The 54,323-nt window shown below is 42.9% G+C and overlaps 2 protein-coding genes across 3 annotated transcripts; one reads left to right on the forward strand and one right to left on the reverse strand.

Annotated features, from left to right (window-relative positions):
• Window positions 1-18,383: 18,383 nt before the first annotated feature.
• On the reverse strand, window positions 18,384-46,284 carry LOC112068907 (tRNA (guanine(10)-N(2))-methyltransferase homolog). Its single transcript, XM_024136133.2, has 13 exons — window positions 46,154-46,284; window positions 45,884-45,949; window positions 44,385-44,458; window positions 44,150-44,231; window positions 43,964-44,056; window positions 43,660-43,794; window positions 43,209-43,365; window positions 43,017-43,097; window positions 42,304-42,468; window positions 42,033-42,114; window positions 41,718-41,852; window positions 32,240-32,360; window positions 18,384-18,911 (listed from the first exon to the last, which is right to left on the reverse strand). The coding sequence occupies exons 1-13, from the start codon at window positions 46,229-46,231 to the stop codon at window positions 18,759-18,761; spliced, it is 1,422 nt and encodes a 473-aa protein (XP_023991901.1). The 5' UTR covers window positions 46,232-46,284; the 3' UTR covers window positions 18,384-18,758.
• A 342-nt stretch (window positions 46,285-46,626) lies between these two features.
• On the forward strand, window positions 46,627-51,207 carry LOC112068929 (actin-binding Rho-activating protein-like). Of its 2 annotated transcripts, none has more exons than XM_024136160.1 (2): window positions 46,627-46,891; window positions 49,809-51,207. In XM_024136160.1, the coding sequence occupies exon 2, from the start codon at window positions 49,873-49,875 to the stop codon at window positions 50,386-50,388; it is 516 nt and encodes a 171-aa protein (XP_023991928.1). In that variant the 5' UTR covers window positions 46,627-46,891; window positions 49,809-49,872; the 3' UTR covers window positions 50,389-51,207. The 2 variants fall into 2 exon arrangements, with proteins under 2 accessions (XP_023991928.1, XP_023991927.1); XM_024136159.1 differs by having other exon boundaries at window positions 46,627-46,887.
• The last annotated feature ends 3,116 nt before the right edge of the window (window positions 51,208-54,323 follow it).

A 54,323-nucleotide genomic window follows, 5' to 3' on the forward strand; every position in this document is an offset into this window, starting at 1 on the left:
AAACACACACATACAAACCCACAACAACACAGAAACAAAGATCATACTTTTGTAGAAATGTCCTCTGGTCTGATGAAACAAAAATAGAACTGTTTGGCCATAATGACCATCGTTATGTTTGGAGGAAAAGGGGAGGCTTGCAAGCCAAAGAACACCATCCCAACCGTGAAGCACGGGGGTGTCACGCCCTGACCCTAGAGATCCTTTTTATGTCTCTATTTTGGTTGGTCAGGGCGTGAGTTGGGGTGGGCATTCTATGTTTTTGTTCTATGTTGTCTATTTCTATGTGTTTGGCCGGGTGTGGTTCTCAATCAGAGGCAGCTGTCTATCGTTGTCTCTGATTGAGAACCATACTTAGGTATCATTTTCCCACCTGTGTTTTGTGGGTAGTTATTTTCTGTTTTGTGTCTGCACCAGACAGAACTGTTTCATTTTCGTTCATTCTCTTTGTTGTTTTTGTTATTTAGTGTTCAGTTTTAATAAAGAAAAGATGAACACCTACCATGCTGTGCTTTGGTCCACTCCCTCTTCTTCAGACGGTCGTTACAGGGGGTGACAGCATCATGTTGTGGGGGTGCATTGCTGCAGGAGGGACTGGTGCACTTCACAAAATAGGTGGCATGATGAGAAAGGAAAATGATATGGATATATTGAAGCAACATCAATACGTCAGTCAGGAAATTAAAGCTTGGTCGCAAATGTGTCTTCCAAATGGACAATGACCCCAAGCATACTTCCAAAGTTGTGGCAAAATGTCTTAAGGACAACAAAATCAAGGTATTGGAGTGGCCATCACAAAGCCCTGACCTCAATCCCATAGAATGTGTGGGGAGAACTGAAAAAGCATGTGCGAGCAAGGAGGCCTACAAACCTGACTCAGTTACATCAGCTCTGTCAGGAGGAATGGGCAAAAATTCACCCAACTTATCTACTATTATTCTGACATTTCACATTTTTWAAATAAAGTGGTGATCCTAACTGACCTAAGGCAGGGAAGTTTTACTGGGATTAAATGTCAGGAATTGTGAAAAACTGAGTTTAAATATATTTGGCTAAGGTGTATGTAAACTTCCGACTTCAACTGTACGTGCCATTGAAACAGAGGAGTGATGGTTGCTGATAATAGGCCTCTGTACGCCTATGTAGATATTCCATTAAAAATCTGCCATTTCCAGCTACAATAGTCATTTACAACATTAACAATGTCTACACTGTATTTCTGATCATTTTGATGTTATTTTAATGGACAAAAAAACATGCTTTTCTTTAAAAAAACAAGGACATTTCTGTGACCCCAAACTTTTGAATGGTAGTGTATGTGACAATAGTTTCTCACTTTTTACTTTGATTCCTTTGACATTGAAAAGGAACAATTCCAAACATTTTAATTTATCGTTTTTACTTTTTCCCCAGCCAATGAGGCAAGCCAGGGCTCTGAAGTTTAGGATCAGAGTGGAGCTTGGAGGAGGACGCAGCTAACAAGCATTACATCAACTCATGCAGATACAGAGAKAAGAGGCTGCCAGAGGTGAACTTGCAACTCTAGAATGTATAATGCTCAATAAATAACAGAACCGATTAATTCCGTTCCATTAGTGTCAGTTAGCTGGACGGTAAATCAGACAGACTTCATGGACAAATATGCGTCAGATCAGATGTTCTGCTACAAAGGTGTTGAGAAAAAGACCAGATTATTAAAAACTTTTCCATGAGCCAATATAATTCAATGGTTGTTTTAATATCCATATTTTATTGTTAATTTAATTAAGGTGGAGCTGGTATACAGAAGGTCAGTGTGGGGCAGCAGTCAGGGTGAAAAATGGGTCATATCTATGATGATTATGTCTCCATCTCCATGACTTCTCATCGTGAAATTGGGTTTGGAATGGCTATACTAACCAAAAGACAGTGATGCTCTGCCTGAGCTAAAACAAAACCTATGGAAAACTAAGTCTTCAGGTTTTTAGTTTAAGGTTGCTCATCCAATTAGTGCTCCAATATCATAAACTCACTATCTTCCATGTACTTCTTTTTCTCCTTCTCTCTCTTTTCAATCCTGTTTTTCCGAGGTAACGCTGTTCATACTTCAAGGAATGTGAATCTTCCCTGAGGAGAGAAATACCTGGGTCTAAGATTTGCTTTATATCAGATGGAAAAAATTACATAAGTTAGAGAATGGTGAAATTGGAGAAGTTTCGGTGGGGGGGGGTTTGCAGGTTTCAACTTGCAACTGATGGGAGTGGGGTGTTGGGGGTGTGGTGGGGATGTTATTGGTTTTGATAGGGCATAACAATTGGAGCATCTAACTCTTCTGCATTCAAGCGGTAATTAAGTCCTATAATAACTAGTTCCCCCAAACACTCCCCACCTCGGGGGAACCTCTGGCAGGCGAATGAAACACCTCGTGCCTCTCATCGCCTGTGGGCATTTTTTTTATTACAGTTGAACTCGTATTGCTACGTTTGTTTTTTTCAACTTTCATTACAAAACAGTTTTTTTGGAAATAAGTTATTGTGATAATGATGTTGGGAAGCCAACTGTATTTCACACTGGAAGACTGGGGGGGGAGTGGGGAGGGCGGGTGGGGGGGGGGGGGGGGGGGGGGTGACGACAACGGATGTTAAATGCTTTGTTTAGACAGCCTATCATAACCCAACCTAGAGACAGACTAGTAACCAGTTAGAATTACAGTAAACCAGTAAGTAGCATTAAGTAGCCAAGTATAAGAAGTAATATGATCCACAAGGATGAATCAGCCTTACAAACAACTAGGTGAGGATGACTGCATGGCTGCTGCCTGTGGTCCTGTGTCAGGATGGTAGCTATGCCACCAGCAGAAAAAACACCCACCCGCCGTGGCTGGAGCAGCTCCAAACTCCATGTTAACTACCCCCGTCTGAAGGTCGGCTGATGAGGTGCTAAGTGTCTAATAAAGGCAGATCAACACTCCTTAAATCAGGACATTTCTCCTTTAATACCTCACCAAGACTGCCCACTGGCCATCCCTCTAAATGGGAATGAAGTACTGTAAATTCACCAACTGATGTGAAACGGATCAGGCCTTCTATAACATCCTCTGAAGAGTGGATAAAATACCCTTTTTCAAAGCACCCTGAACATTATAACAAGCTTTCTTCTCTTTCCTTCAGTGSTTCCAAATGAGAAATTCTTGAATAAATATTAGTGTTTCAGATTTGTTTTCCAGAGATTGTTCATCTACCCCTTGCAGTTTTGGCCTCGATACTCATTATGCCTACAATATTGCTACTGCACATGAGATCAGTTGAATATGGGCACTATCATAACAACTGAGCAGCAGCGGTAGAGGTATCCCAACCCTACCAACACTATAAATCTATAGCTATGCTCTTCTGAACCTAGCCACCAAGGTTTCAGACAAGGACGTATGGGTATGACAATGTGAATCTATCTATACCTTTCTTTATCTCTACTTAACTGTATTCTTATCTGATCTGTTCCTSGATAACCTTTGTCTCTCTTGGTTTCCCACTGAGTTCCTGGCACTGGTTCTATAGCTCTGGCTCAGGCCTGTGATCCATGTCAAATCATGTGATGTGTGGAGAGCATGGAGCCGCAGGGAAGCGCTTCACACAGCAGAGCTGTAAACACCAGACTGTATGGGTGGAGAGAGAGGGATAAACACYCTTGTAGGTTTGGGAAGCCTGGGTGGATAAATATGCTAGGCTATAAAGTTCTATCTGACTTTTTTTTWAAATTATATATTCACTAAGGCCCCGATTCCGACCCGAGTTAAGCGAGCATAAATGGAACCTAATTCAGTTTTTATGCATTTTTCCTTGACCTTGAACTGAAGCATGAGAATATTGTACTATTCACATGCTGCTTGTTTTGGGTGGAGCTCAAATAAATGAAGGTGTGGCAGAGTTGTGTCTACAGAAACGGCATATTATGACTTTGACTTCATTCCCTAATAATTCCACCTCCTTTATGCGCGAGGAAACCTAGAATAACGTCTAGCAAACCTACCGGTTCCAAGAGGAAAAACATCTAGGCCTACTTAATTTTTTTCTGATAGAAATAACACCATTCTCCATGCACTGTAATTTACAAATAGACAAGCGCTATCGATAAGAGCTATATAAATGTGTAATCCGTTTGGATAAGGGAATTGTAGCCTAAATATAAATGCTACTTGTTTCAGATCTATTTTACCTTATAATCGCTGGAGACAAATGTGAAACCAGTCACTTTTTTCCACAGTAAAGTTTATGCACTGCTGTGCATTTATGCAGAATTTAAATTCTACGGCCTTTTAACTTGCAGGGATGGGCACTCTCGAAAGTCTTAATTATAGGCTACCCCGACTATCTCTCTCTCTTATTTCTATCATGTTAAATATTAGCCACTATCAGTATCGACCGTCAGTAGGCCTAATAACCACACATATTCAACTGCCAATTTACTGTTAGTTCCTTCAGTTGGTATAGCCTACATTATCATTCCATTTAATTACATTGTTTTGTTAACCTTCATTTGCTTCCTCTGTAAACGCCATCTCGGCCATGTGGTTGTTTCTGAGGATCATTAGAAACAGTTGATAATATTTAAAAAGACATGAAGGCTAAATAAATCGTTATGAAGTGGAGTGGAGACCAAGCCTAAGAGTTTGAACTCGATACATGGTTAGTGCAGGCAATAGACGAGAGGACAGCCTACTATTGTACACTATTATCCCTATTATAATTATATGTAAACTAACCTGCCAACATTATCATGGGTTGAAGAACTGAATGTCTGTCACGATCGTCAAAGGGAGAGAGAGAGGACCAAGGCGCAGCGTGTGAAAAATACATCTTCTCTTTATTTAGAAGAAGAAAAACTAAACAAAACAACAAATAGACGAACGTGAAGCTATAAATGACTAAGTGCAAAAACATGCAACATAGACACAGACATAGACAATTACCCACAAATGCATGATGCCTATGGCTGCCTTAAATATGGCTCCCAATCAGAGACAAATGAAAGACATCTGTCTCTGATTGAGAACCACTCAGGCAACCATAAACATACCTAGAAACATTCACTCAACCATAGACATACCTAGAAACATTCACTCAACATAAACCCATACACTAAACCCAACACCCCCTTTACCATATAACCACCCAAAACACAAACATTCCCCATGTCACACTCTGACCTAACTAAAATAATAAAGAAAACAAAGAATACTAAGGCCAGGGCGTGACAATGTCGGAATATTCAGAATGAATCAAATCGGTTTTCTGTCTTTTGTGCATAAAGGCTATCCAAACCTGTTCTTTTATGATTCATAAATACTTTTCTTCCCTTATATAATAAAAAAAAGTGATCTACCAATTGGTGCTGAAACAGAGATTAATATGCAGCATACCACCCTGCATACCACTGCTGGCTTGCTTCTGAAGCTAAGCAGGGTTGGTCCTGGTCAGTCCCTGGATGGGAGACCAGGTGCTGCTGGAAGTGGTGTTGGAGGGCCAGTAGGAGGCACTCTTTCCTCTGGTCTAAACAAAGTTCCCAATGCCCCAGGGCAGTGATTGGGGACACTGCTCTGTGTAGGGTGCRGTCTTTCGGATGGGACGATAAATGGGTGTCCTGACTCTCTGAGGTCATTAAAGATCCCATGGCACTTATCGTAAGAGTAGGYGMGTTAACCCCGGTGTCCTGGCTAAATTCCCAATCTGGCCCTCTACCATCACGGTCACCTAATAATCCCCAGTTTACAATTGGCTCATTTCTCCCCTGTAACTATTCCCCAGGTTGTTGCTGCAAATGAGAATGTGTTCTCAGTCAACTTACCTGGTAAAATAAAAAAATAAAAAATAAAAAAATATTTAGATGGCTTTCTTTCATTGATCCCTAATATTCTGAACCTGTTCTCTTGATGTATTCTAGTGAGTCTGGCGCCAAAATTATAACTACAAGGTACACCGTATTTAAAGGGATGGCTTTTGATAAACGTACTCGAAACCCTAATGAATGAAAACTCCACAAGAAAATCTGTTGGTTAGCAAGAGGAAAGTTTTTCAGCGGTTGAATTACATTTATGCAGCGCACGCAAGGGAACCATGCCTGCAAAGCCTGCTATGCACCTGCATAAGGTAAGTCTGAATAGCAACTACTGAGAAGTGCGTAGGAAAGGTGTGTGTAAGAAATATGTAACTTCCTAATTTGGAATCGGGCCCATAGAGTTAGTCTTTAGTTGTTCCTTTACATATTTGGTCCTTTAAATATTTCAGAACGATGAAAAAAATGAAACATCTGAAAGTTCTATCTGCGCAAACACCTTTGAACTTGGTGCTATAAGGTTCTATCTGCAATCCAATCACACAATGCTGGGTTGTCAATCACAAATAATTGTATGTAAGGTGATATACTTATTGAGTCATGAAAGAGGAAGACATCACAAAGCAGTTCTGAGATCTGGGACTTGAAACATCCTCATTATCTCAAAAGTATACATTTTGCAGTTAGAACTTTATAGTCCCAAGTCCTTGATAATTCGTATCATAGGTTCTGGTCCTCTTTTTCAATTCATTACATTTTTTTTTACCACTTTTTCAGAAGAATGGCTATAACGTCAGCTCTTTATGGTAAAAGCAAATCAATACAGGTTCCTTAGAGCATGTTTTAGGCCCTTAGGAGAGGCATTGTTGTTTTTGTCTTGTTCTATATCAATACGGAAACCTACCTGGAAGGGGGTATTTCACAAACATTACAATCTTACCACATTTAATGATTAATAGCAAGTATTTTACTGACTTTGGGTGTCAGAGACCAGAAAGATATATCAGTTTACTTATCCAGAGCTAAGCTTTAGCAATGCTGCTAGTTATCCATAGGATATAAGGTGCTTTCTGAAAGTATTCAGACCCCTTGACTTTTACCAAATTTTGTTACATTACAACCTTATTCTCAGATGGATMAAATTGTTTTTTGTCCTCATCAATCTACACACAATATCCCATAATGTAAAAAAGCAAAAACAGGTGGTTACATTTTTTTGCACCTTTACTCAGTACTTTGTTGAAACACCTTTGGCAGCGATTACAGCCTCGAATCTTCTTGGGTATGACGCTACAAGCTTGGCACACCTGTATTTGAGGAGTTTCTCCCATTCTTCTCTTCAAGTCCTCTCAAGCTCTGTCAGGTTGGATGGGGAGCTACACTGCACAGCTATTTTCAGGTCTCTCCAGAGATGTTAGATCGGGTTCAAGTCCGGGCTCTGGCTGGGCCACTTAAGGACATTCAMAGACTTGTCCTGAAGCCACTCGTTGTCCTGTTGGAAGGTCAACCTTCACCCTAGTCTGAGGTCCTGAACGCTCTGGAGCAGTTTTTTATCAAGAATCTCTCTGTACTTTGCTCCATTCATCTTTCCCTCTATCCTGACTAGTTTCCCAGTCCCTGCCGCTGAWAAACATCCCCACAGCATGATTCTGCCACTACCATGCTTCACCATAGGGATGGTGCCAGGTTTCCTCAAGACGTGATGGTTGGCATTCAGGCCAAAGAGTTCAATCTAGACCAGAGAATTCTGTTTCTCATGGTTTAAGAGTCCTTTAGGTGCCTTTTGGCAAACTCCAAGCGGGGTGTCATGTGCCTTTTACTGAGGAGTGGCTTCAGTCTTGCCACTCCACCATAATGGCCTGATTGGTGGAGTGCTGCACAGATGGTTGTACCCTTCCCCAGATCTGTGCATCGACACAATCCTGTCTCTGAGCTTCACGGACAATTCCTTCGACATCATGGCTTGGTTTTTGCTCTGACAGTGCCAGAGCATAGACAGGTTTGTGCCTTTCCAAATCATGTCCAATCAATTGAATCTACCACAGGTGGACTCCAATCAAGTTMTAGAAATATCTCAAGGATAATTAATGGAAACATGATTCACCTGTTCAATTTCGAGTTTCATAGCAAAGGGTCTAAATACTATATAAATAAGGTATTTCTGTTTTTTGTTTTTTTTATACATTTGCAAACATTTCTAAAAACCTGTTTTTGCTTTGTCATTATGGGGTATTGTGTGTAGATTGATGAGGATTTTTTTATTTTTTTATCCATATAACGTAACAAAATGTGGAACAAGTCAAGGGGTCTGAATACTTTCTGAATGCCCTGTAGAGTATTTGTCATTTTAGGGAACTATCGCTTTAACAAATGTGTGATGAACATAAATGAATATATTTCATTATGTGATTAGAAAGAAGGAAGTGTATTCTCTTTATTTCATTATTAAATGTCTGTACGTTTCTATTGAAATTATTTTAACATTGTGTGCCATATGACCTTATGGCTGAACCCAGACTGACAATTCTATCTGCGATTGCACCCCCCAAAAAACTGATTTACAAATGTCTTAGGATTTCTTTTTAAGSTGAGGACCCTGGGTTATGAAAGAAGAATTCACTACAAAACAGTTCTGCGATCACAACCTGGGATGTGAAAACTTTGATGCTCAATATCTCAGAGCATGAGAGCGTGTTTCCAAATCACCTCCACTACACTATGTACTGTATCGTAGGTTTGGGTTTTGGAAGCTTGGGTTCAGATGGTCTCAGGTTTGAATGAAATACCTAATTCAAGGTAGGCCAGTATTACTGAACTCTGCAGAGTAGTTACGTTGTAGTTACTGTAAATGTTTCTTCTGATCAAACACCTTTCTATAGGATTTCTCCTGAATGGACGATCCAACCAACAGAAACATCCACAAAATCCCAGAGGAACAAAGGTACCACCTGAACTACAGTGGGGTTTTATGTATCACTGTCTGTGCTGATTCACTATATTACCTTCAGAGGTGAAACTAGATAGTCATCAAGAGAGAAAAGAGAAGCACATTTCAGTGTGGGCAAGAAAAAAGTATCAAGCACAAGTTTTGGAAAACCCCACCTTGACACATAACCGCAAAGATATGTTAATCTCTCTCAATCTCATAAAACACAAACACACAAACGCATGCACCGCACACACACACATACACAAACTGATGCACCCATGTACGCAAGCACAAACACACACGCCAAAAAACAATTTGCCTCAAACAATCCACACACATCCACAAATTTAACCCAATCAACCCCCATACACATAACAAATATTCACACACAGCCCAGATGAAAGCTGTCTTTAAGCACGGTGAGTTTGTACCAGGAGGGTAGCTACTGTACACATCCAGTGTACAACCCATTCCCAACCACCCAGACCCAGACCTGACAACCTCCAGCAGCACTGCAGGCTAGGCCTCGCTGCTTCTTTGTGGTTTATCCTTTAATAGCAAAAAGGGGTAGCATGGCAACATTGTTTAATAACAGTAAAACTGAAAAGAGCAAAAATAAACAGAATTTCTGGCAGTAGCTTGAAATCAGTTGTAAAAGTAAACTTGTTAACCTGCCCATAACACTTGATTTTACACAAGCCATTTACAGTGCCTGAAGTAGCTACTTTCCCTTCTGTCTCTAGAGAGGAAAATACAGCGCTGTGGTTTTCCCGATCAGCCCCATCCAAAAATGTTTATTAGAGAGAAAGAGACAGATCGAATTCCAGATAAAGTAAGTGAATGGATGGAGAGGGGCTGGAAGAGAGAAAGATTCCCTCCTTTTCCAAAGGCTGTCTGATAAACTTGCTACATTGCCACATTGAACCTTTTCTCCACAGAGAAGCTGCACTGAAGGCCTGTGGTTCAGAACCACTCATATTCCACAGATTCAGCAACCTAAAGTAAACCTCAGAGCACATAGCAGTAACTTTGTTTTATTTTCTGGCTCATACAGCTACATGATGTTTGATACTGAAAGCCCATGGTACTTTATCATCATATTCACAATCACCATCATGTCCAGGCAATGTGCATATATACAGTACACATAGCCCCTCACCAGTTTAATGGAGGTTTGATCTAACATACACCATGGATTACAACAGTAAATGACACAACTGTCTTAGCTGGGTTCATTGGGTATGAGCTGAGCTCCATCCAGTCATTGGCAGCCAGTGTTACAGTTGGATCAGCCTGGTCTAAGGCTGTACCTGAGTTGAGGAGCAGGCATAGCATGCAGGTGAGCGGGCTGAGGGAGGGAGGCATCCAGCAGGCTCACCTGTACACCAGCAGACAGGTGTGCCTGCAGCCAGGGCCTAACTCTACCTGTACCTATAGCTCCTTAACACCCAACACCCATCAGCCGGCACAGATTCCTCTATCCGCCCCAATAGGGGTGACTGTCTCCAAGGTCCCAGGCAGGCAGAGAAAACAACATTTCAGCACCATGCTTATTTCCTGGACCCTGCTAACGTAGACCCCCATGGAAAACACATTCCAGTGATCAAGGCAGCTGTGAGATCCACCCCCCCAACTCCCCTCCACACACACACACCCCCACACCCCAATCACACCCTCCCCACGAGCACTCAGGCGCATCGCCGAAATTCAAACCCAACGACCCTTACAGGCAACACTCCAGTTCCTGGAGAGACAAGAGGCAGAACATCTCATCCTGAAAGATGTAATATGTCCTCAGAGTGAGATGAGTGTGAGGGCTGCAAACACCGTGTAGGCAGGGATGGAGGTACATATGGTTCAGACAGGAGTTGAAGATAGAAGCAATTTAAGTACTGTTGCCTGAACTCTAATAGATTAATTTGATTCTATCAAATTAATTGATTCCACTTTATTCTAATAGATTATATTCTAATATATTCTATTGATTCTATTGTTTCAATCAGAGAGGATCCTTCCCCTGTAGGCCCTATTTTCACAAAACAAAGGGAAGCCTTAAGGTTGAAGACTATAATACTCACAATATCTGTTATGAAATCTATTTCGAAAACATTTAACCGATTCAGTCTTGCAACTGTTGCATACCAAACTCACACGCCAACTATTTGAACAAACACGGTGCATTGCCATCTTGATATAAAGCATAAGGACTGAAGAGGCTTTCTGATTTGAAGAAAACATCTACTTATTCCACACACAAGAAGCCCTGACTGAAATGCGACTCTGCCTATAGTATACATTCCAATTTGCTTTGTTAAAAAACATTAGCACTTCTCTTCTTGAGTCCCCTGACGGACTGGAAAAGGAAATGTGTTGTGGATGGTGTCACCGCCGCCCTGGTTGCCCACTTGGCACCTCAGAGTCATTATACAAGGGCTGGGCCATTGTGAGCCCGGCAGAGGTTTGCCTTGTTAACGAACCAGGAGCTGAGAAGCATGGAGCAAACTGAAAGTTTACCCACTTTTTCCTCTTTCTGAGTCCTTCTCTCTCTTCATTGCTCTCGCTCCCGTCTCTTTCTCTCTCAATCTCTCTCTTTCTACATCACTCTCTCCCTTCTCTCCCCCTATCCTTATCTCTCTCTCCAACCCCCTCCCTAGCTGAGCTCACCCTCCACTTCACTCTGGTTCTTCTCCCAGTTGCTCTGTATATTACACTTTGTCTGTAGAAACCTGTCAAATAAAGTGATGACCCTATTAACACACTGCATGCAAATGACCAAACAGTCATGAATGCAGTCTTTACTAGGGTGAGCAAAGGGGCCATTGAAGGCTCTTTCCACAGTCTCATATTCAGGGGCCACAGTTGTATAATGGCAGTGATTCACTTTTTAATAGTTGTGTAATTACATATTATTCATGTTGAACCAGGTTAACAAACTGATTATTTAGTACACTATAAAGGAAATAGGGTGCCATTTGGGATCCTTAATAAAAGGCACTGAGGGAAGGGGGGGGGGGGTGTGGAGGGTGAGTTTGGTGACAGGGCGGTCAGTGCCCTCTTGTACTTCCAGGTCACTGACCTGCTCCACGTCCAGGGGTGTATCTTTAACAGCATGGCGTGTGTTCAATGGTCATCTGCCTTTTTTCAAAAGCAACTCATCTAGACTATCCACCATCCAGGGCGAGGCKCGATACAGCAGGACATGTTGGTTGGTGTATCCTTTACTCAAGGCTGTCACCTAGTGGTTTATTTTTAAAAGAATATACACTCTTTTACTTGTTTAAAGGTTAGACACATAGTTTGAGAGCTGTAGCCTGTCCTTGATGTTGAGGCAGTAGCCTACAGTGGTTTTAGTTTCACACAGCTGTATAAAAACAAGCCATGGTCTCCTGCAGTGATTTGTGGCTCTACAAATCTTTTTTTGTGGCTCCACAGCTGACTGCCAGAGGAGTGGAGGGTAGAGGAGGGGAGGCCAGGTCAATGTGGGGTGGAAGGGGCATTGGGGTGACCTGGGGGCAGAAGTTAGAGGTGTGTGGGGAACCTGCATGTGTGTGTGCGCTGCTAACTCCTCTGGCTAGGGACAAGTGTACTGCACCTGCACCACATATGCTCAATCAAACCCACACTCATTCGCATTCCAACATCCGCAATGCAAATACATACACACGGACAACAATATAGTGTTATTGTGTGTGTGTGTGTGTGTGTGTGTGTGTTTGTGAGTGCGTGATGCCTTGTGTTACAGCATAAAACACCTTTCTCCCCCAACACACGTCATCAGTCAACAACAAACAGATGTGGGACAGTCTGACTTGGTAAGACACATCACCATGATGAATGTCTTCTTCTCCCTAGACCTGGACTCCCTAAATCTCTGGGGGGGTGATACTGCTCATTTTCTACCTCCTCCTCCTCTTGCTTGCTGGCAAATGATGCTAATCGCGGTCTGGTTACCTCGACTGACTCAGCAGTTTAGAGGGCACTTTCACACGCTGGAGAAAGTAATCAGGAGTAAGCAGTGTTCTGGAACAGCGGGCCTGGAGGGGCGGCTAGCTTCCAACCCCTCCCCCAGGCTAGCAGTCAGGCCTCCAGGATCTAGGGATGCAGAGGAGATGCCTTGACTGATATGATGGCATGGACATGGACTTTCTGGTCTCACAGGGTATGTGACTTGTAATGGTAGTACCTTTGACCTTTGTGTTTCCTGCCACTTCAACAATATCTCRKTCAGGTTATATAGACAATCCCTCAGCATCCTGCAAATTATCACATTTTAGAGGACATTTTAGAGTGGCAGTACAGACAATGAATCAACACAATCATCTATTCCCAATAGACAATATGCACAACAAAGATATGACTGTATGCAAGAAGAGTGAAGACACAAAATTCCCTTCTGGTCTAAGAGAAAGGAAAGAACAAAATCCACTGCAGGGTCGTTCCAAGTCATTTCTGCAAGCCATGACACCCACTATCTCAGATTGTTCTGAAATATTTTCTGTTGTTAGAAACATAAGATAAACAAAATACAATTTCTGGAATGCTTAAATATAATTTAATCTCTGTGAATTTAAGCTAATTTATTGCACCCAAATTGGCCATTTTAATTTATAGGATTCATATAATATTCAATAATTACAAGTACTAAGGAGCAGCTCAGAGTATTGTTCCCCCCCATTTTTTAAAGGGATAGTTCACCCTAATGAAAAATTATATCAGATTTGGACCAAACTTTTTCCTAACAATGAGTAAGACAAAGAAGTGGTCAAAAACCCTCTATGGACTCCCCACGTCAATCCCACCCGAACAATGAGAATATAGCATCAGTTCTCTGTTTGACAGGTAGCATGGAGCTGCGGCTCAGAGAATTGTTTCTTCATCCTATGTAATGTATTCTCAGTGAATTTGGTGATGTTTTTTTCCCGTCATTGAAGTTCTTAGGTAAATTTTTCGGTAATATCAGGATGTAGGATGGGACATAAACTCAACAACTGTACCGATCTTCGTTGGGAGAAAGAGAGGAGGACCAAAGCGCAGCGTGGTAAGTGTTCATGATGAATCTTTAATAGAACAAACTGAACACTGAGATACAAAACAATAAAGTGAACTACTGAAAACCGAAACAGTTCTGTGTGGAACACACAGACACYGAAGACAACCACCCACAAAACACAACAGAAAACAGGCTKCCTAAATATGGTTCCCAATCAGAGACAATGACTAACACCTGCCTCTGATTGAGAACCATATCAGGCCAAACGAAAAACCCAACATAGAAACACAAACATAGATAACCCACCCAACGCACGCCCTGACCATACTAAAACAAAGAAATAACAAAAGAACATAGGTCAGAACGTGACAACGTCAATCACTGATTTCTCTGAACAGAGGAACAAAACATCACCAAATTCACTGAAAATGGGGATCCTCAATAAATACAAATTCAAAAATACATTACATAGGATGAAGAAAATAATATTCCATGCACCATACTACTTGTCAAACATAGAGAACTGATAGTATATACCCGTTGTTGGGGTGGGATTTGGGTGGGTTCTGGGGGGTCCGTGGGTGATTTTTGACCATTCCTTTGGATTCCTCATGTCTAACTCATTGTTAGAAAAAAGTCTGGTCAAAATCAGATGTTAGGTACTGTATGTATTGAATATTATATGAACCCTATATATTAAAATGGCCAATTTGGGTTCAATCAATTAGCTTAATTAAAAATTACATTTCAACAAAATAATGTTTCAGGAATGATAATCTTTCTAACAACAGAAACGATTTCAGAACAATCTGAGATGGTGGGTGTCAAAATCCTCTTTCTTGTGCTTTTTGAGGTGGAACAACCCTGTATCTACTTGTGTCTGGACAGCATTAGAGAGAGCGAAAGTGAGAGAGAGTGAGAGTGTGTGTGCGTGTACACCACACATCCAAAGAAAGAAGGAACCCCCTCCTAATTATAGTCTCCAGCCACACACTGGAAGTTTGAGAAAACTTTTTCTCACTACGTGGTGGCAACACTCCATAGAGAGACCAGTYAAAATAACAAGCCTGAAAAGCTCTTCTGTTTCTTCATAGGAATTGTTTGTTTACACGTGATGAAGGGGTGAGGAGGAGTTTGGGGGGATAGAGGGAAGATGGGAGGTCTGTGTGTCGTGTGGTAGGGTAGAGTTTCCCCTGATGGGCCAAGGCATGTTGGGWAATCTAAACGATATGCACCACAAACGATGCAACTGGTGATCGTGTGATCATGTTTTTGCCCTTTTTCCTCTGGGGAAATTGGGGGGAATTATGGGCGCAGATGAACCCCGTTGATAAACAGGCTGAGGAGTAAAGTATATAAATGGTCGCTACGCAGGCTTTGGAGATGAAAAATGACCCAGCCACAAGTAAACTGTGGTCGGAAAACACAGAAAGCTGCTGACTAACTGCAGTGGGGTAAAAGGTGGGGGCGCCCTGTTATTTGCTCTGGGCCTGGGCTGCATGACTGAGAGTGCCTCACTCATCTAAACAAGTCCTCTTTAGTCTGGGTATACCAACCAACCAACCACCCCACCAACCAGGGCTGTATTTTTTGCCACCATCTATATCACATAAATAAGTGCTCATCACCTTCCTCCTTCCATCCAAAATAGCCCTGCTGTGAAATAGAGACCTGTTGCTGTTATTGTTTTTGCTCTTTATCAGTTTAAAGGCCTGTTCGTGGGCACCCTATTTAAACAACACACCTCATTTAAAAACACAGGAAATTAGTTCACTGACTGCAGTTTATTATCACTTACCTTCCTTACAGAGGATAAAGAAACACTTCAATCTGAGGACTTTTCCTAAGTCTTCAAGTGACCTCAATACAGATGGCATTTAATCTGCTCAGGAACTAGAAATCATATCTCATTGGGTTCATAGCTCGAGTAAATGTGTGTGTCTTTTACTGGGTTGACAGGCATCATACTCAGAACCATTCTACAACCATTAGTGCAAATCAACACATCATTAAAAAAAGATAAAATAAACAAGCATAACCATATCACCTTGGAAACAGATTAACAACAGGTGTCCTACTGGACTAGAGGTTGGTCAGTGGACTGATGCTGCCCTCAAAATGCCACTCTCAGGGCTCCAGAGTAATGGTATTTTAGCACAACATGCTGACAGGCCCTGTCCAGAAACAAAACCTATCCCCTACCCCCCTAACAAGCCCTAGACACTTGGCCTCCATCTTACCACCAGCACTGAGAGAGAGCTTAGCCTCTCAGGTCATGGGTTTATTCATCTCAGTTCAAAGGTCACAGTTCACCAACAGACAGGGTAGTAGTATTACATCTTTATTACAGGAAGGTGCCAACCCAGCCCGTTCAAAATAAGATCCCTGATTGATTTATGGTATAGTAATAACAGGGTTCATACCCAGGAGGAACCTCAATTGGGGTGACAGGCTCGTGGTAATGGCTGGAGCGGAATCCGTGGAATGGTATCAAATACATTGTTTACATGTTTGATGCCTTTCCATTTGAGCCGTTCCGGTCATTATTATAAGCCTCCTGTGGTTCATACACATTTTGACACATGGAATTTCAAGACTTTAAAACCAAACTTCCATTACCAACCATTAGCGGTGTCTCTATGTACATAATGTAGAAAAAAAGTAAGTGTAATGTGGTATTGACACTGGCAGGCTGCTCTCTGATCCCATTTACAATCTCCTGTAGTTGTGCAAGCACTTAACCCCCCAAAGTAAAATACCAGATAGGCAATTGCAAAAAACACGTGGTCAACCCTCAGTCTGTAGAGATACTGGGTGTGCAGGCATTTGATCAAGCCCTGTTCAATCACATCAGAGCCAGGTTATCAAGGCTCGGCTGAGCAGCTAATTTCCTAAATGTGGTTTGTTAAATGGGGACTGTAAGAAAAGCCTGCACACCCACTAGCTCTCCTGGAGGATGGTTGACCACCCTTGATGTATAACATATAAAATACATTTTATGCCTTTGGAAATAATTCACTGATTTAATATATCAAAGAGCAAATGGCTATGGTAGGCTACACATTTTTTTATTCAGCAGATGCAAGTCCACAACTTTTCTTCAGGAAAGTACCTTTTGTAGTTTACTCATATTTATCTTAGCTACCTTAGAAGTGTTTACTTTGCAGGCTGACTAGTTATCTGCTAGAAGGGCTGGTCCATGTTTAGCCTAGTTAGCCTGCCTAACTAGTTGTTTCTTTTGTGAAAAAAATTATAATTATCTGGACTAATAATGGGGGCCTCATGGGAACAAAACGGGCCGGTTTGGGGGCCTCTTGGGAAAAAAATTGCTGATGTTTTACAAACGCCAGGGACGATTTCTGGTCCCAGTCCGCCCCTGCTGACAAGCATCTATTGAGTTGAAATGTCCTATACACTGGATGCCCAAATCAACTGGAAGTATCTACAAAACTAGTTTTGAAGCCAAATAATCCAAAAGAAAGGCAACATCTAATATTTTTTTCCTAAAATTACTGTTCGAGATTTACAAAATTATTTTGATTCACATTCCGATCTTGGCGATATGCAGATTTTTMGGGGGGAATGATAAAATATGTAAAAACTGTGCCTAAATACATTTTATTAACAAATTATGAAATACATTTCCATGACTTTTCTAGGCTTAGGAAACACCATTATAAAATTCCATTACTTTTAATGACCATAAAAACTCTGTAATAACTTTGTATTATGTTATGATGGTTGCTTAACCCTTTGAAAGAGGTCAATCAGATTTGACAAATTCGCAGGTAACATTTAGCCAGTTGGAACCAGCCTGATCACTGTGGCTAAGTAAAATTAACCTAATCTAAAGTTATTCCTCACTGATTCAGCGGTGACAGAGTCTAGATTTCTGACAGAAACTACAGACAGTTAGGATGCTTCTCACTCTATCCATATTGTCAAAGGTAGACTGGTATGATACAGGCTGCGTCCCAAATGGCATCCTATTTCCTATATAAAACGCTCATAGGGCTCTGGTCAAATGTAGAGCACTAAACAGTATAGGAAAGTGTGTGCCATTTAAGACATACCCACCGTCCTCACTGCCCCCCACAAATACCAGGCCCCCCTCCACAAAAGTAATTCCTTCAGTCACACAGACATCACTTCACACAACACCCCCAAGGCTTGGACCATGCAGGGTGGCCAAGATGATGGCATCACTTCTCAGAGCCAACATTAGATAAACAACACCTTCACTGAAAGAACACACAGTTGAGTATGTCCCAGATTCTGKCAATGATGGCAAAACAACAAACCAACCATGGCTGGCACTTCAGAAACTTATTCTGTGTCTTTACAATAAGGAACCGTTAGTTTCTTTAAATGTCCGGATATAAAAGCTTGAGAAACGACTTGTGAGAAACAAGTTTGTCCCTCGTCTCGTCTGGAATCTTGCAGGGATACTGTCAAACTGTTATCTAAATGCCCTCTGGTACATGGATACAGCTGCCTGAAAGTAAAGCCCTTTAACAGTTCTCTAGACACTTAGGTCCCTCTTGAATCAAGTCTGATAAAGTGCTTGCTGGGATAAGACCAAAAAATAACACAGAAAGATATAGAACATTGAGAGCCCTTAAATCTCCTGTATCCAATAAATAAATAAATACATATTTTAAAATGGTGTTTATTCGTTCACAATTCACACTCATTATTACACAAAGGGCAATAAACATCAAACAATAAAAAACATATTTGAATAGAAAATGAGACATTTAAAACAGGGAGCCCTATGTCCCCATGGAGTCCATTGTAAACCATAGGCAGGTGTCGGCCCAATCCTAAATGGACCCCTAGAACCTTCACCTAATGCTCTTGTGCAGATCTCTGAGGATTCGATTTGTATATGCAATATGGTGAAACTTTCACCTAGCCTATCAAACAGCAAGGTGGAGTTATTACCACATCGATTGCACCGGTCAAATCCTCTCCACAATTGCATACTGGCTTAGGGGTTTGGAATTGGGCCATCCTGTGATCCTTACATCACTCCCCACCGTTGGTGGCCATCTTGTTGGTCTCCTCCTTTCCTGTCAATGTCCTCTTGCTGATGCCGCTGAAGTACTTTTCCCTGAAGGCGTTGTGGCCTTGGTACGGGCTAAAGTGAGGGTCTGACAGGTGGGCCAGCGCATCTGTCTCCTATAGAGAGAGAAAATACAATTTAGCCCCATATACCAATGACAGAAAGTTCTTAGTACAATTATACCTCTTACATTTGCGAAAAAAGTGTGAGGGTTTGCCTTCACAAAGTAGAACCAATTCACCTACAACATCAGTTAACTAAACAAATTTAGCGTCATAAAAATGCCTTTGAACACAGGTGAAGGAAGAAAGAAACCACATGATATCAGACCTCTGCCAGGTATCCCATTAAACTAACCAAACAACCACAGGATAAAATGTTCACCTTGTATTCCTCTCCTTGCCGTCACAAGCTCAGTGTAACAATAATAAATGTTAGCAGAGTGTTAAGTTCCTCATATTGTCCTGGTTAGGGCTTTGGCCAGGTTGTTAGGCAGTGTTTGGCAGGCCAGCAGGCAAGAATGTGCCAGGGCGGACGGACAGTTGGATGGAGCGGGAGGGATGAGGAGTAACGAGGTGTCGGGGATGCAGAGTGCTAGCAGGGATGACTCCACAGCTGGCATACCATTCGTCAACGCAACCTCTCTCTGTCGGCCTTGGTTACCACTGCCAGGCAACCTGTCATGGACCTAGAGATAGTTTCCTTCAGTCTCCACCACATCCAAGAGCTTAAAGAGCAATCCCAGATATGAAGCTCCTAATACTTCCTTAGAGCAGGACTATTCAATAACCACAGAGGGTCAAAGTTTTCCAGGTTTTCTTTTCTATCTGGTAGTCATTGATAGGCCTAGAGTTCACAAACCTGTCCCAAATCTGAACATTTCCCAACAGGACCATACACCAAACCATTCAACACAGAATAGGAAAGCTCAGCAACTAACTTCAAAGTGCTCCGTGGTAGGAGTTAAAAACACAAACATCACTTCTGAATGGAAGCAGTTAAATTCACACAAACTGACACTGCAAACTCTCTCACACACACCCAACGCTGCTGTCCCATGTCATAGAGACATTGAACCACTGGACACTTCCCATTTCCCACTGAGTATTTAAAATACTCTATTTCCATCATAGCTCATTCTAATAATTCTACTACTGTACTTTGTATTTAGTGACTGTTTATACCCACAGCATATCGTATTTACACACTGGATTATTGACATAGCTCACTAATATATTTACTGCTGTACACATCATTCTTAGTACATCTTGTGTAAATTGTTCCGGTGTATACATACAGTGCCTTCGGAAAGTATTCAGACCCCTTAATTTTTTCCCACTTTGTTACGTTACAGCCTTATTCTGAAATGGATTTAAAAAAAAATTATCCTCAGCAATCTACACACAATATCCCATAACGACAATGCAAACAGTTTATTTTTTTATTTTTTTTTGCAAATTAAAATTGCAAATTTACAGAAATACTTTATTTACATAAGTATTCAGACCCTTTGCTATGAGACTTGAAATTGAAGCTCAGGTGCATCCTGTTTCCATTGATCATCCTTGAGATGTTGCTACAACTTGATTGCAGTCCACCTGTGCTATATTCAATTGATTGGACATGATTTGGAAAGGCACACACATCTATATAAGGTCCCAGAGTTGACAGTGCATGTCAGAGCAAAAACCAAGCCATGCGGTCAAAGGAATTGTCCGTAAAGCTCCGAGACAGGATTGTGTCGAGGCACATATCTGTGGAAGGGTACCAAAACATTTGTAGCATTGAAGGTCCCCAAGAACACAGTGGCCTCCATCATTCTTAAATGGAAGAAGTTTGGAACCACCAAGACTCTTCTTAGAGCTGGCCGGCTGCCCGGCCAAACTGAGCAATCGAGTGAGAAGGGCCTTGGTCAGAGAGGTGACCAAGAACCCGATGGTCACTCTGACAGAGCTCCAGAGTTCCTCTGTGGAGATGGAAGAACCTTCCAGAAGGACAAGCATCTTTGCTGCACTCCACCAATCAGGCCTTTATGGTAGAGTGGCCAGACGGAAAACACTTCTCAGTAAAGGCACATGACAGCCCGCTTGGAGTTTTCCAAAAGGCACATAAAAGGACTCTAAGACCATGAGAAAGAAGATTCTTTGGTCTGATGAAACCAAGATTGAACTCTTTGGCCTGAATGCCAAGCCTCACATCTGGCACCATCCCTACGGTGAAGCATGGTGGTGGCAGTATCATGCTGTGGGGATGTTTTTCAGCAGCAGGGACGGGGAAACTAGTCAGGATCGAGGCAAAGATGAACGGAGCAAAGTACAGACAGATCCTTGATGAAAACCTGCTCCAGAGCGCTCAGGACCTCAGACTGGAGCGAAGGTTTACCTTCCAACAGGACAATGACCCTAAGCACACATCCAAAACAACACAGGAGTGGCTTCTGGAGAAGTTTCTGAATGTCCTTGAGTGCCCCAGCCAGAGCCTGGACTTAAACCTGATCGAACATCTCTGGAGAGACCTGAAAATAGCTGTGATAACAATGCTCCCCATCCAACCTGAAAGAGCTTGAGAGGATCTGCAGAGAAGAATGGGAGAAACTTCACAAATACAGGTGTGCCAAGCTTGTAGCTTCATACCCAAGAAGATTCGAGGCTGTATTRGCTGCCAAAGGTGRTTCAACAAAGTACTGAGTAAAGGGTCTGAATACTTATCTAAAATTTTCAGTTTTACATATTTTATAGCTTAGCAAAAATCAAAGGATAGAAAACTAAGTAATAACAATAGAAACTGAAAGACTAAAAAGCACCCTAAGGAAAAGCTGAGCTAAAAATGTGTGTTTTAAGATCCCTTTTAAATATGTCCAGTTTCGGCCCCCCTCAGGTTCTCTGGCAGGCTATTCCAGAGGCTGGGGGCATAGTCTTGGTCCTAAGCTTTGGAACAGTTAAAAGGCCAGTGCCAGAGGACCCGAGGGACCTACTGGTTACATAACTAAAAAGCATGTCTGACATGTATTGGGGTGCACAATCATTAATTGATTTAAGAACCAATAGAAGAATCTTAGCATTTATTTTATTGTAAGGAGCCGGTAACATAACCATTTCGCTGCACCCGCTATAACATCTGCTAAACTGTGTACGCAAACAATAAACATGGATTTGATCTCAATATGAATGGTAGCCTACATTCTCCAGCTTTCTAGCTATTGCAAATCCTTACCTCTGATTGGATAAATAGTCATTTCAGTTTTAGACTGAACTTTGAGCCAARATCGCATCACAATATATGGAGGACGGGGAGAAGGGCCAGGTTCACGGCCCAGTCAGTAAAGCCTGTCTTGATTAGATTTTTACCACTTCAGCCTCTAAAGCAGAAGCCTTTGAAGACAGGGTTGAGCAGCATTGCTAGATACAGCCTGCCAGGAGGAGACTARGGAAATGTGATAAACAGTTGGGTTCCAAATTGACACCCTTGATAAAAAAAACAATGACTGTATAAAATACATTTTTCAAATACTCCAAACTTCAAAGCATTTGCAGTTACTTTTGATTGTTTCAGATTATTTTGTGCACAACATAAATTAATTGTAAATAATGTATTGTGTCATTTTAGAGGCTCAGTATTTGAATTATTTATTTTATACAGTCATTATTGCTCATCTTTATCAAGGGTGTCAATAATTTGACACCACTGAATACAGTGTCATCAGAAAGTATTTACGCCCCTTGACMTAGTCCACATTTTGTTGTGTTAAAGCCTGATTTATTTGTCTGACCCATCATACACACAGTACCCCATAATAACAAACAATGTTTTTTAGAAAATGTAGCAAATGTATTGAAAATGAAGTAAAGAAATATATAATTTACATAAGTATTCACACCCCGGAGTCAATACTTTTGTAGAAGCACCTTTGGCATGTTCTTCTGGCATGTTTTCCCATCTTAGCCAAGGAACTCTGTAGTTCAGTCAGAGTGGTCATCGGGTTCTTCGTCACCTCCCTGACAAAGGTCCTTCTTGCTCAGTTTGGTCAGACGGCCAGCTCTAGTTCCATATTTTTTCAATTTCCCAATGGAGACCACTGTACTCTAGAAAACGTTTTATACTTCCCCAGGTATATAGCTCTACGGACAGTTCTTTGGACTTTATGGTATAGTTTCTGCTCTGGCATACACCGTCAACTGAGCGACATTATATAAACAGGTGTTTCTTTCAAAATCATGTATAAATAATTGAATTGGCCACAGGTGGACTCCAATCAAGTTGTAGTGACATCAACGATGACCAAAGGTAATTGGATGCACCTGAGCTCAATTTGGAGTGTCTTAGCAAAGGGATGGACACACCTACACACCTACTCAAAATATTTTTACTATTTTATACATTGTAGAATAATAGTGAAGACATCAAAATAACACATATGGAATCATATGGTAACCAAAAAAAAAGTGTTAAACAAATATAAAATATAATATAAAATCAAAATATATTTTATATTGAAATTCTTCAAAGTAGCTACCCTTTGCCTTGACAGCTTTGCACAATCTTGGCATTCTCTCAACCAGCTTCACCTGGAATGCTTTTCCAACAAAGGAGTTCCCACATATGCTGAGCACTTGTTGGCTGCTTTTCCTTCACTTTGTAGTCCAACTCATCCCAAACCAGGTCAGGTGATTGTCGAGGACAGGTCATCTGATGCAGCTCTCCATCACTCTGCTTCTTGGTCAAATAGCCCTTACACAGCCTGGAGGTGTGTTGGGWCATTGTCCTGTTGAAAAACAAATGATAGTCCGACGAAGCACAAACCAAATGGGATGGCGTATCGCTGCAGAATGCTGTGGTAGACATGCTGGTTAAGTGTGCCATGAATTCTAAATAAATCACTGACAGTGTCACTAGCAAAGCACACCAATACCATCACACCTTCACGGTGGGAACCACACATGCGGAGATCATCCGTTCACCTACTCAGCATCTCACAAAGACACAGCGGTTGGAACCAAACATCTGAAATGTGGACCAAAAGTACAGATTTTCACCAGTCTAATGTCCATTGCTCGTGTTTCTTGGCCCAAGCAAGAATCTTCTTCTTGTTAGTGTCCTTTAATAGTGGTTTATTTTCAGCAATTCAATTCACACAGTCTCCTCTGAACAGTTGATGTTGAGATGTGTCTGTTACTTGAACCCTGTTAAGCATTTATTTGGGCTGCAATTTCTGAGGCTGGTAACTCTAAGGAACAGATCCTCCACAGCAGAGGTAACTCTGGGTCTTCCTTTCCTGTGGCGGTCCTCATGAGAGCCAGTTTCATCATAGCGCTTGATGGTTTTTGCAACTGCACTTGAAGAAACTTTCAAAGTTCTTCAAATGTTATGGATTGACTGACCTTCATGTCTTAGTAATGATGGACTCTCGTAATGCTGGACACTCGTTTCTCTTTGCTTATTTGAGCTGTTCTTGCCATAATATGGACTTGGTATGTTACCAAATAGGGCTATCTTCTGCATACCACCCCTACCTTGTCACAACACAACTGATTGGCTCAAACGCATTAAGGAAAGAAATTCCACAAATTAACAAGGCACATCTGTTAATTGAGATGCATTCCAGGTGACTACCTCATGAAGCTTGTTGAGAGAATGCCAAGAGTGTACAAAGCTGTCATCAAGGCAAAGTGCGACTACTTTGAAGAAAATAATATCTCATATAAATAATATATATATATTTATATATATATTATATATATCTATATATTTTAAAAATGTGATTTTGGTTGAACTGTATCTATATATAGTAGCATGCTATGATATATGTTTAAGGTTTGACACTGGAAGTCAGAGTCAGATTCCAGAGAGAGAGAGTGTGTGTGTGTGTGTGTGTTGTGTGTTGTGTGTGTGTGTGTGTGTGTGTGTGTGTGTGTGTGTGTGTGTGTGTGGTGGTGGTTTCATGCGGTGATTCGCACAGGGCTTTCCTTTATGGGAACAATTTGTGTTTTTGAAGTGAAGAGGTTGTCAAATCCAAAGATGGATTCTTTTCCATAAAATGTGTGATTAAGTCATTTAAGTGCTGTATATAAAAAAAAGCAATCATAGCCAGATGCTGAGGTTTACTGCAGACCTCGAGAGAAGCACCATCGACATCCCCCTTAACTGTAACTGTGTTGTATTGCGCGTGTACGTTTAAAGAACAACACACAGACAACTCATAGTAAACATTAAAAAAAGAAACGACCTCACTGTCAACTGCATTTATTTTCAGCAAACTTAACATGTGTAAATATTTGTATTAACATAACAAGATTACAACTGAAACATAAAACCGAACAAGTTCACCAGACATGTGACTAACAGAAATGGAATAATGTGTCCCTGAACAAAGGGGGGGGGTCAAAAAGTAACAATTGGTATCTGGTGTGGCCACCAGCTGCATTAAGTACTGCAGTGCATCTCCTCCTCATGGACTGCACCAGATTTGCCAGTTCTTACTGTGAGACGTTACCCCACTCTTCCACCAAGGCACCTGCAAGTTCCCGACATTTCTGGGGGAATGGCCCTAGCCCTCACCCTCCGATCCAACAGGTCCAACGTGCTCAATGGATTGAGATCAGGGCTCTTTGCTGGCCATTGCAGAACACTGACATTCCTGTATTGCAGGAACTCACGCACAGAACGAGCAGTATGCATTGTCATGCTGAGGGTCATGTAGGGTGAGCCTGCAGGAAGGGTACCACATGAGGAGGAGGATGTCTTCCCTGTAACGCACAGTGTTGAGATTGCCTGCAATGACAACAAGCTCAGCCCGATGAATGCTGTGACACACCGCCCAGACCACGTCGGCCCTCCACCTCCAAATTGATCCCGCTACAGAGTACAAGCATCGGTGTTAACGCTCATTCCTTCAACGATAAACGCAAATCCGACCATCACCCTGGTGAGACAAACCACGACTCGTCAGTGAAGAGCACTTTTTGCCAGTCCTGTCTGGTCCAGCGACGGTGGGTTTGTGCCCATAGGCGACAATGTTGCCGGTGATGTCTGGTGAGGACCTGCCTTACAACAGGCCTACAAGCCCTCAGTCCAGCCTCTCTCAGCCTATTGCGGACAGTCTGAGCACTGATGGAGGGATTGTGCGTTCCTGGTGTTGTAGTTGTTGTTGCCATCCTGTACCTGTCCCGCAGGTGTGATGTTCGGATTTATCGATCCTGTGTAGGTGTTGTTACACGTGGTCTGCCAATGCGAGGATGATCAYCTGTCCATCCTGTCTCCCTGTAGCGCTGTCTTAGGTGTCTCACAGTACGGACATTGTAATTTATTGCCCTGGCCACATCTGCAGTCCTCATGCTTCCTTGCAGCATGCCTAAGGCACGTTCACGCAGGTGAGCATGGACCCTGGGCATCTTTCTTTTGGTGTTTTTCCAGAATCAGTAGAAAGGCCTCTTTAGTGTCCTAAGTTTTCTTAACTGTGACCTTAATTGCCTACCGTCTGTAAGCTGTTAGTGTCTTAACGATCGTTTCACAGGTGCATGTTCGTTAATCACAATCCAAGATGGCGTAGCAGTCGGACGTGTGTTTGTCTTGTCCCATGTAAATAGTTGGTTTCATCGTTTTTCCCCCCGTATATATTTTAATCTCACTTTCCACCTACGATCTAAATATACTTTCCTGCAACCCAATGTGCTACGGATCTGCTATTTTTATATGTTATAACTGGAACCTCCATCAGCAGCTAGCTAGCTAACTAGCTACTAGTTAGTAGTCACTGTTAGCTACGGCTAGCGGTCTTCACCTTTAGCTCGGACACCAGCCAGCTTCAGCTCGGTCAATACCTGCCAGTCTGCACAGCGCGATATCAACCCAGAGCATATCGGACACATTTTCTCCACCACATCATCGGATTCCTGCCGCAAGCTCTGGGCAATTACACCGGGTCATCACAGCTAGCTGGCTACTGCTGGCTAAKGCCTCTGTCCTGCAGCAAGCACCAGTTGGTCTTGAGCTAGCCTCGAGCTAGGCCCATCTCCGGCTAGCCTGAAGAAGTATACCCGCTAATTCGTGGGCTACAATACATCTTTTGCCAATTGGCCTGGACCCTTTATTGCCGACATGGAGCCCCGCCGATCCATCATGACTGGTCTGACGACGTAATCGTCCGACGAGGTTTCCAACAGGCTTTTCCTTTGCGTTGTCGCCGAAGACCCATCTGCTAMCCCCAGCCCGCTAGCTTTCTGAGCATCGTACCTCCCACTCGCCTAGCATAGTAGCGACTACCGAACGGCTCCCGGACTCACCTATTGCTGCTCATTGGACCCTATGATCACTCGGCTACACATCCGTCTCTCTAATGTCAATATGCCCTGTCTTCTGCTGTTTCGGTTAGTTATTGTTTTATTTCACTGTAGAGCCCCTAGTCCAGCTCAACATGCCTTAGATAGCTCTTTTGTCACACACCCCACACATGGGGAGACCTCACCTGGCTTAGCTGGTGTCTCCAGAGATGCAAGCTCTCTCATCGTRACTCAATGCCAAGGTTTACCCCCACTGTACTCACATCCTACAATACCCTTGTCTGTACATTATGCCCTGAATCTATTCTACCACACCCAGAAATCTGCCCCTTTTATTCTCTGTTCCCAACGCACTAGATGACCAGTTCTTATAGCCTTTAGCCGTACCCTTATCCTACTCCTCCTCTGGTGATGTAGAGGTTAACCCAGGCCCTGTAGCCCCCAGCATCACACCTATTCCACAGGCACTCTCATTTGTTGACTTCTGTAACCGTAAAAGCCTTGGTATCATGCATGTTAACATCAGAAGCCTCCTACCTGAGTTTGTTTCATTCACTGCTTTAAGCACCCTCCGCCAACCCTGATGTCCTAGCCGTGTCTGAATCCTGGCTTAGGAAGGCCACCAAAAAATCTGAAATTTCCATTCCCAACTACAACATTTTCCGTCAAGATAGAACTGCCAAAGGGGGCGAAGTTGCAATCTGCTGCAGAGATAGTATGACAGCCTGCAGAGTTCTAGCTCGGTCCGTGCCCAAACAGTTCGAGCTTCTACTGTTAAAAATCCACCTTTCCAGAAATAAGTCTCTCACTGTTGCCGCTTGTTATAGAACCCCCTCAGCTGTGCCCTGTACACCATATGTGAACTGATTGCCCCCCATCAATCTTCAGAGTTCGTACTGTTAGGTGACCTAAACTGGGATATGCTTAACACCCCGGCCGTCCTACAATCTAAAGCTAGATGCCCTCAATCTCACACAAATTATCAAGGAACCTACCAGGTACAACCCTAAATCCGTAACCATGAGCACCCTCATAGCAAGCATACTGACCAACTTGCCCTCTAAATACACCTCTGCTGTCTTCAACCAGGATCTCAGCAATCACTGCCTCATTGCATGCGTCCATAATGGGCCAGTGATCAAACGACCATCCCTCATCACTGTCAAAAGCTCCCTAAAACACATCAGCGAGCAGGCCTTTCTAATCGACCTGGACCGAGTATCCTGGAAGGATATTGACCTCATCCCGTCAGTAGAGGATGCCTGGTTATTCTTTAAAAGTGCTTTCCACGCCATCTTAAATAAGCATTCCCCATTCAAAAAATGTAGAACTAAGAACAGATGTAGCCCTTGGTTCACTCCAGACTTGACTGCCCTTGACCAGCACAAAAACATCCTGTGGCGTTCTGCATTAGCATCGAATAGCCCCCGCCATATGCAACTTTTCAGGGAAGTCAGGAACCAATATACTCAGTCWGTTAGGAAAGCTAAGGCTAGCTTTTTCAAACAGAAATTTGCATCCTGTAGCACCAATTTCAAAATGTTTTGGGACACCGTAAAGTCCATGCAGAATAAGAGCACCTCCTCCCAGCTGCCCACTGCACTGAGGCTAGGAAACACTGTCACCACCGATAATTGATCATTTCAATAAGCATTTTTCTATGGCCGGCCATGCTTTCCACCTGGCTACCCCTACCCCGGCCAACAGCTCTGCACCCCCCGCAGCAACTTGCACAAGGCTCCCCCCGCTTCTCCTTCACTCAAATCCAGATAGCTGATGTTCTGAAAGAGCTGCAAAATCTGGATCCCTACAAATCAGCTGGGCTAGACAATCTGGACCCTCTTTTTCAAAAATTACCCGCCAAAATTGTTGCAACCCCTATTACTAGCCTATTAAACCTCTCTTTCGTATCGTCTGAGATCCCTAAAGATTGGAAAGCTGCCCCAGTCATCCCCCTCTTTAAAGGGGGAGARACTCTAGACCCAAACTGTTTCAGACCTATATGCATCCTGCCCTGCATTTCTAAAGTCTTCGAAAGCCAAGTTAACAAACAGATCACCAACCATTTCGAATCCCACCGTACCTTCTCCACTATGCAATCTGGTTTCCGAGCTGGACAAGGGTGCACCTCAGCCACGCTCAAGGTCCCAAATGACATCATAACCGCCATAGATAAAAGACAGCACTGTGGCCTCCCGGGTGGCGCAGTGGTCTAGGGCACTGCATCGCAGCGCTAGCTGTGCCACCAGAGACTCTGGGTTCGCGCCCAGGCTCTGTCGCAGCCGGCCGCGACCGGGAGGTCTGTGGGGCGACGCACAATTGGCCTAGCGTCGTCCGGGTTAGGGAGGGTTTGGCCGGTAGGGATATCCTTGTCTCATCACGCACCAGCGACTCCTGTGGCGGGCCGGGTGCAGTGCGCGCTAACTAAGGTAGTCAGGTGCACGGTGTTTCTTCCGACACATTGGTGCYGCTGGCTTCCGGGTTGGAGGCGCACTGTGTTAAGAAGCAGTGCGGCTTGGTTGGGTTGTGTTTCGGAAGACGCATGGCGTTCGACCTTCGTCTCTCCKGAGCACGTACGGGAGTTGTAGCGATGAGACAAGATAGTAATTACTAACAATTGGATACCACGAAATTGGGGAGAAAAGGGGGTAAAAAAAAAAGAAGAAAAAAAAGACAGCACTGTGCAGCCGTCTTCATCGACCTGGTCAAGGCTTTCGACTCTGTCAATCACCGCATTCTTATCGGCAGACTAAATAGCCTTGGTTTGTCAAATGACTGCCTCGCCTGGTTCACCAACTACTTCTCAGAGTTCAGTGTGTCAAATCGGAGGGCCTGTTGTCCGGACCTCTGGCAGTCTCTATGTGGGTGCCACAGGGTTCAATTGTCGGGCTCTTGCTGGTGGTGATTCTCTGATCCACCTCTACGCAGACGCTGTTAACAAACCTCCAAACGAGCTTCAATGCCATACAACACTCCTTCCGTGGCCTCCAACTGCTCTTAAATGCTAGTAAAACTAAATGCATGCTCTTCAACCAATTGCTGCCCGCAACTGCCTGCCTGCCCAGCATCACTACGCTGGACGGTTCTGACTTAGAATATGTGGACATCTATAAACTACCTAGTTGTCTGGTTAGACTGTAAACTCTCCTTCCAGACTCACATTAAACATCTCCAATCCAAAATTAAATCTAGAATCGGCTTCCTATTTCGCAAACATACCCTCGTAAAACTGACTATCCTATCGATCCTCGACTTCAGCGAAGTCATTTACAATAGCCTCCAACACTCTACTCAGCAAACTGAATGTAGTCTATGACAGTGCCATCCGTTTTGTCACCAAAGCCCCATATACTACGCACCACTGCGACCTGTATGCTCTCGTTGGCTGGCCCTCGCTACATATTTGTCGCCAAACCCACTGGCTCCAGGTCATCTTTAAGTCTTCGCTAGGTAAAGCKCCGCCTTATCTCAGCTCACTGATCACCATATTAACACCCACCCATAGCACACGCTGCAGCAGGTATATTTCACTGGTCARCCCCAAAGCCAACACTTCCTTTGGCCGCCTTTCCTTCCAGTTCTCTGCTGCCAATGACTGGAACGAATTGCAATAATTACTGAAACTGGAGACTTATATCTCCCTCACTAATTTAAGCATCAGCTGTCAGAGCAGCTTACCGATCACTGTACACAGCCCATTTGTAAATAGCACACCCAACTACCTCATCCCCATACTATTATTTATTTGTTGCTCTTTTGCACCCCAGTATTTCTACTTGCACATCATCATCTGCACATCTATCACTCCAGTGTTAATGTTAAATTGTAATTATTTTGCCACTATGGCCTATTTATTGCCTTACCTCCCTAACCTTACTACATTTGCACACACTGTACATAGATTTTCTATTGTGTTATTGACTGTACGTTTGTTCATCCCATGTGTAACTCTGTTGTTGTTTTTGTCGCACTGCTTTGCTTTATCTTGGCCGGATCGCAGTTGTAACTGGCCTACCTGGTTAAATAAAGGTGAAATAAATAAAATAAAATAAAAATGGTTTATGGTTGATTGAACAAGCATGGGAAACGGTGTTTAAACCCTTTACAATGAAGATCTGTGGTTATTTGGATTTTTACAAATTATCTTTTTAAGACAGGGTCCTGAAAAAGGGAAGTTTCTTTTTTTGCTGAGTTTATGTGCATGCTCGTACATACAAACACGGCACAAACATGGGTACTTTACTCTTTAGATACATGTATGTAATTCATAGTAAGCGCAACACAAAAACCTACAATTATATGGTGTTGCAATCATATTCACAAAGGGATCCATCTACCCTTTCGAAATGGGTGACGTTCCACTCAAATGCATACACACGCTCGTAACAGCACAGTCACAGAGGCCAGATGCACACACACAGGGTAGTACAAAAGGAAAAGCACACACACACACACACACACACACACACACACACACACACACACACACACNTTCCCGGTTTGGGGCACTGGGAGTCAGAGACAGATGCCAGTGTGTGTGTGTGTGTGTGTGTGTGTGTGTGTGTGTGTGTGTGTGTGTGTGTGTGTGCATGCGGTGATTCACACAGGGCTTGCCTTTATGGGAACAATTCTGTTTTGAAGTGAAGAGGTTGTCAAATCCAAAGATGGATTCTTTTCCATAAAATGTGTGATTAAGTCATTTAAGTGCTGTATATAAAAAAAGCCAATCATAGCCAGATGCTGAGGTTTATGGCAGACCTCGAGGGAAGCACCATCGACATCTCCTTTAACTGTGTTGTATTGCGCGTGTGTATGTTTAAAGAACACACACCGACAACACTCATAGTACACATATGTGCATGCTTGTACATACAAACACGGCACAAACATATTCAGTGGCACGCACGGATACTTTACTTTGTAGATACATGCATGTAATTCATAGTAAGCACACCACAGCAACATGAAAACCTACAATTATATAGTGTTGCAATCATATTCACAAAGGGATCCATCTACCTTTTCGAAATGAGTGACATTCCAGTCAAACGCATACACACGCTCGTAACTGCAGTCACACACAGGGTAGACAAGTACAAAAGCATATATACACACACACCAGACAAACGGACGGACACATACAGATGGAAGGACAGACAGACACCCACCTCTGGTTCCTTGATCTTCTCCATGGTGATGAGACGTCTGGAGGTGTGGCTGGAAAGGGTCTGTTCACAGTTACTGACCAGTCTGAGACAGGCATTCAGGGGCACCATCTCTTCACAGTACCTACAAACACACACTCTACTGGTGAATCATCATGGTTGAGTACATTTTTAAACAGCTGGTCTTGTACTGTAGCATGAACCAATAAGTCTAAAGGGTTGATGGGTACAAATGATCCTCCAAACCACAATATCTGCATCTCACCATACACTCACCTGCAGAGTAGACCAGCCTTAGCCTCCATGTAATCCCCTCAAAATTACACTACATCCAGGCCAAGTCAGCTCTCTCTCCATTAAACTCAACCCAGATCAGCTCTCTCCTCCCTCKCTCCCTCTCGCTCACTCTCTATCCTCTTTCCCGCTCCCAACTCTAGGCCATTTCTCTCTCAGCTCCAGGCCTTTACTGACCATGTCTGAAGTGGACAAAAGCCGCTGTGAAAAAGGTGAACTAGATTAGATTTAAGATATGGGGAAAAAACGTTGTCTTGTCAGGAGCGCTCTGTGTGTGTGTGTGTGTGTATGCATGCATGTGTGTGTGTGTTCGCGCGCATGTCGGCCAAGCACCACAACTAAAGCTGTCCAGGGCAAGGTACTGTATTTATTAGGATCCCCATTAGCTAGGGTCAAAGCTGTAGCTACTCTTCCTGGGGTCCATGAAACTTGACATTAATAGACAGCTGAAGGACAGAACTACCTAAAATTACATAATACATAACATTAAATCGACAGGTACAGAACTACATCAATTAAAAATAAGAATACACACTTTCATATTCTTTTGCCTTGGCAATCCATGCAACATGTACTCAAATGGCTCCACTACAGTCATCAATTTTGATACAGTTGCTAACTGTTACAACTGCAGCTCCTCATCCTAACCTCTCAGAACCAGTTCTGTAAACACTAAATAGAATCTCACAAAATTAGAAACCACCTGTGTCCTTGGCTCTCCAGTTTGACATCAGTACTATTCATAATAATACATGTGATTAATAGATGCTATTGAATGCAAGTGCCTGTAGAATACAGGCCTCGTGTGTGGTTTGTGTTTGTTAGCACTGTGATCAAAGCAAGGCGTTCCTTCTACCTGCCAATCACATCTTATTACTGGGTAGCTGGACCTTCCACATGGGCCGTTTTACCACCTTTATGGATGGTAGACTTAGTTAACACTTTATGAGCGGTAGAATGTAACACACTGCACTATACCTTAGTTAACACTTTATGGGGGGTAGAATGTAACACAGCAAATGTTTGGTTTAGTTAATTTCTATGCACTAGACAGGGCGAAGGACTAAGTTATTATGAATAGTATTGACGTCAAACTGGACACGGGTGGTTCCTAATTTTGTGAGATTCTCGCTAGTGTTTACAGAACAACTGGTTCSGAGAGATTAGGATCAGGAGCTGCAGTTGTAACAGTAAGCAACTAACTAAATGGATGACTGCAGTGTACCCGTTATTATGAGTACAGGTAGATTACGAGAGAGTGTTTGTTTGCATATTTAGCACTTTCTCCTACCAGCACCACACTGACGCTGGGCCAGATTTTCACCCTACTGTTTGTCTCCTGGGTTGCCATGGCCACTGTGGAATACAGGCATCTAATGTATTGTGGTGTGTGCGTGCACGCTTCGGTGAGCACCCTGAACAAAGCAGGCGTTAATTCATCCTGCCAATCACCTCTTATTACTAGGAAGCTGGATCTGCCATATTGGCAGTTTCATTTAAAGATGGGTGGGGCTGCGCCTTTCACTTTCAATACAGCTTTTTCCATCCTCAGACAAATATAGAGTTGAAACCTCTGTGCAGGTGCTTATAAGCAGCACAGGAGGCTGCTGAGGGGAGAACGGATCATAATAATGCCCGGAAGGGAGCAAATGGAATGGCATCAAACATATAAAATCAAAATGTATGTCACATGCGCCAAATACAACAGGTGTACAACAGGTSTAGACCTTACAGTGAAATGTTTACTTACAAGCCCTTAACCAACAATGCAGTATATAAATAAACCCCCCCCCAAAAAAAATAAGAATAAGAAATAAAAGTAACAAATAATTAAAGAGCAGCAGTAAAATAACAATGGCGAGGCTATACACAGGGTGCACCGGCACAGAATCAATGGAAACCATGTGTTTGATGTATTTGATACAATTCAAATAATTCCGCTCCAGKCATTACCATGAGCCTGTCCTCCCCAATTAAGGTGCCACCAACCRCATGTGATAGCAGGCAGACTAGGGGTCAGGTTAGAGGCCATTTAAGCCCAGTAGGCTGAGGTGCAGTAGACTAGCCCATGTCTTCTACCTTTATTTCCTGGTCAGGGCTCTAAACTGACTTTTTTGTTGTTGACAAGGGGCATGTGTGCGCCTAAGGTGAAAAATGTAGGAGCACACAAAGAAATTTAAGAGCACAATGAAATATATTTGACGTAACAAGCCGTTTTCTTTGTAGCAATGGTGCAAGGGTGACGGTCATGAATCTGCACTCCGTGTATTCTCCATGCCACTCAGGGGCTGCCGCACAGTGAATACTTGCAACAATTATCTTATTATTATTTATTTATTTTTTGCCGCTCTGGTGCTCCAAATAAAAAATGTCAGGTCGCACAGCAAAATATTTAGGCACATATGCGATTAAAATGGTCGCACTGTAGAGCCCTGATGGTATACTGTAGGTCAGATACACACCGGCATTAAGCACAAGGATCTGTCTCTCAGTAAGGCAGCAGCAGGAGTGTTGTAGACAAAAGGAAGTTGATAACCCGGTAAAACCAACCATGGGGGTTCAAACCCCATCAGCTTCCTGCTAGCTTTGCACTCTGCTTGATTAGCGCCGTCTGGCTTATGACTTTAACCCATAGAGAATTATAGAAACCTCGAGTGACCAAAAGGTCATTTTAGCAAGGGCAGCGCCATTGAGGGCTTCCACCATGCTTRGGTTATTTTAAAGTAGTCAACTCGGAGGCGATTCCTATGGGTTGTAGCCTAAATGGCGCTGCCCATGCTGTCACAGATGCCATAATTTCACAGATATAAAGATGAGTCCTCTATCTATCTCTATGCTTTAGCCTCAGAGATAATGGGTCCGGTTCCTGCCAAGGCGCTGCWGCAGAGGAAATGGCAACAGACCACGCCACGYCTGGAAAAGTCTTGAACTAGTTCAAACTTAAACACAGCATCAGAGGGGGGAGAAAGAGAGTGACTAATGAGCTTGAAAAGCCACAGATTTAATTGAAACACTGAAAGGCAGCTGAGGCACGGGGCAAGGCAGTGCTCGTCATGATGATGGCGGAAATGTTTTAATTGGCCAGCTTGGGGGACCTCATCACTCAGGCCTGTGACCAGTGTTAGGGGACCCCGTATTGGCCTGCGTCTGGTCCCACCCCAGCCCAACATAACAGTAACACAACACAGCAAATCGTTTTTTCCCTACAGCAGCTGCACTGCAACTCCCCTTTGTGACACCAGTGTTTACAAACAAGCATGTTGCTACACAGCCCTGTCCCCTTGGACCATTTAGTCACCCTGTTCTATGTCAAAGGTCCTCTGCAGTAACAGTCATTGGTAAATGGTGACATCTAGTGGTGTAGTATAGATCGCTCTCTCAGGACAGACTTAGGACCACCTAAATCTAACCAGCTTAGACATCTACCATTAATGTTTCAACAGTGTTGAACAGATCAGGACCTGGAGACAGGCTGTGTTTGGTTAGTGTCAGCCAATTAGCACGACTGGCCTCATGGGTTTATTTTCGCACGCTGCTCTGAATGAGACAGGGTCAGGAACTGCTAGGTAGTTACACACCCGGAGTGAMGAGCAGWGCACATGCACACACAGAGGCACACAGTCAGTCAGTCAGACAGAGGCACACAGACACACACACACACTCTCTCTCTCCCTCAACCATCAATGCTAAGGGCTGTAGCCCTCTCTCCCTTTCCTTGTCTCAGCCAGTCAGTGTGGGGAACTCCAGTGTGTGTGTCACAGACAGTCAGGGGGAACTGCTGGAGGTGAGCGGGAGGTGTAATAGAAACTTCACAGGGCTGTGGTGCATGGTCTGGTCTCACCTTCCTGATGCTCAGACCCTGCTCTGTAATCAGTGGCCACGAGTCCCAGGGCCCAGGGGCCTGTATCCTGTCCACACAGTAAACCAGCTGTATGGAACAATACACCCAATATACCCCAGGACACCTGCACACTGACCAGAACACCACTAACCCCAGGCCTGAAGACTTTATGGGACAGAGAATGAGATGTACTGACGGGAATAAACCCCTGGTCCTGACAGAGAATATGATGCTTATGAGGGGAAGAGGTGCAGGGAGAAAAGCCTGTATCTAACCTAGAATGCTTCGTTAAGCAGATCTAGTACAGTAGCAACACTTCATCAGGGTGTAGGCTGTGACTGTTGCCCTCTATTGTTTTTTAAAATTATTTTAATTTCATCATTATTTAACCAGGTAGGCCAGTTGAGAACAAGTTTTCATTTACAACTGCGACCTGGCCAAGAAAAAGCAAAGCAGTGCTACAAAAACAGCAACACAGAGTTACACATAAACAAACACAGTCAATAACACAATAGACAAATCTATGTACAGTGTGTGCAGATGTAGAAGAGTAGGAAGGTAAGGCTATAAAATAGGCCACTGTGGCGAAATAATTACAATTTAGCATTAACACTGGAAAGATAGATGTGCAGACGATGTGCAAGTAGAGATACTGGGGTGCAAAAGAGCAAGAGGATAAGTAACAATATGGGGATGAGGTAGTTGGGTGTGCTATTTACAGATTGGCTGTGTACAGGTACAGTGATTGGTAAGCTGCTCTGACAGCTGATGCTTAAAGTTAGTGAGGGAGATATGAGACTCCAGCTTCAGTGATTTTTACAATTCGTTCCAGTCATTGGCAGCAGAGAAGTGGAAGGAAAGGCGGCCAAAGGAAGTGTTGGCTTTGGGGGTGACCAGTAAATATACCTGCTGGAGCGTGTGTTACGGGTGGGTTTTGCTATGGTGACCAGTGAGCTGAAATAAGCCGGGCTTTACCAAGCATAGACTTAAAGATGACCTGGAGCCAGTGGGTTTGGTGACCAATATGTAGTGAGGGCCAGCAAACGAGATCATACAGGTTGCAGTGGAAGGTAGTATATGGGGCTTTGGTCACAAAACGGATGGCATTGTGATAAACTACATCCAGTTTGCTGAGTAGAGTGTTGGAGGCTATTTTGTAAATGACATCGCCGAAGTCAAGGATCGATAGGATAGTCAGTATTACGAGGGTCTGTTTGGCAGCATGAGTGAAGGAGGCTTTGTTGCGAAATAGGAAGCCAATTCTAGATTTGACTTTGGATTGGAGATGCTTAATGTGAGTCTGGAAGGAGAGTTTACAGTCTAACCAGACACCTTGGTATTTYTAGTTGTCACATATTCTAAGTCAGAACCGTCCATAGTAGTGATGCTAGGCTGGCGGGCAGGTGCAGGCAGCAATCGGTTGAAGAGCATGCATTCATTTTACTTGCATTTAAAATCAGTTGGAGGCCTCGGAAGGAGTGTTATGGCATTGAAGCTCGTTTGGAGGTTTGTTAGCAGTGTTCAAAGAAGGGCCGGATGTATACAGAATGGTGTCGTCTACGTAGAGATGGATCAGAGAATCACCAGCAGCAAGAGCGACATCATTGATATATACTGAGAAAAGAGTCGCCCGAGAATTGAACCCTGTGGCACCCCCAGAGACTGCCAGAAGTCTGGACAACTGGCCCTCCGATTTGACACACTGAACTCTGTCTGCAAAGTGGTTGGTGAACCAGGCGAGGCATTCATTTGAGAAGCCAAGGCTATTGAGTCTGCAGATAAGAATGCGGTGATTGACAGAGTTGAAAGCCTTGGCCAGGTCGATGAAGACGGCTGCACAGTACTGTCTTTTATCTATGGCGGTTATGATATCGTTTAGGACCTTTAGCGTGGCTGAGGTGCTGAGGTGCACCCATGTCCAGCTCGGAAACCAGATTGCATAGTGGAGAAGGTACGGTGGGATTCGAAATGGTCGGGGATCTGTTTTTTTAACTTGGCTTTCAGAGATTTTAGAAAGGTAGGGCAGGATGGATATAGGTCTATAACAGTTTGTGTCTAGAGNATGGGGATGAGGTAGTTGGGTGTGCTATTTACAGATTGGCTGTGTACAGGTACAGTGATTGGTAAGCTGCTCTGACAGCTGATGCTTAAAGTTAGTGAGGGAGATATGAGACTCCAGCTTCAGTGATTTTTACAATTCGTTCCAGTCATTGGCAGCAGAGAAGTGGAAGGAAAGGCGGCCAAAGGAAGTGTTGGCTTTGGGGGTGACCAGTAAATATACCTGCTGGAGCGTGTGTTACGGGTGGGTTTTGCTATGGTGACCAGTGAGCTGAAATAAGCCGGGCTTTACCAAGCATAGACTTAAAGATGACCTGGAGCCAGTGGGTTTGGTGACCAATATGTAGTGAGGGCCAGCAAACGAGATCATACAGGTTGCAGTGGAAGGTAGTATATGGGGCTTTGGTCACAAAACGGATGGCATTGTGATAAACTACATCCAGTTTGCTGAGTAGAGTGTTGGAGGCTATTTTGTAAATGACATCGCCGAAGTCAAGGATCGATAGGATAGTCAGTATTACGAGGGTCTGTTTGGCAGCATGAGTGAAGGAGGCTTTGTTGCGAAATAGGAAGCCAATTCTAGATTTGACTTTGGATTGGAGATGCTTAATGTGAGTCTGGAAGGAGAGTTTACAGTCTAACCAGACACCTTGGTATTTYTAGTTGTCACATATTCTAAGTCAGAACCGTCCATAGTAGTGATGCTAGGCTGGCGGGCAGGTGCAGGCAGCAATCGGTTGAAGAGCATGCATTCATTTTACTTGCATTTAAAATCAGTTGGAGGCCTCGGAAGGAGTGTTATGGCATTGAAGCTCGTTTGGAGGTTTGTTAGCAGTGTTCAAAGAAGGGCCGGATGTATACAGAATGGTGTCGTCTACGTAGAGATGGATCAGAGAATCACCAGCAGCAAGAGCGACATCATTGATATATACTGAGAAAAGAGTCGCCCGAGAATTGAACCCTGTGGCACCCCCAGAGACTGCCAGAAGTCTGGACAACTGGCCCTCCGATTTGACACACTGAACTCTGTCTGCAAAGTGGTTGGTGAACCAGGCGAGGCATTCATTTGAGAAGCCAAGGCTATTGAGTCTGCAGATAAGAATGCGGTGATTGACAGAGTTGAAAGCCTTGGCCAGGTCGATGAAGACGGCTGCACAGTACTGTCTTTTATCTATGGCGGTTATGATATCGTTTAGGACCTTTAGCGTGGCTGAGGTGCTGAGGTGCACCCATGTCCAGCTCGGAAACCAGATTGCATAGTGGAGAAGGTACGGTGGGATTCGAAATGGTCGGGGATCTGTTTTTTTAACTTGGCTTTCAGAGATTTTAGAAAGGTAGGGCAGGATGGATATAGGTCTATAACAGTTTGTGTCTAGAGTGTCTCCCACTTTGAAGAGGGGGATGAACGCGGCAGCTTTCCAATCTTTAGGGATCTCAGACGATACGAAAGAGAGGTTGAATAGGCTAGTAATAGGGGTTGCAACAATTTCGGTGGATAATTTTATAAAGAGAGAGTCCAGATTGTCTAGCACAGCTGATTTGTAGTGATACAGATTTTGCAGCTCTTTCAGAACATCAGCTGTCTGGATTTGGGTGAAGGAGAAGCAAGGGGGGGGCTTGGGCAAGTTGCTGCAGGGGGTGCTGAGATGTTGGCCGGGGTAGGGGAAGCCAGGTGGAAAGCATGGCCAGCCATAGAAAATTGCTTATTGAAATGATCGATTAACGTAGATTTATCGGTGGTGACAATGTTTCCTATCCTCAGTGCAGTGGGCAGCTGGGAGGAGGTGCTCTTATTCTCCATGGACTTTACAGTGTCCCAAAACATTTTGGAATTAGTGCTACAGGATGCAAATTTCTGTTTGAAAAAGCTAGCCTTAGCTTTCCTAACTGACTGAGTATATTGGTTCCTGACTTACCCGAAAAGTTGCATATCGCAGGGGCTATTCGATGCTAATGCAGAACGCCACAGGATGTTTTTTTGCTGGTCAAGGGCAGTCAYGTCTGGYGWGAACCAAGGYRTATATCTGTTCTTAGTTCTACATTTTTTGAATGGGGAATGCTGCACTTTTAAAGAGCAACCAGGCATCCTCTACTGACAGGATGAAGTCAATGTCCTTCCAGGATACCCGGACCAGGTCGATTAGAAAGGCCTGCTCACTGAAGTGTTTTAGGGGGCGTTTCACAGTGATGAGGGGTGGTTGTTTGACCGCGGACCCATTACGCATGCAGGCAATGAGGCAATGATTGCTGAGATCCTGGTTGAAGACAGCAGAGGTGTATTTAGAGGGCAAGTTGGACAGGATGATCTCTAAGAGGGTGCCCATGGTTACGGATTTAGGGTTGTACCTGGTAGGTTCCTTGATAATTTGTGTGAGATTGAGGGCATCTAGCTTACATTGTAGGACGGCCGGGGTGTTAAGGGCACAGCTGGGGGCTGAAGGGGGTCTATAACAAGCGGCAACAGTGAGAGACTTGTTTCTGGAAAGGTGGATTTTTAAAAGTAGAAGCTTGAATTGTTTGGGCACAGACCTGGATAGTATGACATCCTGAAGAGTTCTATCTCTGCAGTACATTGCAACTCCGCCCCTTCGCAGTTCTATCTTGTCGGAAAATGTTATAGTTAGGGATGAACATTTCTGGATTTTTGGTGGCCTTCCTAAGTCAGGATTCAGACACGGCTAGGACATCCGGGTTGGCGGAGTGAATGAAAGCAGTGAATGAAACAAACTTAGGGAGGAGGCTTCTAATGTTAACATGCATGAAACCAAGGCTTTTACGGTTACAGAAGTCAACAAATGAGAGCGCCTGGGGAATGGGAGTGGAGCTAGGCGCTGCAGGGCCTGGGTTAACATCTACATCCCTAGAGGAACAGAAGAGGAGTAGGATAAGGTCTAACAGGGTAAAGGGAAAAAACAACAGCATCTATCAGCAGGAAAAACAGCTGACTAGTGAGGTTGACCCTGTGTGCAATAAGGTCTTATCAAATGCTGTTTGTATCTATTCGACATCACAACAGTGCTATTTGGTTTACACATAGAGAAGAGGGAGACTGTGTAGATGATACATCTGTGAGCTCAAACCCATGTAAACACCATGACGATACATTAGACTGAACAACACCAGATGGGAATATTTGACCAATTCAGACTATAGAGCTTTAACAGGAAGTGCTGTATCCAGGGACCACAGATGGATATTAACCATGCTCCTGTATGTAGATAACTCTGGTGCAATACTGGGGTTGTTGTGAATGGTCCCTGACAAATAAACAAACACAACAATACTCACTCTGGCCTGTAGATTGGTAGCCAGTAGACTAGCCGCCCCCCGATGACCAGGTGGTGAGCTGAGAAGTTTAATAGGTCAGTGAAGATGTCACTCAGGTGGTAGGCCATGGAAACGGGGACATGGCTGTCCCCAACACTGGATGAAAGATAAAGAGTCTGTTACTGCAGTGAAGATGCCTTTACACATGAGAGGACTTTATATATCTCTAGTGTATCTTAGCTTTTTTTCAAGTTTTATAGGCCGTCTTTTTCAAAACTGAGCAAATATACAAAGCACTATAAACAACACAGACTCAAGAGGAAGATGAAGACGTACTAGTCTTCAGATGACTTCACACTGTTTACACTGTCCTTCTGAGAGCCTGTTCTCCTGGTTGACTCCCGAATCCCATAGGGGGCTGAGAATTAAACAAACACAAAAATGAAAGACAAGAAATTTGAACAGATTTAAATCTGAACAAATCACAAAGAATGTGGACTTCAACAGACTAATACGTTTTACTTGTGTATGACTGTACAGGAGACATTACAGGATGGAGGACCCTACATGGGAAGAGAACACACAGAGCTCTAGGATAAGAACGTACGGTCAGTGATGATGGCGTCAAAGAGCACTCCGTCCCTCCAGATAGGCTTGGAGGCGTCAGACACAAGGACGTCCACATACAGCTTCTCTGAGCCGTACTGACGCAGGTTGGCTCTGATGTTCTCATCTGGACCCCTCCACTTCTGGTTCTTACGACTCGCTTTGCCTGAAAAATAAACCAAAATACTATTATACAGCAACGCACTGGGTTGTAATTAGGGCTGGGACAATACCAGTATCGCGATACTCCTTAGTATCGTGGCAAGGAAACAAAATACGAAGCGGTTTTAACTTCTTTAGGAAAACAGCCCTAAATGTTGGAAACATTATATTGTCATCCAGATTCATATTTATTTATTTTCCAAGCTATAGCACAAAWTATTTTACATGCACACAGGTGTAAAAGGACCAGTAGAGTTTGATCTACTTCTTGATTTCTTTGCCATGGAAAGAATATTGAGATTGTGGTTATCGTCCCAGTCCTAGTTGTAATCATATCACGTATCAAGTGTTAGGCCTATAGGACAATACAATTGGATTTGAGCATGAATATGAGCACAGGAAAAATTGAAGTATTTAAAAAGATGATAGAAAGAGCATAACCAACATAATGTTCATCATATAAATGGATTWACTCGCTTGCCAAAGCACAAGATATTTAGCTCTGGGTTCCAAAATAAGAGAAAGTAAACAAGTCCATTTCTAGGACATTACCTATCCCATGGATGGTGTTGTAATCAATATCTGTTCCACAGACATATGCACCAAAATGAGAGCATGCAACCAGGAGGCTACCTGAGAGAGAGAAAAAATATCCAATAAGCACAGACTAGCCTTGGGTTCAGCTAAGATGCGGTGTATTTCTGCAAGTGTCAGTTCAAAGACCAAAAGTAACTTTTCTCTTACCAGTCCCAACGAAGGGGTCGTAGACCAGGTCGTAAGCTTTGACCCTGGCATGGTTGGCCATGATAAAAGACAACCCAGCGTCCATACTGGTGTTACCTATGAAGTGCCTGTTCTTCACACTGTGAGAGCGAATCAACTCACGCTGGCCATCTGCAATCTAAGGAACATACAGTTGATAAGACAAGATCAGATATAGGCTTACCTTTATCATTAAATGAAACAGTGCTTCTCAACCTGGTACCTGGCTTATACACGGGGGACTTGGGAAGACTCATAAGGACGTAGGCCTCATGATAAGTTTCACAAGAGGGAATACTTCAGGCAGACCAAAATGTGATTGGGAACCAAAGAAGGTTAACAACCACTGCGGTAAACAACATTAATGAGTAATAGTCATTACTCATTTGTATAATGACACAGAAATGAAGGAGCACACAGCACACTGCCTCACCCATCTCCCAAAGTAGATGTAGAGAGGCTCGTCTGGGATGTTGTTAGGGTCAGTTCCATAGTCCTCCAACAGACAGAAGATGTGTTTAGGGTTCCTTAGATTGACCCTTCCCTCAAAGGAGAGATATTCCATTGCCTTGGGGAGGAAGACCACAGGGTAACTTGTCCAGGTGTCATGGTGCATACTGCATATCAGTGCCTGCCTTTAACACAATAGTGCAGTACAAAAGGTAGAGTAAATTTACTTTTTTGGGCTCAATCTTAAGTACAAATTACTTGGACCAAGTCAAGTGTATCATACTCACATCTATCTTCTTAATTCTATCTTCAAACTCTAGAGTCTTGTTGAAAGTGTAGACGTTGATTTTGTATGTGGAGTCTTTTTGTAGGAAGGGTGACTGTTGGGAGGGGTAAAGTTACACACATTAGATACTCCACATTAGTGGAGTGGTTTGCCCTCTATTTAGATAGTAATGTAATTTCTCACAAACCATGTTCTCTGTTGGATATTTCAAGAGCGAGGTCCTGAGTTCAATGTGTGTTCTGCCATGACCCCACAGCTCAAATGCAGACCTAGGTAATAAACAAATAACCACAAAAAGGTAATTACAATTACTGTGACATTCAAGTTGAGAATCACCTCAGAAGAGAAGGGCTGATGAGCAATGCTGCAGTACCCATCTAGCTCTTTTCATTGCAACTCCATTGTTGATCTGTCTCACTTACTTTGCACAAACAGTTCTGGCCATGKTGCTGTTGACATCTTCCTCTGACAAGCCATTCAGGCGCCAGAATGAAGACTGGGGAGAAGAACAGCAGATTTTAGGATTTGAGTAGCCTATGCATGGACACATGGCCAACTTCTCCCTTCATTGTGGGCCGGCTAAGGATTATTGGTGTCTCTGAGGGGTCTTTGGCCTGGTTTGCTAACTACCTCTCAAAGAGCGCAGTGTATAAAGTCAGAAAATCTGCTGTCTCAGCCACTGCCTGTCACCAAGGGAGCACCCCAAGGCTCAATCCTAGGCCCCACGCTCATCCCAATTTACATCAACAACATAGCTCAGGCAGTAGGAAGCCCTCACATCCATGTATATGCAGATGAATTTTGTGTTAAACGCAAAGCTTTCTCAGTGTCCAACAAGCTCTCTCTACCCACAAAGGTCATGTGGTTTGGTAAAAAGAATTCACCTCTTCCCACAGATGTTAATACTACCTCTAAGTGTTTAGAGCTTGAGGTAGTCACCTCATACAAGTACTTGGGAGTGTGGCTAGACGGTACACTGTCCATCTCTTAGCACATATCCAAGCTGCAGGCTAAGGTTAAATCTAGACTTGGTTTCCTCTATCGTACTCGCTCCTCTTTCACCCCAGCTGCCAAACTAACCCAGATTCAGATGACAATCCTACCCATGCTAGATTACGGAGACATAATTTATAGATCGGCAGGTAAGGGTGCTCTCGAGCGGCTAGATGTTGTTTACCATTTGGCCATCAGATTTGCCACCAATGCTCCTTATAGGACTCATCACTGCACTCTATACTCATCTGTAAACTGGTCATCTCTGTATACCTGCCGCAAGACCCACTGGTTGATGCTTATTTATAAAACCCTCTTAGGCTTCACTCCCCCCTATCTACTGCAGCCCTCCTCCTCCACATACAACACCCGTTCTGCCAGTCACATTCTGTTAAAGGTTCCCAAATCACACACATCCCTGGGTCGCTCCTCTTTTCAGTTCGCTGCAGCTAGCAACTGGAATTAGCTGCAACAAACACTCAAACTGGACAGTTTTTTCTCAATCTCTTCATTCAAAGACTCAATCATGGACAGTCTTATTGACAGGTGTGGCTGCTTTGTGTGATGAATTGTTGTCTCTACCTTCTTGCTCTCTGTGCTGTTGTCTGTACCCAATAATGTTTGTACCATGTTTTGTGCTGCTACCATGTTGTGTTGTCATGTGTTGTTGCCTTGCTATGTTGTTGTCTTAGGTCTATCTTTATGTAGTGTCTCTCTTGTTGTGATGTGTGTTTTGGCTTATATTTATATTGTATTTATTTGTATTTTTAATCCCAGGACCCTGTCCCTGCAGGAGGCCTTTTGGTAGTCATTGTAAATAAGAATTTGTTCTTAACTGACTTGCCTAGTTAAATAAAGGTTAAATACATTTTTAAAAATTGGTATGGCTATCAGGCAAATAATACATATGGACAATAACTTATTTTACCTTTTCTTTGAAGTTTTCACCTGGATCAAACGGTTTGCCCCTGAGGGACAGCAGCGACCTAATCTCCTGTAATGTTACGATGTACAAGAAATAAAATCTGAACATTTCTGAAGAATTCAAACATGACAGCTTGCAGCTTGTAACGTTACTAGCTTAGCAAGCTAATGTATGGGGATAAATGCCGTAATGAGACACCCAGATCTTTAGAGATGGAGAGAAATAACACAACATTTATAGTTTGACAGAGAGGTACGACATTGATATGCATACCGGTAGCCTGAAGTCAACATTGTCGTGGGCCAGATGTATCAAATATTGTAGGCATGTTCTGCTACAGTGGATCGCCATGTTCGAGTTCCCACGCAAAATACATCCGGCTAGGAACCGCGTCCCCGCGAATAGTGGTTCCTGTCAGTTTCAAAATAAATACCACTTTACCAGCAATGAATGTGCATTAAATGCATGTATTTTGGAAACACAAAATTAAAATGAGTATGTTTCAGTTTTGTCATTAACGTCCAAATAAGTGTGCTTATTATTCTGTATAGCTGCTACATAACTGCTTCATAAATTAGGGTGAATCATTTTACTGTAGAGAGAGCTAATGATCCACCAACTAAACATATCCCAAAGTTAAGCAGCTTTACTTCAGAACATTGCTCACTGACAGGGCACGTGACACCAACATTTAMCTACCTGCGTCATCACCACATTGTCATTGGCTACTTTGGATGCCGATCAGTGTTTTTCACTGCGGGTAGAAAAATAATCCGATTCAGCACTGTCCTAATGTAAAGTTCCATAGCATGGATACAATGTTGCTAACAGACACACGTTCCTCAGGCTATGTCAGTGTTCGTGACAAGAAGTGTAAGGTACCTAAAATCAAATATCAGGACCAATGTCAGCTATTCACAACGGGTCGACACGGACAGAAGAATAAAATCTCGGAATAAGCAATACATCGATTTTGACATTGTAGCAGTGACACTTGTCACCTTACCGTATGTATGTCACTTTCAGTTTACAGATGTGTGCTCACCTTGCATTCCTATATTTCTTGTAATGTGACATTTATTTGTGCGAGATAAAWTAAATGTTTTTCATTTTTAAATCAATCTGGAACAGGGGCATCATGTACCCTAACAATCTGAGGGGGCACAAAGTATGTGAGGATGGCAGGGGGGTGGTCCCCTTCCTGAAATGGGCAAATTTAGCATTTTTCAAACATCTGAAGCAGCTTTTTCCTGCAATCTAGAGCCATAATCACTATGCTTAATTCTATTAAAAAAATATGTATATTTTTCTGCATATCTAAGGATACCTCTTGAGCTCTCTGTATTCTCCTGACTGGTGCTTATTTTTTTCAAAGAAACTAAATATGCTTCTCTGCATCTCTTCTAAAGTCTAGGTAAAATATTCAAAGGAATGTGAGTCTTATTCAGTACATTTAGTAATTGCTAGCTTTTCTAAAGACTACCAAACTTGCCAGCAGGCATGCCAACTAAGATAGTTAGACAAGCTAGCTACTCTAACCTGATAAATAGCCTGAAATGGCTTCTTGGTAGCTAGGTATGAGGTTGGGAGATTGGGAACCTATCTGGACTAGCTAAAGCCAACTTCATAAAATTGCTACAGTAGGTGGCTAGTAGTATTATAGAGAAACAACAAAAGATTTAACAAAAAAAGTAAATAATATATATACACTGAATAAAAATATAAACACAACATGCAACCATTACAAAGATTTTACTGAGTTACTAGTCATAGATACCTTAAAAATAAAAGAAGGGGCGTGGATCAGAAAACCAATCAGTATCTGGTGTGACCACCATTTGCCTCATGCAGCGCAACACATCTCCTTCTTATAGAGTTGATCAGGCAGATTGTGGCCTGTGGAATGTTGTCCCACTCCTCTTCAATGGCTGTGCGAAGTTGATGGATATTGGCGGGAACTGAAACACACTGTCATACACATCAATCCAGAGCATCCTAAACATGCTCAGTGGGTGACATGTCTGGTGAGTATGCAGGCCATGGAAGAACTGGGACATTTTCAGCTTCCAGAAATTGTGTACAGATCTTTGCGTCATGGGGCCGTGCATTATCATGCTGAAACATGAGGTGATGGCGACGGATGAATGACACAATGGGCCTCAGGATTTCGTCACGGTATCACTGTGCATTCAAATTGCCACCAATAAAATGCAATTGTGTTAGTTGTCCATAGCTTATGCTATGAAATGGAGAAAGGAGAAATTCTCACTGAGGTACAGTACAAGTCAAAAGTTTGGACACACCTACTCATTCAAGGGTTTTTCTTTAATTTGACTATTTTCTACATTGTAGAATAATAGTGAAGACATCAAAACTATGAAATAACACGTGGTAACCAAAAAAGTGTTAAACAAATCAAAATAGATTTTATATTTGAGATTCTTCAAAGTAGCTACCCTTTGCCTTGATGACAGCTTTGCACAATCTTGACATTCTCTCAACCAGCTTCACCTGGAATGCTTTTCCAACAGTCTTGAAGGAGTTCCCACACATGTTGAGCACTTTTTGGCTGCTTTTCCTTCACTCTGCGTTCCAACTGATCCCAAACCATATCAATCGGGTTGAGGTTGGGTGATTGTGTAGGCCAGGTCATCTGATGCAGCACTCCATCGCTCTGCTTCTTGGTCAAATAGCCCTTACACAGCCTGGAGTGTGTGTTGGGTCATTGTCCTGTTGAAAAACAAATGACAGTCCCACTAAGAGCAAACCAGATGGAATGGTGTATTGCTGCAGAATGCTGTGGTAGCCATGCTGGTGCATTGAATTCTAAATAAATCACTGACAGTGTCACCAGCAAAGCACCTCCATACCATCACACCTCCTCCTCTATGCTTCATGGTGGGAACTACACATGCTGAGATCATCCGTTCACCGTCTCACAAAGACACGGCAGTTGGAACCAAAAATCTCTAATTTGGACTACTCAGACCAAAGGACAGATTTCCACCAGTCTAATGTCCATTGCTTGTGTTTCTTGGCCCAAGCAAGTCTCTTCTTCTTCTGGGTAACCTTTAGTTGTGGTTTCTTTGCAGCAATTCGACCACGAAGGCCTGATTCACACAGTCTCCTCTGAACAGTTGATGTTGAGATGTGTCTGTTGAACTCTGTGAAGCATTTATTTGGGCTGCAATTTCTGAGGCTGGTAACTCTAATGAACTTATCCTCTGCAGCAGAGGTAACTCTGGGTCTTCCTTTCCTGTGGCGGTCCTCATGAGAGCCAGTTTCATCATAGCACTTGATGGTTTTTGCAGCTGCACTTGAAGAAACTTTCAAAGTTCTTCAAATGTTCCGCACTAACTGACCTTCATGTCTTAAAGTAATGATGGACTGTCGTTTCTCTTTGCTTATTTGATCTGTTCTTGCCATAATATGGAATTGGTCTTTTACCACATAGGGCTATCTTCTGTATACAACCACTACCTTGTCACAACACAACTGATTGGCTCAACACATTAAGAAGGAAAGAAATTCCACAAATTACCTTTTAACAATGCACACCTGTTAATTGAAATGCATTCCAGGTGACTACCTCATGAAGCTGGTTGAGAGAATGTCAAGAGTGTGCAAAGTTGTCATCAAGGCAAAGGGTGGCTACTTTGAAGAATCTCAAATATAACATATATTTTGATTTGTCTAACACTTTTTTGGTTAGTACATAATTCCATGTGTTATTTCATAGTGTTGATGTCTTCACTATTTTTCTACAATGTAGAACATTTAAAAATAAAGAAAAAACGTGAAATTATTAGGTGTGTCCAAACTTTTGACTGGTACTGTATATATAAATTAGAAATAGGCCTAGGCTACCATACAGACATGTAATTGTGCTCTCAACAGTTGTTCATTGAAACTTTTATTACACCCACAGAAAATGAACTATGCCTAAAAGTGGACAAACCACTTAATACGTACAAGACATCTGAAACACCACCATGGAGAACAACGATGCACCTGTCGAGTTTAACGATGACAGGACAGTGTGTGTGACGTCAGTGAAAGGGTTAAAGGAGAACTGGCAGAGATGGTCCAACAAGCACCAGGAGTACCAGAAACACAACCCCTTCAGTAACGACCGGGGGGCTATGGTGAATGTGACTGCCCAGCAGCAGAGGCTCCAACGGGACCAGGATGGCTACGGGAGGCCCCAAGAGGGCTCGTTGACAGAGCAGAGGGGCCGGGACGCCCACGTCCACATCAGCCGGGAGGTGGAGGAGCTCTGCCAGGTGATCAGGGACATCGGGGAGAGCCGTGGCGGTGGGGACGGAGGCAGCGAGGAGAGACCTGTGGTGACGGTGGAGTTTGGGAAGCTGTTTGAGCACTATGTGAACATCTCCAACAAGGTGGTGGGGATCCTGCTGAGGGCCAGAAAACAAGGCCTGGTCAGCTTTGAAGGGGAGATGCTGTGGCAGGGGCAGGATGACCAGGTCCTCATCACACTGCTACAGTGACCAGGATGAAATGACAGGGTCACCATTATGCTGCTTCAGTGACCAGGTTGATGCAGCCGAAGGACAAGACAGTAACCTAGGCCCTGTCCAGAAACATCCCCTAGCCCTCTAGGCATTTGTGTAGTTGTGAAAGGATTGGCTAGGTCTAAGCAATATGGTGAAAATTACATTAGGTGGGAAGGTGCAGCAACAGCACCTATCCAATTCTTTCAGATTTACACCTGCACCTAGCAGGGGTAGTTGTTTCTGGGCAGGGCCCAAGAGAACCAACCTGTGGCAGCAGTGACATGCAATATGGTGCTGTAGGATGAACCTGAGCTTATTGGCCTGACTGGACTTTTTTGCATTCCCAGTTACACCACTACACTGTAATCTACATAGCGCTTACAATGTTCTTTAGCAACCTTTGTAATTAGACACAGAGGAAAGGTGTACTTATTAATGGCAAAAATACAACACTGACACTGTAGGCTTATGTTAGAAATGCTGGAAGGAGGCTATGAAACTGCATACATGGTTGACAATGTAGCAAAATGCATCACAATTCTATTTACATTCAGGAGAAATAGCACATCACTTTTTGGTCGACTGGCATTTGTGGAATTCACACTGTACTAAATGCATTGTTCAACCTAACAAGGGTTGTTTGAGGAATGTTTTTGCAGTTACTTGCACCCATAACACAATATGATGAAATGTACTGTAACACTTTACTCATTTGAGAAAAAAATATTTTGTCACCAACTAATATACTGTATTCCAAACGTGTTTATGTTTACAAAGGAAAGCACTGATGTTTATCAATAAAGTCTTCCAAAAGATCACCAAAACTGACTGCTAATTCATGTTAAATTGCATTAGAATGACAGGTAACACTATTTAAAACCTGCATAACATATAATACTTTTAAATAAGGCATTAGAAAGGGTCATAAATGGTTATATGAAGTTACATTGCCTAATAACGGCATACTTTACAGTAAGTGTTACTGAATGATGTTTCCCATTAATAAGAGACCAGGAAGGAAATCTGAAACCCTTGTGGAGGCAGCAATGCATCATTTATTTAACCATGAACAACCATTATTATGTTACAGACACGTCAACCAAAACACAAACACATGACGCTCTCAATTTCATGCAGCAGCATACACTAAACATACATTACTTCGTTGAGTTATTTTTTTTTACTTCGTTAAAATTAAGAATCACTCTCCAACATTCATAATAAAATAACACAATTAATGTAGAGTATTGTGTTAAAAGAATGTGTGACTCAAGAAACAATTGTTTATGGATGACTGAGAATTAGTAATGTAGGTATTATTCAGTGACTATATTAAACCTCCACAATCCAGTCTACACTTCCATTTTACCCTTTGATCGTATATGATTGATTATCATTCATGCAAAACAGTTGCTTTTCTGACCACTTGACTGAGTCCTAAAAGAGCTCATACTTCTCATTATATTTCTCTGCTTTCAGTTATTATACCTCATAATACGGGATACTGTTGACAGCGACTGCATCGCAAATGGCGCCCTATTCATTACACTACTTTTGAGCCCTATAGGAAAAGGTGCCATTTGGGATGCCAGCCAGTGGCACAATGCACATGTATTACTCATCTTTATCAAAGGTATCCTGCAATGAGACTTACAGTAGGTTTCCCAGTCCCAATACATCCCATTCACTTACCATTCTCAGGTCTCCTGATTATGATCACTTAGGAATGCCTTTACGTTACTAATCGTTCTTTACATTAATACTAGAGCCTAAACACAAACATGTATATTTGTATCACTTTTGATATCTTTCTATACCAACGGAAATTGACCCCAAAATCATTCCAGTCATTACTATTTCATATTCTGTGGTAAAAAAATAAAGCGTAACTATTGGTCATTTTCAAAAAAGTCTTTAAAATGACAAGGAAGGAAAAAATATTTGGCTTAATTTCTGATTTGGCTGTTCAGCTTGATACTAGAATTAAAAACCTCATCACTAGTCTCACTGTAACCTGCTGGGGAGTACAGTACACTCACACAGAGAACCACGGAGGGAGACCAGACCAGTCCTGACCTGCCCACCACTACTAGTAAGGTAACCCCGTTTCTCACTGAACCAGCCCAGACTGCAACCCACCGCTCAGGTGGTCTCTCCCTTAGAGTTCAGCTGCTGAATCAACTGGTCAGCCTGCAGGAGACAAACACACATAGTACAATAATAAATAAATGACAATTCATGGATTCTTCATGGCTTTTTGATGACTAAATTGCCAATCCATTGTCACGCTCATGTATTGTATCAAAAGGTAGAAAAACAAAGGCTCTTGCATGAGGTGAGAGCCTGCAAACCAACCTGATGGGAATAGACTGATATGGGTGAGTGTCCCTGACATACTGTATAGATGGCCATCCTTTAACCTGGGAAGACCCATATACACACTGAAGGCAGACACAGGTAAAAACAGGTTTCCTAGTCCAGTATATTTGGGGGTTTATTCACCTTACATGGAGTTAATCGACCATGAAAGCTGGCAGTGATAATGCAGTGAGAGATCAGTGTTGGCTGACTGGCTCGTAACAGATGACAACACAACAGCCAGAGTTAAATAAAAGAGCTGCTAGAACAGTGAGGAACAATGGAGCTATTCATCAGCTGCCAACCTAGAATGTCTAACTATATGTTTAAAAAAAAAGAGCCCTCTTTCCCAAACACAATGCTAACAAGCTACTCTGACAAGTCTAAATGAGTGGAGTTGATGTGTTGGTGTCCAGGTGCTGTCAAMGCAGCAGGGCAAGGGAAATTATTGTTCCATCCAGACTTTGGTACTGTATGAACACTGAACTCAATAGGTGGATAATATTATCACAGAACAGACAATGTGGGGGGGAATAGTGAAACATTTATCACACAAATTCTGACAGCTACTGTACTACAATGGCCATTTGAAAGAGACTTACCGTGACAAACCAATAGGAGTTGGGTCTGTAGAAGAGGCGGGACATGAAGCCCATCTGACTGGCAGGGCCAACACATGGAGGTGCAGGTGAGAAACAGAACAGAATGGGGGGCCAGTGGAAGCCAAAACCTGTCGATACATTTTTTTTTTTTACAATGTCTGCTTCTTTGTCTCTGCATGATCTGCTGTGACAACAGGCAACATGTTCAAATGCTAAATTTCTACAGGACGTGACTGAATGCTGACTTTGCCATTGTATGTCATGTTCATAAGCCAAACTAATCAACTATGCATGCCATAGCAAAAATAAATAAATTCGCTATTACAAAATTGGAGCCACTTTGTTAAAAGGGCCGGACAATTTACCAGTAAGCGACTTCTCGTCAGTAATCGTGGCAAAGAAACAAACACACAACACGGCTTTAACTTACTTTGGAAAAACAGCCCAATGTTGGAAAAGGACATCATTATGTCATCATCTTAGTCACATTTGTTCATTTTTTCAGGCATATCACACAATAGTTTCCATACCAGCAGGTTTTAAAGAACAAAACGAGTTGTCGCTTTCTATTAAAAATTGCCATAGAAAACATATCTCGATACTGGTATTGTCACAGCTAATAACATCTGAAGATTGAAAAACGCTTCCTTCATTTGAAATCATTGTGACATCTGGAGAGAATTTTGGTGGTATTACCTAACATCGCTGAGGTCTTAAGACATTGTTCTTCTGAAGGAATCTCCAATCCCCTATCTCCACCAATCTTTCTTACTGTATCACCCACGACACAGCAGATGATAATCAGTTAAAACCACACACACACACACACACACACACACACACACACACACACAACACATCACACACCACACACAGCACACAACATCACCACACACACACACTGACTACACTTCCAACCACGAGTACATGCTGACACACACCACCAACACAACCTTTATTCATCATCCT

The sequence above is a fragment of the Salvelinus sp. IW2-2015 genome, unplaced genomic scaffold, assembly GCF_002910315.2.
Source record: "Salvelinus sp. IW2-2015 unplaced genomic scaffold, ASM291031v2 Un_scaffold789, whole genome shotgun sequence".
NCBI classification, from domain to species: Eukaryota; Metazoa; Chordata; class Actinopteri; order Salmoniformes; family Salmonidae; genus Salvelinus; species Salvelinus sp. IW2-2015.

Bases quoted from the DNA above. Each gene is read 5' to 3' on its own strand.
- LOC112068929 (XM_024136160.1), top strand. From the start codon at position 49,873: ATGGAGAACAACGATGCACCTGTCGAGTTTAACGATGACAGGACAGTG.